This window comes from Anolis carolinensis, chromosome X (assembly GCF_035594765.1).
Source record: "Anolis carolinensis isolate JA03-04 chromosome X, rAnoCar3.1.pri, whole genome shotgun sequence".
Taxonomy (NCBI): Eukaryota; Metazoa; Chordata; class Lepidosauria; order Squamata; family Dactyloidae; genus Anolis; species Anolis carolinensis.
This window is the reverse complement of record NC_085847.1, coordinates 9,138,162-9,199,109: the sequence shown is the minus strand read 5'-3', so window position 1 is coordinate 9,199,109 and position 60,948 is coordinate 9,138,162. Positions and strand designations below refer to the sequence as shown.

Genomic DNA, 60,948 nt, shown 5'->3' with positions numbered 1-60,948 from the left:
GGGTCTGCGAGCCAACCTTCAGGTCAGCAGTGCAGCCGACTCACTGCGCCACCGCGACTCTAAGAATCCGGCAGACCAAAGGGAAGGGGTATTGGACTGACAACACTTCAGGACTCCAGACGAAACTTCTTGTTCAAACTCGAGAAAGAATGCGAAGAGGGCGTGGCCTGGCTTCCTGTCGGGAGGGAGCCAATGGCGAGTGGCGGGGCGCGGAGGGGACCCTCGTGGCTCCTCCCCTTCGGCTCTGGGTCGCTCTCTGTCTCTCTCTCTCTCTCCAGGCCTGGCTCGCCTCGCGGGGCTGGATGTGACGCGGCCATCTTGGCGGCGGGCGCTGGGCTGGCTCGCTGGCCAGCCTGAGCCAGGCTCGCGGAGGGAAGCCGGAGGGCGGGCCAGGCGTCTCGCCCCCGCCGCCGCCCCCGCCGCCCATGTCGCTGCTGCTCCTCGGCATGTCTTACAAGCCCAACTTGAACGCGCACCTGGGCCCTGGCGCTCCCCTCAGCCAAGGTAAGGCGCGCCCGTCCTGCCAGGCCCACCGCCTCGCGCTCTCTGAGGCGAACCTTCCCCTCCGCCATTAGGCGCTCCTTCCTTCCTTCCTTCCTTTCTCTCGATGGGCAGGGCGCGAAGGAGGGCTCGAGCAGGCCCCGGCCCCCTCCCCACTGCCTCGCCGGCTGCGTCTCCCCCCCTTTCTTTCCCAAGGCAGGACTTGGGAGCCCAACTTGGGAAAGTTCTCTCAGTCAGTCCCGCCGCCCCGAAGGCCCTAAAGGCGCCTAGTGCACTGCCCGAGCTCGCAAGCAAGGCATCCCCCATCTGGGTTGGCCTGCCGCCCCCCAGAAGCCTTCCCTGGGCTGCTTTTGCCTCACCGGGAAGACCCTCGCTTAGTCCAGGCATGGGCAAACTTGGGCCCTCCAGCTGTTTTGGACTTCAACTCCTACCGGCTGTTAGGAATTGTGGGAGTTGAAGTTTGCCAATGCCTGGCTTAGTCAGTTCCCAAACTTGGTTCCCCTCCTGCTTTGGACTTCAGTGCCCAGAAGCCCTAGTCAGCAGCTCTGACAGGAATTCCAAAGCCTCACATGTTTATGGTCTGCCAGGGGTTTGGGGGCTCTAAAACAGGCATGGGCCAACTTCAGTCCTCCAGGTGTTTTGGACTCCAACTCCCACAATTCCTAACAGCCGGTAGGCTGTTAGGAATTGTGGGAGTTGGAGTCCAAAACACCTGGAGGACTGAAGTTGGCCCATGCCTGCTCTAAATGCTGGTGAAGTTTTTGAACTCTCCGAATCCCTCAACCAGCCTGGTTCTGGGCACCCCAAAGAGACCTTTCCCGCCTTCTGCGTACCATCTCACAGAAACATGCCATAGGGGTCTTCTATGGGCTGGTTCTCATTCCTAGAAAAGAAAGGAGGAAACTGCTCTGGTCAATGTGAGAAAAAATATTTGACAGTTCCTGACACATTGTGCCGAGGGGGTTGCTGGTCCTGCCCATCCAAAAACCAAAGAGACATGGTTGTGTCTGATACAGCAGGGTGAGCTCTTGTCTGTCAGCTCTAACTTCCCATACGGGGACAGGATGGTAAAACGTCAAACATTCAGGCATCCTCTGGGCAACGTCCTTGCAGACGGCCAATTCTCTCACTCCAGAAGCGACTTGCAGTTTCTTAAGTTGCTCCTGACACGGAAAAAAAAAATCTGATACTGGACAATGGATCCACTTGGTCAAGGCTATCCCGTGGCATGCATCTAGACTCCGTGGCATTGGTGAGTGTTGTATCCTCTTGCCTGGTGTTGCGTCCTCTTGTCTGACAGCAGCAACTCTCAGGCAGAACGGGATTTCTCACTAGCTCCAGCTCTCCCAAATAAACAGCGGTTGACTTGCCATCTGTCAGGGCCGTTTAGGGAGGTCCTTCCAACTCTGATTCTCTGGGCCCAAGAACCCTTTACCCGGATGGGATAGGGGTTGAACCAGGGTGATTTCCCTAGGCACGCCCCCCACCCCGAGCGTGGCAGTTGCAGAGGAATTGGGCCCTGTGGGTGTGACACAGTCTCCTCCCTTGTCCTTTGCACAATGATCTGCAGAAACACAATGACTTTTCAGTGGCAGCCATTCACATAGTCAGCAGCATTGAGCCAAACTCTCATTGACATAAACTTAACATAAACTTAATGATCCTAATATAATGAAAGTGTATACTCAAAGCTTTCTGACTAGGGCTTGGAAGATTTAGCTTTTGGGACTACCATTTCTAGAATCCTCTAGCCAACATTAAGGTTGAAGATTCTGGGGGTCGTAGTCCAAAAGGTCACATTCTCAAACTGTTCTTTGTTATTTGGGAAGTTCGGGGCAGAGTGTTTTAAATGGTGTTCTCCTTACAAATTAAATTATAGGTGCAAAAGAAGTTCTTTCTGTCTTTCAAATATATCTTTCACTTCTGCATTTCCCCCCATTGCTTTACATTCTGGTGTGATGTTGCTTTTATATTCTAGATTCCTTGCGCCTCCTCTTTCTGTGTCCTTTGCTTTCATTTTATTATTACTTGCTCTTCTACAGCCTCAATCCAAGTTTCTTTCAACTTAGTAAAGTGTGGTAATAACTGAGAATCTGAGTGTGTGGAGGGAGGGATTCCTGTGGGTAAAGTCAGAGAGTCAGTTTCAAAATGAATGTTATGTTTAAAGAAAGCATGAAAGATTTCCTTAGTGTTGCCATAAGTTGTATTTTTCAAGTTCCAGATTAACTCCCATCACCTCAGCCTCACCACCTGCAGCCCTGGGTCCTTTGCATATGACCAGCTCAGGCCGCTGTCCCTTCCCTACAACCCTGTTGTGTGGGAGGGTGAGAAAGAGTTAGCAGACACAGAAAAATGTGAGGAAGTCACCTATTGTTGGCCCCGATCCTATCTCTGGCTGGCTTCAGCGCCTCCCATTGCTGGCACCCCCAACCCCAAGGATATAGCTTTGGCAGGCCAAGGCTTGCCCACGTCTGACCTAGAGTCTGACTTACAGATCACTGGTTAAATTGGTAGCTAGGATTAAACAGAGGATTTTGTGACCTGTGGTCTTCCAGTTGTTGCTGAATGGCTATGCCTGCCTCCTGTGGCCATTGGATAGGCTGGTTGAGGCTGATGGGAGTTTGAATCCAGTTACATCTGGAAGACCATAGTTATCCTGACTCGTGACTATGGCTGTGACGCCTTAATATCACTTACAGAACCCCGTTTCTTACTCCAGGGCCCAATCCACCACCAGCTCTTTTTCCTGCACAAACCCCATTGATTATGAACTGAGGTGGCTCAAGGACCCATTGCTCTGTAAATCACGAATGGGAGAGATGCAACCCCTCTTGGACCTCACACAGTGTAGAGAAGCTACACTTTTGGATGATAACCCTTAGACTCCCAAAGCCCTTACAACCCTTCTCTGTGCCAGGTTCCTGGGGTTTGTAATCCAAAAAAGCAACTTTTCCAAAGTCTGCAGGGTCCAAGTATGGGGCTTGTGGAGGAGACCTTCCTCAACAGATCATGCCCCAATGTTCCAATTCTTCCACTGGATTGCCTTGCAAATAAAGTTACTTTTGCACTTTTTCTTGTTTGGCTTTGCCTCAGATTAACAAAGGTTTCTATTGAGATATCTAGCATTTATCTTGACTTTAGAATATTCCAAATATCTCAAGATGAGAAAATCATTGTTCCTTTTTGTTGCAAATGAAAAACTGAGACAGAGGAAGTGAGTGAGAGAGAGATCTTCTGGCTGGGGAGAATAAGGGACAGAAGCAACAGGATTTGGGCTTAAATTGAAATCTTTCTCTTCCGCAGCCATAGTTGCAGACCTTGTGTTGGAATGCTGATCCCCCTCCCTCTTGGTGCTTCTTTTTGTGCTGTGTTTTGGATGTAAGAATAATTGCGACATTTTGGACGCACTTGGAGCGAGAGAGCCATCTGCCACCCTGGAGAGATGACTGAAGCAATTGGATCAGTCACGCTCCAAATCTGTTATGCAGTTCAACAATACCTGAGAATATTTCTTTGTATATCTATACATATATGCTTGCTTCAAGAAGATCCTTTCACAGCATTTCTTAGGGATGCTCAGTTTATCCCAGTTGGAAATGTGCTGCTTCTTGTTCACCATCTTTTTTTGTACAGGAACTCTTTAGGTTCAATGGAGGAAGGAGGGCAGTTGGGAGTGAGTGCTCATCAGTTTCCAAAATGGTTTCTCTGTCTGCTTTGTGCACCAGTCCTTCTTCTTGCTAGCACTAAATGCCAGTACCCTGGCTCAAGGCCAAGAGAGTCAGACAAAGGAGCCCTGGCAATTGAATATATCGGATTCACAGTGATAGAACTGCAAATGCTCCCTCCCTCCCCACCTCCCTTTTTCAGAAGCTTGGTTCGGTCAGCCAGGGTTGGAGGCTGCTTTCTCTCATGCAGTCAAATTAAATGCTCTTTACACTCACTCTCTTTCACTCACACACATCAAATTCAAAGTGGTCACTCTGGCTTTGAAGTCAGATTTCCCACCCTTTCATTTTTTTTTTTTTACTTTGAAAGAAAGATTCACTAGTAGGAAAGAAAGAAAGAAATTCTCTGCCTGTCTTCTTCAGCCGATAAAACCTGCAGAACTGTTGCCTGAATGCTGTTCTTGCTGAATTTCTGCCTGTTTTGTAAATATTAAAGTTGAAGGAGCTCTGCTAAGGAAAGGAAGGAAAACAAAGCAGAGACGGCAACCCCATTTCCCAACCTAGTGTCTCCCAGGTTTGTTGGCCTACAACTCAGCCATCATTCCTTACTGACCATGCTTAGCTTGTGGATGATGGGAATTGTGCTCCAGTACATCTGGAACTGCCTTATGCATTCTACTGAGCTACAGATGACAACAATAACAACAACAAAGGGTTTTTAAAGGGTTTATTGTCTTGTTGCAGTTAATTGCCCACTTAACTTTTATTGTCCACAGCAATTGGGGAGGAAAGTGAGAAAGCTTTGCATGACAAGAAATCACAATCATTACAATACTGATGTGCATGACCTCTCAGAAGAACGCCCCTGATTTGGTTTAAATACATGTTCTGTTTTCACTACCTTATCCAATTGTCTACCCTCACTCTTGTAAAATTCCTCATTTATAACCAGGGTTAGGGTTGCCCAACGCATAAAAATCAAGCAAAGATTTTCTATGTTAGGGAAATTAAACAGTGGAGAAATGGGAATTATTCTGCATTGGACTGGTGTTCAAGACACAGGAGTATGACTAATTAAAAATCTTGGTAACTCCATTGCTATTTTATTTCTATTTGTTTGGCTTATTCTGCCCTTTGCAGGATGAGACAAAGTCATATTGGGGGAGATGGCATATAGCATGGTCATCTATAGAAAAATTTGGTTTTTTGTGGCTAGGATTAGTGGAGGGAGTCTTAAACCTTGTTTTAAGGGAGGGTGGCACCCAGTGTTGGCTTCTGGAGGCACAATTCCCAGGTTCTTTTGCAATCAGTCAGTCAATCTGTCTTTTCAAATGGGCTGAGTTTGGAGTTTTCAGAGGACCTGGGACTGCCCATGAGGGTGTTGAGTCGCATACCTGGTTCACTGGAATGGCGTGCGCTTTTCAGAGGATCTCAGGGAGACATCTCCCCTTTCATTGGTTTCTTGATTCTTTCTCCTGAGGATGATGGGGATCTTCTGCATGCATAAGCACGTGTCCTAATCCTGAGCCAGGTCTCATCTACTGAAGAAAACAACACCATTGATGGAATGGTTTGGCTGCCTTCCACAAAACACCTTCGGCCCCTCTATTTCCTTTTTGACTCCCTAGCTTGCTCCACAGTTTGGAGCAGGAGAGGTGCCTGGGTGGCTCAGACTTCCTTCTAGCAGCAGGGCTGGACTAGATGGCCTCTGGGTGAAGGAACTCTTCTTTCACCGTTTGTGCCATTTTGAAGGGAGATTGGATACGTTTTTAATTTCTTTCCACCCACCCTCACTCTCCAGCTGGGCTTAGCTGGCACAGTTGCGAACGTGGCCATCTGCATTGTGCGACGGGGGGTGGGTGAGGGGTAGGCTGGCTGGCTCCGTAGCCAAGTCCAAACCCTTTCTTTTGTTCTCGGGCCCTACTGCAGTGGTGCTGATAAGGCACTCGGGTGGTTGCGGCAATGTCTTACTACCTTTTTGAGGCGGACAGCAAAGGAACAGGTAAATGCATGCCAGGTTCTCTCTTGGCTGGGGGAGGGGGCAGTGTTGGGTTGGGGCGGGCTGAGAGAAACTGCCTTTAACCTCAGTAGTGGCCCCTAGTGAAAGCTTGGATGTGTAGTGAGGGACATCTCCCTGGGAGAAGGTAGAGGGGGGTGGCATCTTGACTTGGAGACCATGCACATGGTTCCCACTATGGCTTTTGATTTGCTGGTCCTGCTCTGTGGTTCCTTGCTGCCTAGTCCCCACATAAGCCTACTGCTTGTGCTTTTTGTGGAACACCACGTTTCAAAGGGGAAGGCCTGCACTCAGTGCTAGAGCACAGGCTTTGCTAGCCAGAGGTCCCAGGTTCCATCCCTGACAGCATTTCCTTGAAGGAATTAGTGCTTGAAACCCCAAGGAGCGATAGTTAATCGAGTGTTGACAATAGTGAGCCAAAGGGTCTGATTTGGTATAAAGCTGTCGCCTTCCTTCCTAAGAATTACCCTGTGTGTACGTAGCCCTGCATAACAATCGAGGTGAACTCTCTCCTGCTCACCAGATGGGCAATATGGCCAGCAAGGGATGTTCATTTTCTATCAGGAAAACACTTGTCCTGGTAGGGGAGGAATCCCACAATGCTAAATCAGGTGATAGGCCAAAAATACCTACTCAGGAACATTTAAAAACTACACAGAATCCTACCCTGACAATTCCGCTGCACTGGAAAAATGCAATGAGCATTTTGGACAAATGTCCTCTCCCATGTTCTTAAGCATAATCATTTTTCCAGCATATCCTCCAGCTTTTTGTTGGCATTTCCCTTACAGATTTTGGGTGAGCTGTTCTCTTTTAGCTTCAATCTGCAATATGTGAACAACAGTATCTGTTGACTTTCTGGGATCTATCAGAATATCCAAGCTAAATCTAAGCCCAGCTGGAGGGTGAAGTGGGTGGAAGGAAATTAAAATGTGCCAAGCTTTGAGCACTTAGGAAAAACTTTGCATATATACCTAATGTAACATCATTTTTCTGGAATCAGCTTAATAAATGCAAAGTCATTATAAGATGGCTTTCTCCTTCATTTGTGTTCATGTTTCTACCCATGTAATTTTAACCTCTGCATTATTATCATTGCTTCTAATGGTTGTTAATGGAATGAGGAAGAGAAATGTTGATTTTGCTCCAAAATGTATATTAAGAAGTATTGATGTAGCTGTCTCGGGGGAATTAATCACCCTTGTTCTTCTACTTCATTTCTCTAAAGCTGGGAGTGTTCACTCTCCTTCCACAAGCATGGCAGGTTCTGGGCAATACAGGCAGCTTATAAACGACTACGGACCCCCGTCTCTAGGCTACACACAAGGAGTGCAGGTAAGACCTCTAGTGTCATTTTAATGTTCCTTTTGGGGCTGCTGTGTGGGTTTGATGTCAGCAGATGAGCTTGCTATCATCCAGTTCATGCCACACTTACCCCTGCCAGGAGGAAGCAAAGAATCCAGAATGGATCATCATGTTCTTTAGGAGGTGAAGTTAACAAGTTTGCCATGTATTCAACACCCATTCACTGATTAAATTTCGTAGAGTCGTTTTTAAAAAGCTGGAAGTCACTTAATGGTCAGTTAAAGTGCACACTTCAGGCTGATCTAGAGCTTTGAAACATTACTTTTGGGATTATCACAGTATGGGATTTGTAGGCCAAAAAGTATTTTTTCAAGTTCTAGGAAATTCTCTACAGACGTAATGGTGGATATCTCTCAATGAACACAGTGGGATTTAACTTCTTAATAAACATGAATAGGATTGCACTGTGATAATTTGGGGTTGCAATTTCTGCATTCTTGTGCATTATTTTGGTCTAATTCAAATCTCTTTCTTTCTTTCTTTCTTTCTTTCTTTCTTTCTTTCTTTCTTTCTTTCTTTCTTTCTTTCTTTTGGGAAGCAGGGCACTGGTAGCAGTCAAGTACCACAGAGCAAGTATGCAGAACTTTTGGCTATCATAGAAGAATTAGGAAAAGAAATTAGGCCTACTTATGCTGGGAGTAAAAGTGCCATGGAAAGATTAAAACGAGGTAAATGTACTAATGTTTTAAGTGGGATCCAAATCATTTGGGCTTATTATTATTTTTAATTGGTACAGTTGTTCTAAAAGACTATTCGAGTAGGTGATGTATTTATTTGTTTATTTTTCAGGCATTATTCATGCAAGAGGACTAGTCAGAGAGTGTTTGGCAGAAACTGAGCGGAATGCAAGATCCTAGCCCTTTCCCAGCTGCAGGATTTTCCATCTCTTTTCTCCAAAAAGAGAGAGACACCCATTCCTTTGGAAATTAGAGAAACTGTCAAACAAACCCCTTAACTGGATTGTTCTACTCCACTTACCCAATTTTCAAAAATGTGGCCAGGAATTGCAATCGTTACATGGGATGCATCCAATAGCTTTGGGTACCCACTAGAGAATTGGGGTTCCCCCCTCTCTCTTTGAACAAATATACCCCCATGTCCTGGTAGCTTGTTTCAAAAGCTGTTAACCACCATAGTGGGCTTCCATTTGAGACAGTCAAAAAGAGCGAATGAAAATCCTCTGACGCCCACTTTTTATTTTTAGGAGGGTGTGCAACATTGACGTCCAGACACTCCCTGCGTTCAGTTTGAAGACTGAAAAAGAAAAGCCCCTGCATGTTGTATCCACCCTGAATCCTCCATTCTTTCTCTTAGACCCTGAGATTATTACTTTTTGGAACACAACTCCCAGAATCCTTGTCAGTGGTCATGCTTGCTGTGGAATTCTGGCAGATGTAGTCCAGAAAAAAAAACATTTCCAAGCTCTGCTTTCTCATGTTCTCTTTCTTCAGCTGTTTCCATAATCCAGTGTTATTTCAGGTTGCATTCCTGGGGATTGGAGGCCTCAGCAGCTTTCCAGAGCTTCCTTCCTCCCAAGACCAGTGACTCTCTCCTTTGGTCCTACAGGTATTTTGGACTTCAATTCTCTGTGCTCAAAGAGCTCAAAATCTTTGGAAGGCCAAAGGTTTGAACCATTCTTCAAAGGCACATTGTCCATTCACATGGGACAGTGGTCAGGGCAGTCAATAGCCCACAGGATTGGCACATGTGCCCCCAAAATATATCCCAGAATCTTCCAAAATACAAGTTTTCCATGACAAACACGGGCTTCCCACGACAGGCAACGCATAAAGGTTTTTTCAAATTACAAATATTTGAAAATGACTACTTGAATTTCTGTACCCATTTTGTTTTCGGCTTTGCCTCACAGCTAAACGATTCTTAGGAGTTAAACCTGGAATATGGTGTACAGGGCATACATTCCATTCAAAAACAATTCCTCCTCCCAATTTCCTTTTGCATGACTATTATGTGTTTCAGAGTCCATGGATACAGGACAAAATTCTACAAAAGCAGCCGATTCAAAACTGGCACAGGGCCCCAAAGAACTGTGTGCCTGATTCCCAGATTTCAACAGTAACTTTGCAACTTTGTATGTATTTATTACTTGATGTAATAAAGCTTATTTTCAGTAACAATTTGTATTGCCAGTCAACTGAAAGCACAGAAGTTGAAATCTCACAAGATCTCAAAAGCAGCCCAGAATTTGTCTTCTAGAACTTTTTTTTTGGAGGGGCTCATGGAAAACCAGAAAACAACCATTTCATTTGGGGGGGGGGGGGGGCTTCTGGGAACCCTCAGTAGAGTGGGTTTGGCTCTAGGGTCTGAGCTTTTTTTCTGCTCCTGTAGAAGTAGTTTTGGTTACTTCACCTTTCCTGCTTTTGAACCTCCACCAAATTTATTGAATAGACAATCAAAATATCATTGTGGGTTGGTGAAGCATTTTGCAGCTCGAAGATTACTACTCTTCACAGGAGAAAGAGTTACAACAGCTCAGTGTTACCATTAGTTTTTTTATTTTTGTCTATAAAATCTTGTGATTCCAAACAAGTGTTTTCAACATCACAAGAAATAAAGGGCCAGAAAGAAAATCCCAGAGATCCCCTTCAGCAAACAAATCATTTTTTATCCAACTCTTGCATTTCTTTCAACTGCCTTTTCCTTTCAAGGTTTTCTTTCGCTCGTTTCTTCTTCTCTTGCTTCCTCTTCTCCAATTCCTTCTTCTCCGTAAGGACATCACTGCTTTCACCTTTGTAGAAAACATCAACTTTCTCCTGGAGGATCGTTCTGGCTTTCTTGCGGTTCTGCTCTACTGATCTAGTCTGATGGCACTAGAAAAAAAATTAAATTAATTTACTCAGAAAACTAGTCTGCTGTTTGATGGTGGTCAGAAAGTTAGGATGGTACCAATATAACCAGTGCATACAAGAAATTGGGGTACAAGCAGGCCAAGAGTACTTATCTGGAATGCCATTGAGATATAGCATAGATTCCCCAGGGCAGCTATGAAAGAATCCTGTCAAAACAAGCATCACTAGACTGGAGAGTCGTGCCACTGCCAGTCAGAGTTGACAATGCTGGGCAAGAGAGCTCTGGTCTGGTTCATTATAAGGGGGCGTCTTATGTTCCTAAGACTGCTGAGCTTTGCACAAAAGCACATGTCAAATCAACATCATGAATCACCTTGACTACAATCCCTGAGGGAAGATGCTTCAGGACCACACAATTGCTGGTTTTATTGGTTGCCTGGCCTCCGGGTCCAGAACCGCGGACAAACTGCTCTTCCAAATCGGCTTCATTTAGAGGAAGGAGGTTGTTGGAGTTCTTCTTGCTCACAGCGAGGACCAAAGATCCGGGCCACTGAGGCAATAAAAAAGGCTTTCCACTCCAGAGTCTTTGTCCTTGAGGGAAACCACCCAGTCTGGTCAGCGTGTTTTTCAAGAGCAAGAAGCCCAAAGGAGGCATAAAAGAAAAACCTCCAGAGCAGCAGACTACTGCAGAAGAGAAAGGAGAGAGGACAGAAAGGCCTAGATTAGTAGCATTCAGGAATCTTGATAAAACACAACAGTCCATACAAATAAAGTTTCAGGAGTTATTTTTCATAGAACCAAAGGTGTTTTCTGTGATTCCATGCACTTTAGAGTACTATATGGCCCTGTGGTATGGCTACAGAGGTGGATGGGACTCTTTTTTTTCCCCCTTCTCCAATAATTCCAATGTGATGTGGAATGTCAGCCACCCCTTTTCATTCTCTGCTGACTTAGCATTTGAGAGTTAAGTCCCAGGGTAGACTCAGTGTCAAAAGAAATGATATCATGTCTAGTGACCTGACCTCTCCTATTGTCAAAACCCACCCGTGTCACCAAAGAATAACATCACGTCATGTAACATGAGCTGAACTGCTAGATAGTTACTTGGCTACTATTTCCTTAGAGACTTTCCCAACCCTGGAACCATAGCTGGAAAGTTACTTTTTAGAAGAAAATAATATCCTGAAGCTGTAGATATCTGAAGGATGGGTAAGATAACGCTCTTGCCATCGTACCAGCATAAAATCGCAAACCATGGTGTAGTATTGATATGGAATGTTATTCCAGGAACACAACAATGCAAATTAGCTGATACATACCTAAATTACACGTAATAATGGTTTGTGTCTCAGGTGGATCCTGAACTCTGCTTACACAAACCTTCCGAAAAGTGGAAAGCATGGATTTGTGGAGACACTGAAGCATTATGTTAATTGAATGAAACAATCACTTGGTGGCAGTAGTGAGTTGGGTATTTGTTAACATGATTCCAAATATATATCTTTGGGACTCATACATCAAATGACCATATGACAAAATTACAAATGAATTGGACAAACAAAACTTTTCCCAGACTGCCAGGTTACCGCTTGGAGCTCTGCATTATGCCTTTATGTTTTCAGACAATGCTACGGAGTGCAGAATCAGCAGCCTTCTCATCCAAGCTTTGTTTTGTCCCATTCCTCCAATAGTAGTTTTTAACAAATACAATTCCAGGGGTTTTGCTCTACACAGCAAAAAATGAAGAGGGAAGAATGAAAACCCCATTGCTGTTTTATGTCCCAGTGCATTTGGAATGTTTAATACTCAGCACAAACCTCTTCTTCCCATTATGATCCAAACCATTAAACAAAATAGGTCAGTCATTCCAAATACTTTTAAACGGAACTTAATTTTGCCAAGAGCACAAAAAGTAGTTGGATGAAAATCTGGAAAGTGACCTAAGTTTTTTTTTTTAAGGCCACAACAAGCCATCATTAAGAAGTACTAGAATAATGAGATCTGAGAAACAAATCTGAGCTTTAAAAAAAATTAAATCTTTCTGTTTTGGGGCCTCGGAGCTACAATGGCAGTATAACTACGAGGGTAAAAGCTTGGAGATTGTTTTTAAAAACAAATTGAAGTCCATTTTCATAGAATCCTTGGATTGGAAGAGACTGTACGATCTATCCAGAACAACCTCATTCTGCAAGGCAGGAAGACACAAGCAAAGCACTCTTGACAGATGGCCACCCAAATGCCCGTTTTGCATTCATTTTTCATCAAACTCAGGGTGTTCTGCTCACTTCTACCCCCGAGGTGCTGACTTCAAACCACTTTCAGTTTGTGGTCAAGAGCAACACCATTTCATTTCCACTGCACCGTGAAAGGTTAACCTACCTATTTGATCAAGTATGGTATGGTGAGCGAAAACAAGTTTCCTTGTTTCACCAACTGTCAAAAAGTACTATGCAGATGATAAACAAGGGACAACATTTGGCCTGTCAACCTAGAAAGAGAATTTGGGGCAAGCTTGTTCTCCACTCTTTGTCGCTCAATCCTCCCTGCCTTCCTCTGCAGTGAAGTCACAATCCAATGCTTGCCACCCCAGTTGCCAGGGAACTAACAGAGGCAGGGGGAAAAAAGAAAGTGGCTGCAGCACGACTGCCACTGCAGGGCCGGCTAGGAAGACTGCGCTGCAGCACTGCCACTGGAGGCCCACTTCAGCAGAATTGGGCAGTGGCTGGCTCATCATGGGAAGAACAGTGGAGATTGCACTCCTATCTCCACAGAGTTGACTCAAAGAGAGGATGCCACCAGCAAGCGTAAGGAGGTTATCAGGGAGAGAAAGTCTTTCATGGCATGACTCTGTCGTCTCAGATTGGCCTTTAGTAAGGAACTGAAAATGTAGCTATGGAGGCAGGCCTTTGAAAGTGGCTAATTGCAATCTAATTATGGAAGTACAATCGGGACCTTTTGAATTGGTTTTGTGGCTCACACCAACAAGAGCAAATGTTATAATGTGCCCTGGTGGCACAGTATGTTAAAGCGCTGAGCTGCTGAATTTGCAGACCAAAAGGTCCCAGGTTCAAATTCCGGGAGCGGAATGATCGCCCGCTGTTAGCCCCAGTTCCTGCCAACCTAGCAGTTCGAAAACATGCAAATGTGAGTAGATCAATAGGTACCGCTCTGGCGGGAAGGTAACGGCGCTCCATGCAGTCATGCCAGCCACATGACCTTGGAGGTGTCTATGGACAACGCCGGCTCTTTGGCTTAGAAATGGAAATGAGCACCAACCCACAGTCGGTCACGACTGGACTTAACATCAGGGGAAAGCTTTATCTTTACCTATATGTATATGTGCATATATATATATATATATATATATGTACACACATATACACATATAATTTACAATAATATAATAATATATTGTAAATGCATATATTAATAATATAATACTAATACAATAAAATATTAATTATATATTATGTTACATGTAATATTACAATATATTTATATAGTACAATATAGTAATTTATTGCCAGTATTGTGCTATGCTAATCATATAATATTGTATGTAAATTTTATTTGTATGCTGCTCTGAGTCCCCTTTGGGGTGAGAAGGGCGGGATATAAATGTATTAAATAAATAAATAATGTGTTGTATATCTACACTATTAGTTTGTTACATTTATGAGTAATATTGTGAGTTTAGACTCAACTTGTCTGCATTTTTTTTGTAATTGATGTGCTTTTACTATTGTCGATCCAACTTTTCCAGATTGTTATGTGCTTTAGATGGGTTCTTGTTGTAAGCTGCTCCGAGTCCCTTTGGGGAGATGGGGTGGCATATAAATAAAGAGTATTATTACTATTACAGTAGAGTCTCACTTATCCAACATAAACGGGCCGGCAGAATGTTGGATAAGCGAATATGTTGAATGATAAGGAGGGATTAAGGAACAGCCTATTACACATCAAATTAGGTTATGATTTTACAAATTAAGCACGAAAACATCATGTTATACAACAAATTTGACAGAAAAAGTAGTTCAATTCACAGTAATGCTATGTAGTAATTACTGTATTTATGAATTTAGCACCTAAATATCACGACGTATTGAAAACATTGACTACAAAAATGCGTTGGATAATCTAGAACGTTGGATAAGCAAGTGTTGGATAAGTGAGACTCTACTGCAACACAATATAATATTTATATATTATATATTACATGTAATATTACTAATAATATTGCAATATATTGATATAGTACAATATAGTAATTTACTGCCAGTATTGTGCTATGCTAATAATATAATATTGTATGTAAATTTAATTTATAAGCCGCTCTGAATCCCCTCAAAACACAAAAACGTTTGAAGAGCAGTGATCAATTGAGTGACGTCTCTGCCTGATTTCCTCCAATGCCCCGCCTCTTTCACCTTCACAACAACCCTGCGAGGGAGACCAGTCGGAGAGGCAACGCTTGGCCCAAGGTCACCCATGGAGTCCAATCCCAAGAGGCTCCAATGCCTCTCCTGACAAAGAGAAAGGGCGGCCACGAAGTCTCTCTCTTACCTCCTGACTCTACGGGACGCACCGGGTCTCTCAGAGCAGAACAGGCCTCGGAAGCAAGCCTTCGACGCATGCGCCCTTGTAGGAAAACAAGCGGAAAAGCGCCCTGAAGGAAAATAAACTTAATCCCCACCCACGCCCGCCAAGAACCAATCGCAGAGCAGAAGAGCCACGCCACGACGTCATTTTCCTTTTGACATCGCTTCGGCAAGTCGAACGGCGCGAGCGCGTCGCAGCCAATAGCAGAGGCGCTCCTCCTTTTCCCTCGTCCCGGCAGCCAATCGCGGCGCCGAGTGCGGCCCCAAGGCAGCCAATCCCCACTCGAGCGCCGAGGCTCGGCGAGCCTTTCGCGACTGCCTCGAAGCGCTTCGAATCTCAACCGCCAATCCTGAGGCGAGAGCGGAGCTTGTTGACAGTCTGCGGCTGGCCCCGAAGGCGGCTCCCTCCGCCGCAAGGCCCCAGGCCCGCCATGCAGGTAAGGCGGAGGACGGACCGGGAAAACAACGCGGGTTGGCGCTGCGTCGGCGAGGAGAAGGGCCCTCTGCGCCCTCAGCTCCACTCGGGGGCACGCCCCCAAATAGCGGAGTGGCAGCCCTTGGAGCCAATCGGGGCTCGATTTGGCGGCCGACGTCTTGAAAGGGGCCAATCAGGGTGAAGCGTGCGGAAAGGGGCAATGAGGAAAACCCTGAGAGGAAGATAGGGTTGTTATTGCTGCGTTTGGGGCTTCAGCCTTGGGCCAGTTTTTTTTTTCCCTGAGGGGAATGTGGACCAGACCCCACAACCTCCTCCTGGTGGACCTGATGGAGGGCAATGGCAAGAGTCAAAGGGACCATTTGTGGCGTTTGATCCATTTCAAATAGGGTTTGACATTCTTAAACCGTGCTTGGTTTTATTCTATTGGAATGTTCATCGTTTTTGGGTTTTATATTGTCCTGTGCTTAGCCGCTTTGAGTCACCCTTAAAAGAAAAAAGGGGCATATAATTATTAACAACAACAATAGTGAGATGGTACATTTGTGGTGTTTTATGTATTTTACATGGGTTTTAGGGGATTTAATTTATGTTTAAATAAGACTAGGTTTAATTCTGTTTTAGTGTTAATAGCCTTTAGGTTTTGTATTGTTTTTAGCACTGTTTGCAGCTTTAAGAGAGAAAAAGGGACGTAATAATAATACAGTAAAGGTAAAGGTTTCCCCTGACGTTAAGTCCAGTCATGTCTGACTCTGGGGGTTGGTGCTCATCTCCATTTCTAAGCCAAAGAGCCGGCGTTGTCCGTAGACACCTCCAAGGTCATGTGACCACTGGCATGACTCCATGGAGCGCTGTTACCTTCCTGCCAGAGCTGTACCTATTGATCTACTCACATTGGCATGTTTTCGAACTGCTAGGTTGGCAGGAGCTGGAGCTAACAGCGGGCGCTCACTCTGCTCCCGGGATTTGAACCTGGCACCTTTCGGTTCGCAAGTTCAGCAGCTCAGTTCTTGTGCTTCACTGAGGGAATCAATGTTCTGGGAATTGCTACTATTGTAAGCGAAGGTTTTCTAGCCAGCATCACTGCAGTGTTTCTCTTCATACCAGACATAAGGAACTGTGGGCCTTTTGGTGTTTTTGAATTGCATCACCCATCATCCCACTCCGTGGCTTTTTTGTCAGCTTTGGACGATGGAAATTGTCAGTCCAAAACACCTGGAAGTCCATTGCTTCAGGGTTGGATTCTATCTACATGCTTTGGCTTCTCGCGGTGTTGTGGACCTCTGCTCCCAGAAGCCTCTCGTGCCCTAAGCAACCATAAGGGCTTCTGGGAATTTTCAAAATTCAGTTCCAGGAGGGAATTTCCCTTCCTGGGGATAGAATTCCTCTCACTTTCTATTCTCTCACCCCCGTTCTTAACTATAAGTCATATGTAAGTTGGATGCCTGCAAGTCCGGGACTACCTGTCATATCTTTCTTGCGTGGTAATGCTTTCTCTCCCTACCTCCCTAAAATATTATTTTATGCATCTGAGTTTTCTTGCAAATGATCCTAAATCCCTTCCAGCTCCTTTCTTTCTCTCTGTTGCATCTTATAATAGCTAAAGTTTAATAATCTCTCCTCTCTCCAATAATTCCCATTATTCTAGACTATCCAATAAATTAGTTGACAATTTGTTATCCCTTGCATGAAACTGGACCATTTTGTCATTACTGATATTTTGTTTGCCACTGTGTTATTTTATGAAAGTAGAAAAGCAAGGGTGATTTTCCTTAATATGTGTAATAAATCAGTCTTCAGATGTCTTGCTGTTGATAACGTGTTGTTACTGAGTATATACAGCGTTACTATTTGATAGGTATTTTGATTTTTTAAGCTTGCTTTATGTTCTGTGGTATTGCATTTATCTAGCCAGATTTTTGAGGAGAGACTGAGTATTTTTGAAAGGAAGTGTTATGTTAAGGGTGTTAGGAGAGCAAGATTGCCATACAAATAATTCATGCACAAGAAATTGTGGAAAGGAAGAAGTAGGTCAGGCATAATATAGTGAAAGACTGCTACATCCTGACTTTTCAATATGGATTCTTAACAGCTGAGAATTCCTCTTTGACCCCATCTACATTAACCATTTAATGCAGTTCAAAGCTGAATTTAAACAGTGGCAGCCAGGCAACAAACCCCCACAAAAGCATGCAAAAGAAGTTCTCTGTGGTTTGTATAATCACTCGCTGGGCCTCAAACTGGTTCCGGGAATTTTTATGTAATAATCTGTACAGTGAAACCACTTTCTTCAATACCAACTTGAAACTGTACTAGGCAAATTCCATGTCTTTAACAATGACATGCCTGCTTGTATTATTATTATTTGTTTAAAAGGATAACCACAGCATTTTCAAGAATGAGATATGGAAAACATCAGCTTGGTAAAAATCGAGCAAGAGGCCTCTTCTGTGGACACCAATACCAGAAATGCACACCAGTGTGTTGGTTATCACTTAGTCAATACCAGGTAAATGTGATGGTTTCTACAGAGTATTTATTTAAAGCATTTCTTAGCTGCCATTCAGGGCTTCATCAGATCTGACTTTTCAAATAAAAGAAAGTTTATTACAATTGGTGTTAGTTTAATGATGTCTATGAAGCAGAGAGTGATTGTTTATTTTATGTTTCTTAGTCTTAGTTTGGGATTAATTTAAGCTAATCCTATCAAGAAGAAATCAGTACTGATACACAATGCCATAAGCTCATTCATGTTGATAAGGCATTTCCACTAGATTTAACAACATTTTTAAAGAACTGGAAATCCTTCAGCTGCGTTGACAAGTATTTTTTCCTGTGGTTTGTTCCATCTTGTCTTCTCTACAAAGTGGGTTTTGTACTGCATTACAAAGACTGTTTTGTTCTATCTTTGTCATAGAATTCAATATTTGAGCAAGAATTCATGTACTTTTCTTCCCTAGAAGCAGTCCATTGTCCAACGCAAATGCTGCCGCCGGCCTTTCAGGGAAAACAGGCCCTTCTGTAATACCTTCTGAGGCTGGTCTGTTGACTTCCTTTATGCAAGACACTCAAAACTGTGGAGACTTGGAAATACTGAAGAACTGTGAAGTATGTAACAGTCTGATGTAAAAACTGTTTTATCAATAATGGCAAAAGCTGACATAATCTGATAAAACCAGTCTGTTCTCAAAATGTATATAGTAGTTGACACTCGTGCTGTGATGTTAGGTGTAGGACAAATGCGATTTGCCAAGGACGTGATCTGTAGTGCCGTACTGGTGCTACATCACAGTGCCTCTGCAGACTGCCTCACCAGCCCATCATACCAGGCTTCTGGGTTATGCAATGTTTGACTGTATGTATGTATATATATATGTGTAGCCAAGAAGACCATGATCATTTTAGAGTAGTAGACATGGAGTAGACCAGGCAAAGGCAATCTCTGGCCCCCCAGTTGTTTTGGACTTCAACTACCAGAAATCCCAGCTATCTTACTGGCTGTTAGGAATTGTGGGAGATGAAGTCCAAAACACTTGGAGGGCCAAAGTTTGCCCATGCCTGGAGTAAACTGCATATCTCTCTTACACATTAGCATGTAGTAAGCTAATGATGTTGGAAAATCCCTGTTCACCTTAAGGCTGACTGTGGCTCCATTATACACTTAATATGTTGAGTAAATAAAGGAGTTGGATTTGGCTTCTTTTTAACTTATGGGTGTTGAAGTATTTTTTTCATGAAGACGTAAGTGTCCAAATATTGCAGTAAGTTTTAAAAATTTAAAAAATGTTTTGTATAGAGGCATTTTTTGTCTCAAAGGACAGTTTTATCAAGATGTGGCTTGAGATTCTCATTGTATGACTTAAGCTGTTCCCTCTGAAGTGATAAAACTAATAAAACTGACAAGGGAATGTTATTTTGTCTCTCCAAATATCTTTGTCTTTAATAGACCAGGTGGTTACGATTGTTCAGACTGGTGGAGAAGCAATGCCAAGAACAGATGCTTGCCCAGCAAAAAGTGTTCCATCATCAAATCCATGTAGGTACTTTAGTTTAATGACCACAATAAAATAAAGCAGTGGTGGTTGAATGTGTGAGATGGGTATCTCTAGGAAGGCATGGGCTGCTGCTAGGGGTGGGAATGCTCCTTCCAGGACATCTTATAAATCACCAGTTCATTTGTTGAAAATAGCTCTGTGTATCAAAGCTTGTATATCACATAGTCTTAAAATTAGACAACTAAATAATTGCAGTGCAATAATAATTGTTGTTGTTGTGATTCTACTTTGTAAGAACATGAGTGAGTCAGGATGGTTGGGTGGCAGTCTAGATTTTTAGAAAGCATGTCGATTTCCTAGATTTCCAGAATATGTTTGTACCTGTTGTGAACCAGTGTTCTAGCCCTCTCTTGCTTTTGATGTTCTTCCCCAAGTTAAGAAAACAAGGAGAATTGTATTAGGTGCTTTATGGTTATCTTGTGCTTAATTGTACATGGGGCATTCGCTGGCTGATGTATGTGCTGGGAAACTCCCATGACCATTGGAGATCACCACTCAAACTATTTTGACTTGGTGTTTGACATATGAGTCCTGGCTATTGTGTGAGTGTGTGTTCCTTTTCTGTGTACGTGCTATAGGAGAGATGCACAATTGTGTTCATTCTAAGCTGTAACAATACCTTTCATCCCCAGAATGCTTAATAGCTGCACCAGTCAGTCACTTTATTTGTACCCCCTTTTCTCCAAGACTGAGACTCAAGGCAATTATTTACAAAATCATAATAAAATTGCACATAGCTACAAATATGCAAACATTAAGTTGAAAATATTAAACTGTCTATAAAATGAATGAGTTCAGCTGAAACTACTTATAGAGGACCTGTCCCCCAAATTAGTAGTACATTTGGTGAGAGAGCCTCAGCACTCTCTGTAGTTGGGTTGGACTATATGGAATTTATATAGTTCAGAATTGTGCAGTTGCTACTGTAGTCATGGCTGAAAAACTATTTTGGTTTGTCAATGTGAGGCTTACATCAGAAAGAAGACATTTTCAATTCATACATGTAGGCCGCAAACATCTTTGCTGTCTAGATTACCAGATACTTAAGATTTTTCCAGTTTTGATTGAGACAAGTGAACACTGTTATTTGACGTTGATAGGTTGGTATCCTGTTCAATCTCTATGACACTTTAAGCCAGACTTGTAGTTTTGGGGGTTCACAGTTATGATCCTTAATGTCCAAAGATGTCAGCAGAATCCTGCCTCTTAAGCTAGGCAATGTCACAGCTAAGGGAATTCTAGGATACTGCAGATCAGGACACTGGGAAATGTCAACTGCTCCATTCTCTTGATTGTGGAATACATGGAGGTATGCAGCTGTAGCAGGATCCCTAGGGGTCTCTCCAGCTCTTTGTCTAAATGCACCCCATGACAGAGAATGCCACAGTCATTTCCCTGTGCCCAGAAATTTGGACACTTGTAAACCTTTCAGACGGGCCACTGCTTGCCTTAAGAAGTAGGTTTTTCTGGGGAGCACTGGCAGAAACAGCTGTCATGACGAAGCTGTGTCATTGTAGCTACATCTGTTAATGCAGGATCTCAGCCTTAGTTGCCTTTTCTTAGAAATTCTAATTTTCCTCCATGAATATTTTATTGTGAAATCAAAGTATAAGTCTCATTCTACATGTGAAAATGGATTGATACATTTGAAATGTGTATATTTGGTACATTTTAATATTTACAACCTTTTGGTTACTGTTTCTCACTTCCCTTTCCTGATGGCCCTCTCCATTAATAGTAAGCAACAGTTCCTGAAACTGAAACAAATAACAGAGGTATTGTTCTTTTTTGTTCTTTCCCTTTCCTGTTTCCTCCTTTCTTTATGTTTCTCACCTTTTGTCAGTCATGCTCTTCTTTCTTTATGTGTAAACATTGATGATCACTATGGTGTTGCTGTGGAGGGATCTGATTGTCACTCAGCGATGCTTGCCATGGTTGTTTGTTTTCAGAACTAATTATATGTGTAGTTTGAAATTTGGCAATTGCTTTACAAATCTACTGAAATTCATGTGCATCATCCTGAAAAGTGCTATTCATGATCAGTAGTTCTTAGGACCAGAGGGTGCTTCTATATTTTCAACTTTTGCAAAATTGAAATATTTGTATAATTTGTGGTAATATACTGCTAACAAAGTAATCACAATTTCTTCCATATATTGATCAGGCTGAAAAATGAATGTTTTTCATTTATGCTTCACTGATTCCTATAAATCTGGGTAGTTGACTTTTTAAAAACTATAGTTCTTAGTCAAGAAAATTTAGACTATAATACTTCATATTTAAGTAGATTGTGTGGGTACCAAAATTACTTTGCGTGGTTCTTAAACATAGACAGTTATGCTTTTGCCAAAGCCTTCTGTTTTCCAAGTTTCAAAAAACTCCTTATGCCACAACCTGCATCCTTATTGGTAAATAAGCTCAGTTGAACTTCGTAGGGCTTAATTTCAAGTTAGCATGCTTAGAATCACATTATATAACTATCAAGTGATCATTGGTTATGTCTGTTTAGGATCTAGTCAGAGGCGTGTGGTATTTTTTCATAGGTTCAAACAAAGTTTATTTTCTTGCAGTTGCAAGCCTCAACTCCAGAGGGAAAAGGTTAAATTATAGGATAGAAGTCTAAAATCTAGATATTTGCGAGTTCAGTATATTTGAAGCAAGTGGCCAGAGTACACTGGGAATGGCTAGTGGTTTTATATCCTTCCAGGTTTTTCCCACCAATTTTCTTGAAATGTCAAAATGCCATATTGAAAAAGTTGGACATAATGCCTTTAACAATATTCCTAAGTGTTATATCAAATCAACTTTGGAAGTACGTAATAATTCCTTCTGAACATGGGAGCTTTCCAGACTATGATCCTCAGGTTCCTTTGTTTCACTTACGTATGTCTGGGATGGTGGTAGGTTTTCACTTTTTTTGTATCTACAAGACTGCATTAGACTCCTAATATAGTCTTAACCAAGCAACACTGAATGTGCGCATGCATGTGTCTGAATAGTGAAAGTGGAACAGCTCTTTGGATTTTCATTTGTGTCTCATAACACATTTCCGCATGTTATGTCTGTACGTTGAAGGATTGTATGGGAGCTACAGTGAAAATAACCAAAGTTGACACAAGATCTGAGATTTCCTTTTTTAAAAAATATGCTTTATGCTTTTCTTTGCAGCGCATACAGAATGAAATCAAACACTTGGTGAAATTGCAAAGCCAGAATGTGTGTTCATGCACCAATCAAAACACTCCGGTCAAACTTAGGAACAGTTTCTCCTCATTAGAAAGTCAGATGGGGTTGCAGTCCAAAACATTTGAAGAAAATGAGCTCCTTGCCAGCCAGCTCAAATCTAGCAGCTCTGAGAGTCAGCCAGAAGCTTCGGCCGTACATCAGGAGTGCCTTGCAAATAGTGTCTCCACGAGCAGCGGGTATGGCACCTGTTCTGCTGCAGAACTGAGCCCTAACAAATACAAAGACGTTCAGATGGGCATGGAAAATACAGAGGAGATTACCAAAGGACAAGGCGGCGCATCAGCAGCACGGGAAGATTTAGTTACAACCACTATTCCTAATAGAGAGAGCACACAAACAACTATAGAGCACTGTCCATCAGTAAAGAATGATGATACAGGTTTTCCTGCTGAATTTGTGTCTAATATTAATGAAGGTCAGTGTGGAAAAACAAACGGGTAAGTGGCAGACCTTGGGTCATTAGACTTATCTTTAGAATTAGTAAGTGTTGAATATGTCCAGTTCTCGGCACTTGTATGCTGTTACTAACATGCTGTCTTACTCGTAAAGATAGCTGAGATTCTTATATGCATCTGTCATTTGACATGCATTGGATTATCTTAGATTTTAACCTGAAATGCTGTTACCCATGCAAGGTGATGTTGACAAATTGAAACACCTTGCCTGTTTCCTTTAAAATCCTCAAGCTTGTGTCTTATTAGACCGGCAGAAACATTGGTAACTTCTGTGCTCTCTGGTGTGGTAGACTGGCAGGGATTTCCTCCAGTGGGCTAACACCCTGTTTCATTTTAAAAGAACATACATGGGAAATATGTTTCAGCCTCCAGGAAGCATGGTACCTGCATGGGCTTACCCAGGAGGGTTGAGTTTATAGTCCTGTGAAGTCGTAATACGTTTTACGTAGGCATTTTTTGTTGCCCATTCTCAGCTTGTCGTTTTGCTAGATTTTCAGTATCTCTGCTACGACTAGTGCTCTACTGTTGTGACATCTGAGAATGTATCCTCTCTCACATAACTCTGAGAGGTATTGCTTCAAGACTAACACAAACTGATATAAGTTTGATGAAGTATTTTTAGTCTTTATCTGGAAGTCTGGAGGTAGTTGCTCCATAGCGATCTGTCTGTGGCTCCTCTGGAGATTTGAATTCCACTCACTTTGCTTTCTTTTGATTATCATAGTATATCAACATATTGCAAATTCTTTTTCCAACTTCATTGAATGTGCTTGTGTTCTGGAGAAGACTGTTAAGCGAGGAACTCAAGTCCAGTCCCCACCAACCCCATATATAATTTGGGGATGAGAAAACAAGTCTTAATATTTTGGAAACAAAGTGTTTTCCCCTTAAACCTCTCCTGCAAGTTTCAACGTGGAAAGTACATTTGACATCCAAATTTCCTCTCTTGGCCCTTAACAATGCACACAGTCAAAGAAAGTTCAATCTGGAATCTATGAGATTATAACAAGAAGCAGATCTGTAAATATGACTTCAATACTGTAAATACATTGGTTTTTCTTTCTTTGTTTTCTTTTCCCATCCTGCAGTAAACCGTTAACATCATGGGCTCAAAAAATGAAACAAAATCAGCTAAAAAGGACAAATATGGAAGAAGATGATGTGCATTCTGTGCAAGGAAAAGAACAAATGCAGACAAAAACGCTTGAAAATGTAAATTCCATTCCTCAGATATTCCTTTCGCAAATAAAGTTCTGTATTCTACTTCATCAGACTACTTAATTTGTGCAACAGTTGCATGTCTATTTACTGAGCAGTGCAACCTATTGAACTCAGTGGTAATTAGATATGATTAAAGATTGTGTTATTGCTGGATCTTGATAACTTTGCGTTACCAACCATAACTAGTGACATTTTTCAACATTGCTATTTTGCATGCTATAAAACTGACGATTATTTTCATGTATTCATTGGTCTACAAATCTTTGGTTCCCCCCTCCTGTGGCATTATAGAATAATCATCTTGCTGCTGTTCCACCGTCTTATACTTTTTACCTCAGTCAACCAGATGGAAGCCAAAATTCGTTAGTGTCTGATACTTCAGGTATAGTCAACTGTTAATATTTTACTTTCTTTGTTATTTCTGTTGATATTACCACATTGCAGTCTTATGTAAAAGTTCAGCATGATTATTGTTGTGCACTATTTTGTTTTTACACGACACATTATATTGCATGGTTTTAAGCATTAGGAGGCACAATCCAGAAAAAAAACAAATATACGTGCAGTGAAAATTAAACTGTGAAAGGCATAAAGGATGAATACACTTTCACTGTATTACTGTACCTCTTTGCAGTGGGAATACAAGAAGCAGAGATTTTGATGAAGATCATGTTAAAATATTGCTAAGCACAAATATTCTAAATTACTTTCTGGAGGCTAGTTTCCACAGAGTTCTCTGTGATGTCAAATAGCTTTTTTTCAAACCTTGTTACTACAGAAGCTCGGAAGCGTAACATTTCAGACAAGAGTTTTTCATAAGATTGAGTGTGCATGCATAATGGGGAAAACGCGTTGAGCTTCATAGCACTTTTCAAATACAGAAATTAAGTTTGAAACATTTTATTCTTTAGGATTTACTTACTGGAAACTAGATGAGAAGGAGATGTACCACAGTTTGCCTGAAAACTTCAGGAACGAATTTTGTATGTTGCCAACACAGGTGTCCTCTGAGCAGGTATCTTTTCTCTCCGTTTGCATTGATAGATTGATAGATGCTCAAAATTATTCTATCACTCTTGACAATTGGGTTCAACTGATAAGCTTTGAATTGCATCTCCCAAAGCGGACAAGAGCACAAGGCATGGAGGCTACTACCTTGAAGCCCTAAAGCACGGTATTCTCGTGCTAGTGCTCCCTTTGACGCTAGCGCTTCCTCTTGCACTAGCTCTTAACTAAAAATGCTGCTCTTATGTCAAAGCAAAACCCTAGCCAAGCCATGGCTCTTAACCCAAACCATTCTTAAGTCGGGATGCTTGTAATTCGAGGTCCCACTGTAGGTGTTTTTGCTTGTAACAACAGTAATCATAATTGCTTTTATTTAGTCTTCTGCTGATGAAATGAAGCCATCATCCTTAAAGGATATTTATCATAAGAAACAAATTGAAAGCAGACAGCTTGTAGACTGGAACTTCTCCCCACTGCAATCAACTCATCCCCCTGAGGTAATGGTTGATATGTTTCTTTTTAAACCTCATATGTATTATGTTGGAATCCTTCAGTGTTTCCTCATATTAGAGGCTGGTCTTCATGCCCCAGGCTCCAAAACACAGCGAGGTCCTCTTATGACACAATCCCAAGGAGTGTGTCTATCTGAGGAGCAGAATACATTGTCACTGTGCCTGAGCCTGAGCCCCCTCTCTCCTGTTCTTTGATAAAATCAGGAGCGTAAGATAATGTTTTTTATATATCTCAACAATCTGTTAGCATGACTATCAGACATGACTTATTTGACAAAAAACTAGTTCCTCTTTCCAGTGGAAATTCACTGATCTAAGTTATGACTAGAGGTCTGTGTGAGGCCTCCTGATCTCAAGTGGTACCAAGCCCAAGCTTTATCTCAAAGCTTTCTCTGTTTCCAAGAAACCTCCCCATAGCTCGGGCTAACTCCTCAAGCCCACCAAAATCCATGAAATGTAAAGCCCATCTGCTCCTTGGGATGACTCTGGTTAGAGCCCTAAAATGACTTAGTCTGCTGTAATTTCCCCATTGGTTTTTGAGGAACCGTGGGGGTAGAGAAAGCCACCATCCTTTTCTGCGCAGTGGACCAATCGAGCTTCGGAAGGAGGCTTGATAATCCACCCATGCCACCATGATATTGGAGTAGTTTGGAATTCCGGATAAGGGATGTTCAACCTATATTACTTAACACTATATGGTTTCCATGTTGTCTGTCTTTCTGTTTGCTGTATTACAGATCCTGACCCTTGACCCCACACTGCATATGAAACCAGGCCAGCAGAACCCAGAACTTCCTTTGCACAGCGGCTATGGGGTGGCAGAAAGACTCCCTTTATCGCCAGACTCCATGGCAGACCCTGCATTTTTCATGTCTTCAGACACTGATTCCTTTTCTCACATGAGCACAGTAACGTCACCTCAGTCTCTCGAGTCTCCAAAATGCACTTCCAGTACAGGCGCTTTGGACCTTGAGGCCTGGAATCGGTGCACTTTCCAGAACGAAATCAGCAAGGCAGGAGTAAACGTGGAGGATGAAGACAACTTGACTTTAACGCCGTCTTCAGCTGCACAGTCCCAAATTCCGTCTGACAGCAGTTTGCCAGAATTTAGTGTCTCTCTAACATGTGCGGAAGATCCTGTGATGCTCTCTAGGTGAGTAAGAATGTGGCCATTAATTCCATTTTAAACTTTAAAACAGCAAAAACTGAACAATTGTTTCAGTTGCATTTTGTCATTATTATTATTATTATTATATTTATTTATACCCCGCTTTATCTCTCCAAAGGGGACTCAAAGCAGTAGATGATTCACTGAATCCTGTGCCAGTGGTACTAATTCAGAAAGTTACTTTATCACACACACGAGCTTGGATGAGATTTTAACTTCTTTGTTTTGAGTAGTTCAATACATCTTCTCCCATGATGCATCAAATGGCATTTTCGACCTTCCTCTGTTTCAATAAATCTTAATGGTGTTTTGCATGTGCCAGAATTGTCATTTTCTGCTTTGAAACTATTTCTGTCTAGTAAGATGATATAACATTATGCATTTCTTTTCATGTTAAAAAAATAGGATTAGACAGAATTTGAGGGAAAAACATGCCCGACATATTGCTGATCTACGAGCGTATTATGATGCGGAAATTCAAAGCTTAAAGCAGCAGCTGGAAATAAGCCATAAACCACCTTCTGAAGACTTGAAGAAAATCAATCAAAATCTTGCTGACAGGTAATAGCTGAGTTGGTGGAAATATGCATGTTTTCACTTTTGAATACGTATAGCACATACTGATGAACATAGAGCATTGCTGTGTAAATTTTGAGATGTCAGTTAATAAGAGAGGAAGAACCACACTTGCAGTGTCTGGGTTCAAATAGGCTTCCAATGCAGTTTCGGCCATTATATGATAGTTCTATTTTTCCAATTTAAGGCTTTTAAAAATGTCATCTTTTAAAATGTAGATGCGACCAGCTAGCGGCAGCACTGAATGAGTCTAACAATCACATGCAAGCCCTGGAAAGTAAAAATAGTACCCTGGAAATGGAAGTGGTAAGTGTATGTTCTGCTGATTTTTGCAATGTCGGCCTCCCTTAAATTATACACCTTCTATGACTCTGGCCCTGTTGATATTTCAGGCAGATTGGAGGGAACGCTTCTGTGCTGTCAGCAATACAGCGAAGGCCTTGCAAGAACGTGTTGAAGAAATGCGAACGAGCAGCAAAGAGAAAGATAACACCATCAGCCGTCTCAAGAGGAGACTTAAGGATCTTGAAGAAGCCTTTGAAAAGGCCTACAAGCTGTCCGATAATAAAGACGCCAGGTTAAAAGAAGAGAACAAAATGTTTCAAAACGTAAGTAGGAAAATGTAGAGTCATGTTATTTTGGGGCTAAATGGGATGACAGACCTTTTGAATAAATTCAGTTACATGCACAGTTTGTGAGGTTTAATCCTGCAGAGCATGCTGTTTGAGGTAATTTGTGACTGAGGTGAGTTTTTCGTTGGGAGGGATCTCTACAAATCGTATTTTGTAATGGGAACCCTTTCCCAACGTTGAGAGTGGTGCTACTCCATTGTGGAATACCTGTGTACTGGTATTACAGCTCTCTCTGCTAAAACAGAAGCATCTTTGTAATATATCTCTCTTGCTGTCTTGCTCTCTTTGTGACAGCCATTGGACTTCAAAAGATATATTATTCTTTTCTGTTTAGCTCCAGATGGTTTTGTGCTGGTTTTCATCACCTGGGAAAACAGATCTTCATCTCTGCCTACTCAATTTCTTTTTGTTTTTGTCTCCAACAGCTCAATGGATGTGCTACTCAGCAATACTCTGTGTTCATAGTTTTTCTAAACTAATCCTAGATTTCTCTCTGGTTATTTTTTAAAAAAAATCAGCTAGGGATAGCTAACATTCATAATAGAAAAACGTAGTTTGTAAGGTTTAGTTGTTTCGCTGCCTGTCCTTGCAATTGTTGAAATTTGAAACATTGTAAAATTTTATCAGATATTTAAAATGTCCTGCTACAAAAAGATAATGTTGCTCCCTATTTGAGTGCTTCATCGTAGCAAGGCAGAGCTTGTATGCATATGCTGCTGCACCCAAATAGTGCCAGATTCTCTGCAAATATGGATTGCTTTTAAGTCTGAGTGTGGCTGGTTAGTTGTGTTCTTGGTGAATTATGCTGTAGCGCAGAGTGGATCATAAGGCCTCCAAGCCTCTTTGACAGCACCGAAACCCCAAGTGCTAAATAATATTAAGACTTGGCCCCAAATGTTTATTTGTTTATTTATTTGTGTAAATATTTATATCTTGTTCTCTACTGTGGGATCTCAGGGGACTATATATATATGACACTATATATATATCTATCTTTTGACTCCAGATAAAAACAATACATAAGATAAACTGTTAGATTAAACTTTAGATAATTTGTTGATTACTTTGTGATATTTGTGTATAAAGAATTAATGGTAGTATGATTTTTTGTAGCTTTTAGGAGAATATGACTCCCTTGGGAAAGAACACGAAAGAGTAAAGGTGAGAATAAACTTTGTGTCTACTGAAATGATCTCAAGTGGAATTTTTAGGCAGTGATTCTGTATGGTCTATACCCTGATCTTTCTCTGGAGGAAGCTAAAGTAAACTTAAATTGATTCCCAGATGAATGCAACGTATATGTACAACTTCTTCAAGATTAGCAGTGATACCAATTTGGCTTTAACTTCCATTGTATGTAAGAGTAATAGGTACTTCTTTCTTTCCTCTAGGATACTTTAAATATCACAGAAAACAAATTGCTGGATGCAAACACTCAGATGTCTGATCTGAAAAGGTAAATGTACCATTCTCTGGGAGTTCCTCAAAAGGATCAGTGGATGAGATTTTTACTCCAGTCCTTTGTTTTTAAATGATCTTGTAAAATGTCATCCTTGCCTCCTGCTTTAGAACAGTCTCAAAACTTGAAGCCCAAGTAAAGCAGTTGGAGCATGAAAACGTGCTTAAGTTCCGCCACCTTGCAGACAGCCACTTCAGAACATCTTATACAAAGTAAGTGAATCATAAATATCACTTTATGAGGAAGTGAGCGATTTATGTTTCCTGACGCTATAATGATTGTAAGAAGGATGGAATAGTATATACTAGTTGTGTGGTTTGATGAAGAATAATCTCTGTAATGCAGACAAGCCGTTTGTCTTGGTATTTTAGAGATAAACACATTTCCAGATATGGCAAGGTTTTTATTTTAGTTATTGTAATTAACAGCTTTGGTAATGTAGGGTGAGACCTCTTTACAGTGCTATTTGTTCTCAGTGTAAAATCCTGCCTACCTGCTTGGCATGTGAAGCCACCCAAGGATAAACTGTCCACGTTCGTTAGAATGCTATTAAACTTCCCATAGAATTGAAACCATAGAAAATATTAGCTTTTTTAGTAGAAGCAGCTGAAATTGTGACATCTCAAAATTTCTGGAATCAAAAGTAGCATAGCAGTAGTAGGGGAGGAGTTTTTTAAGTTGGCATCTCTACAGATATTTACAAAATATTTGTATTTACAAAATTTCCTAAAGAGAGCTGTTTTTGAGCAATGTATTTTTATATATCTTACTAACTTTGGCTACTAGAATATTGTTTTCCCTGTTCCTGTCCCAAGAACAAAAGTCTGATTTGTTTGTGAATCCCTCACACTTTCTTTTCTACCAGCAAATTGACAGGCTCTGATGTGAGCAGAAGGAAATGGTTGATACCAGGATCAGAGTATTCCATCTTCACAGGGCAGCCCTTAGAAGATCAAGACAATCGGCTTGAAGAAACAGGCACAAATTGCCGGTAAGGTGATGAGCCTTGCAGTTCAACAAGATCTTGGACAGCCACATTTCCCAGGGCTGAAATCTCTGGCTGCGCAGAGTGTGATGCAGGCACTGATGCTGGTTCACTTTCTTAAATCCTCCTGAATCAGTAGGGATTTTGGACACTTTTGTCCAGGGCTCACCAGCAGTCTCTGCTTAGATTCCTATTCAGAATAAGAGAGCTGAGAAAATTCTTACAGATCTGACTCTCTATGTGCTCTTGCTCTGTGCTGGAATCCTACACCTATCCTCTGGTTGCTGTCAGCTCCTGACAGGTGGGAGAGCCTCACCTAAATGTAAGGCTGTATTGACGACAAACAGGACCTTCTACTTGGAAGCCGTATGATGCTGAGTGGCTTTGTTTGTTTGGGCATTTCTAGTAGACTCGGGTTTCTTCACTGATTTCCATATTGCATGCTTTGGAGTTTCTACTGCACTTGAAACCCATGATAAGTGCATTTGGCAGCAATATCATCCAGACTAGCTCCAGATAAGGGTTCATTAGTTGAGCACTTTTGGAAAGGATTGTGATACTTATACCCCCCCCCCCTTTTGTCACTAAGGTTTACTCTCTGTGATACTCTCTGTTGATGAAAGCTTCTTTCAACCTATTGGCGACAGTTGATCTTCATTTGATGTCTTTGAAGACCGTTTTCTTAGTCCCAATTAAATCTGTTAGATGAGCAGGTGAGCTCACAGCTCTTCGAGTCAGGTAATGCTTTACTCAGATAGTTCAGAGTAGTGTCTAGTTTTCATATGCAACCCGACTTTGCTTTACTAGCCTTTCTGCAGGATCCTTCAACTCCGTTGGAAAACACACTGCTTTTGTTTGATGTTTGGTAAACACTGGCCTTTTATGTTTCTCATCAGACTCAATAGCTCTTCATAGCTCATCCTTGTCTTGAGAAAGGATGCCCTATCTCTTTACGGAAGCTCTTGAAACGGGTGGAAATTGCCATTTTCAAGACTCATTCCACTTGAGCAGTAGCGGCTTCTGCTGCTTTCATCTACCCGAACGGCTTTCATCTACCATTGACCTTAATTTCCCATTCCAGACTGGATATGAGAGAGCAAGGGCTGATGTGCCTTTGAGTCATGCTGTCCTTTCATCACTCCCAGCTTGATGTGGACCACTCCTCTTTGTTGAGTTTGCTAGCCAGTCAGCACTTTGTGTGATTCACAAAGATCACGGAAAACAGATTGCTGACCACAAACAGTGATTTTTCAAGTGGCCGTCTGTAAATTAATGCAACCTTCCCTCCAACTCTCTTTTCCATGTCTCTTTACTGTGTGATGGACTGAGTACCGATAGTTGGCTGAGGCACACGTAGCCATCTTTGTTGATGGCTGCCAAAAATGCCTCAGCTGCAGAATGTTCTTCAGGTGCAAACCCGTTCATGTGACCAGTTGAAAAACTCAAATAACAAGCAACCCCTTCTTCAGAGCAGATTTGCACCTAGTAGAATTAAAGAGCAGGGTGTTTCTGCAAACCTAGCCCAGTGTTTTGTTTTTAGAACAAGAACTGAGTTGATAGTCCATCCTTCCAAATTAGTGGTTTATCTTACACAGAAGGGGCATATTTTTGTTGCTGCTGTTTTTAGACAATTAGGAAGCAAATCCTTGCCACTTTAATGCAAATAATCCACAGATTTGAGCCACAGGGAGAGGCGGGTATCATCATCATCATCATCCACTATTATACCTCAGTCTACTTCCCTCTTGTAGAGATTGAAAGCTTTGTGTTGTCGAAGGCTTTCATGGCCAGGATCACAGGGTTGTATGTTTTCCATGCTGTATGGCCATGTTCCAGAAGTATTCTCTCCTGACATTTCGCCCACATCTATGGCAGGCATCCTCAGAGGTGGTGAGGTTACCTCACACCTCTGAGGATGTCTGCCATAGATGTGGGTGAAAAGTCAGGAGAGAATACTTCTGGAACATGGCCATACAGCATGGAAAACATACAACAACCCATTGAAAGCTTTGTTGTCCCAGTCCACAACTGATGGGCCTTATATTGGAGAAAAGTTAGAAAACGACCCTGCTGGAATTCTTGTGGGATTCTTGCAGTCTTGTGGGAAGTTGCCTACATGTTTTTGTCCTTGGTGTGTATAATAGTTTAATTTATCTTCATTTCTGTCAAAAACAATGGGACTTACATTCAGCCAGTTGAATGTGGATCTGAACCCAGTAATGTACAACGGTGCTTTGGATTCCTTTCCATCTTGAGTGCCTCTCTTGTCACTATTTCCTCAGTCTGATTATAACGGGTACTGAATCTGCGTGATCCTGTTGTGTGTTTCCAGGCATCACTCGCCTCCGGAGAAGGACTCATCTTCAGATCCTTCACTCATCAATGAAATGGCAAAGAAAGAAGCCAGAGTCCCAGAAACGCCCATCATAAAAGCATTTAAGGAACTTGAAGAAAGGAAAGCATTGAAAAACTGGGGCACTCAGACAGGGAAGGAGGAGGAAGAGGAGGAGGCTGCTCCTACAAGTAAGACCCTTCGGCTTGCCTTCGTTTCATGAGTCATCCCGTTGGGTTTCACAGATATTTCTCCTACATCTGAATTAAAATGGGCTCATCTTTAGATGAAAGAACCATGTGAGAATCAGCCCTATGCTATGCAAACTAGACATTCAGCTATTGGCAAATCTTATTTTTCCAGAGTGTGGAAGAACTGCTGTACTACTTTTAAGTGGTTCGTTGCTTTACAGTAAAGTTTATGAAGTGCTGTGTTATGCTTTAAAACCAAAGTTTAAAACAATATTTGTTGCATCTTACTTCATTTCACTTTTCTCCCCCACTGATCCAACACTAATTCTGGTGCATTCTCCATAAAATAAAATTGTATCCCTTTCCTGATTTCAGTTTTATGTATCTTGGCTATTTTCCTGTGTTTTTAAAAAGTTTCTTCAAGTTTGCTACTTGAGATACCTGTTTTTTTGCAAGGAACTCCCACAAATAAATCTTCTCATTTTGTTGTGCTGTTGTTGTTTATTTCAGAACCAACCCCTCGGCGTCCAACTGTTGGCTTTGACGAAGTAGCTCTTAATGCAAGCCAGTCTCCAGAGAAAGGCAGAGACCAGCTCAGAAGCAAGAGATACAGCTCGCCAAGTGGCCAGAGGTCCTCTTCTCTGCCACCTTCAAACAGGAAATCAAATACTCCGAGTAAGAATGGCCAGGTTTATAAGTTTAGGAGTATGTGTGAGCTGTTGATAACAATTTTTTAAAATTATAATCTTGCATAGCTTTTGTGTTTATGGTGCTCGTCCCATTGTAGACGAAATCTTTTTCTGCTATGCTTATCTTTTTAAAAAAAGGTTTTGTTGTTATCTTTTGTGGGCTGATGATTGAACTATCTTCAACTTTTACAACAGACAAAGTAAAACAGAGAAATTGAGAAAGTGGGAAGCTTACCCATTCAACCAGTGGTCAACCCAACCCAAAGAGTTGCCTCACCAAGCTACAACTCTTATGATTCCATAGCATTGATTCAGGGCAGTTAAAGTGGTGTCAAATTGTGCTAATTCCACAGTGTAGATGCAGCCCTTGTGTCTGAAGTTATCGTCTCCCTAACTTGCCAAAATCAGCAAAATAGTGTATATACCCAGAGCCAGATTTGATTCAGTTGCTAATCCTTACTGTATGCCTCCAATAAAATCCCATCCTTGTGAAGGACTTCTTGAGTGTTGCACTAAAAAAGGTTCTGGTGCTTGCACTGAGACCAAAGTCCTGATAAGCGCTTTCTCTTGGCAGCAAGGAGAGAAATAATGCTGACGCCGATTGCAGTGACCTACAGCCCCAAACGCTCTCCGAAAGAGAACTTGTCTCCAGGGTTTAGCCACTTGCTCAGCAAAAATGAGAACATGATGACGAGGTAAGAGTGTTTTGGTGGCTCACTTGAGAGCAGGGGCGAAGGTGGAAGGTGAAGTTGGTGTGGTAAACTCAATATGGCAGAGATAGCAATGTCAGACTACATTGGTGCTCCAGGGAATCACAAGATCCGCAGAATGCTGCTTGTTTTTGCATCTGCACAATGAACAAGTTGCCACATTGGCTGCATGGAGCATGATAATGGATCATGAAGTAACAAGCCATGTGGAGATGCCTTGCTCTGCTGTAGGAAAGTCCAATGTATCTTTTGTTTCTTCTCAGTGCAGTTTGTCCATCTGCCCCACCGGATGATGATAATGATAATAATCAACATAAATAATAATTTGTTACCCACTTCTCCGCATGGGGCAGGGCGTAACACAGTTAAAATACATTGCCATAAAAACACTCAATAAAATGCATATATCAAAACACATTTCTGATGGAGATACTAGGAAGAGGGGTTGGTTTGTACAGGAGACCTTCGGTGAATAAGTAACACTAGAAAAGTGAAATCATATATTTTCTGCAGATATGGGAGCTGTGCTATCATTCCTTGTATGGCATTACTTTCCCCCCCTTTCCAGTCCCACACCTAGAACTTCCATATAGTATTTCATCATCTCAGCTGTTTTCCATATAAATCCCACCAAATAATATTTGGTTTATCTGGCATATAGAGTCAGATTTTCAAGAAAAACTTGTCTTTTGTCAAGTTCAGCTTGGGTGGTTGCTGTTTTTAAACGGACAGGATATGGGCTTCTCTTTAGACACTTCCTGAAGAGTAAACCTCACTAGTGTTCAGTGAAGAAGGAAGAATTGTGTTCTGTGTTTCTTCCCCCTCAAACACCAGGTTTGATGTTTTGCTTGACGATTTGGAAATGCCCACGCCTGCCTCACAGTACAACAACCCACGGAAACGGCTGCAGTTTCGCTCACTAGGAGATCCGGAAGGTAAATGCTTGCTGCGGGTATGGCTTGGTTTGTTTTTGTCCCATGCAAGTCATTTGGGTCAGTTTACAAGGACAGGATGCAGGTGTGCCACCATTCCCGCCTGGCCCTGCTTCCCTCAACGTTTGCCATTTCACTCTCGTATTTGAACTCTTTGCTGCTGCAACCAGCAGAGGGGGCACATTTACTGATTTGCTTGTAATGAATTGCAATTAACAACATGAAAGGACTTTTGTAAATTAGTTACTCTTTATTCAGGAAGCATCCATGAAAAAGGGGGAAATCCCTCTGACCCAACTCCAAGAGAAAGGCCCAGTTTAGCAGCAAGCCTACCCTTCTGGATAGCTACCAACTCCATTGGATAGTGTCTGCATTTATTCTTAGGGATCCATGTTTATTTGTTTGGTTTTTGCCACGTTTTTCTCCCCTATGAGATGCAAAGTGGCTTGTAGTATATGTTAGAACAGTTAAACCTCATTATGAATATGCAGATACTCCAAAATCTGAAATCCAAGACATTTATAATCCAAGGCACTTATCCTGGTTAATGATATTACTTAGGGTCTTTCCCATCCCAAATCAACCTCCAATGAATTTGTAGCACTTTATCTGTTATCTTGAGTTTACAACTTATAACAAAGTGCACTTTAACTAGTCTATTACTCAAATATGCTGTTTTTAATTCTGTGTTTATTAAGTGTGTTTTCATTTTCATAGGTTAATGTTTAAATTTTTATAATTTGGTGTATGTTTTTGTTTACTGATATACTGTTTATTGTCACTGTTTTAATCTAATATTATCTGTGAGCCGCCCCGAGTCCTCTTCAGGGGAGATGGAGGCGGGGAATAAATAAACTACTACTACTACTACTACTACTTCTTCTTCTTCTTCTTCTTCTTCTTATTATTATTATTATTATTATTATAGTCCCAAGTATTTCAGAATTTTTGATAAAGGATAATCAATTTGTAGTTCTTGTTTTATATATGTGTGTGTATGTATGTATACGCGTGTGTATCATTGTTCTATAGAGAGCTTGTTATGAGATTTCTCCTTTTTATTTAGGAGGGACAGAATTGCAGTCCACCAGCCCAGGCAAAGGCAGCCATGTGAATCCTTCCTCTTGTACAGACCCGTTGCATACAGGAGCAAGGAAAGGGCGGAAGCCCCTTGTTTGGGAAGAAGATCACTCTGCACATGCCAGTGAGCCATGCCTGTCCTTAGCAGCACCAGCACCTTATGAGGCAGATTTCAAATATGTGTCGAGGATCAAGACTTTGACTGAGACAGAGCGACTCTTCGATGAACTCACGCAGGAAAAGCAACAGGTAGAGACTGACAATTTTGTCTCTTTTCATATGTTGTTACAATTTGGTACCTGGGGAAAACACATGCCCTGTTTGGAAGGTACTATACTCATATTTGCTGGGGGGGGGGGGTTATAAAAATGCTATCTTTTGGGCATAGTTCAAAATTACAGAAATTAAAAACGATGTTGTCCATGGCATGTGTGCTAGCCCTAGGGAAGATGATGATGGTAAATAATAATTTATTTATTATCTGTCTCTCCTTATGGCTTGATGCGGGGCACAACATAGTTAAAACACATTCCATAAAAGCACATATTAAAACATACACATCTTAAAATACATGACACAAAATTTAAAACATCATAAATGTCGAATGCGCTTTTAAAATTCCTCGTCAAAACTGACTGGGACAGCCTGCCGAAAAGACAGATCTTCAGTTGTGTTTTAAATTCCGACATGCCATTTACTAGCATGCAATACTTGGACATGTGTGGGTTATACCATATTTGAAGTACATCCATACTAAAGTTCAGATCATTTGCTTCAAGCCCGTAATAAAGTGATTATGCCTTTTGGTAGTTTGGATACTGGAACGGTGGGTCAAGCCAGGCTTTTGGCATGATGCTGCTAAACAGAAGCACTTCTTTGAAGATGGAGGGACAGACTGCAACACACTGCAGATCCCATCTATTGCACCTTCTTCAAAACAAGAAATCATCTCCAAGTGTCCATGGTGCCACTGCCTTAAGATCTGTTGAACAGGAGCATGGTCCCTTGCTTTCTTTCAGAGAGTCTCTCTCTTAGTGCTTTTATTTTTGTCCTAGATCGAGGCCCAGTTGAGTCGAATACCATGTGCTGGAGGGAGAATGACTCTGCAGGCAAGACTTAATCAGGTTTAAACTCTATGTTTTTGATGCATCTGGGAGGGGTGTGTGCATGTCTTGGCTTATTGGCCTTACCACCGAACCTTAATAATAGTAGAACAAACTGCATGTCTCATCTTAAGCCTAGCTTAGATATACATGCTCCTTATTTGGCAGTTTAGAAGCCGACCTGCACGTGTGAGTGAGCCACTAGAGCTAAAACACGTTTATATAATAGAACATGTAGTGCTACTCAAGTCATACTTTACTCTCAACTGAGTTAGGGGTGCACATGTCCACAGTTCTTTGTCTTTCTGTAAGCATCTGAGAAATAAAATAGAGAAATGTAAAGGTCGGAGGGATTCTCCCATTCCAATATGCAACAATAGTTATACTTTGATTCCCATTAGAAAACTGCCATTGCTTGTGAAACGTAGAGACTTGGTATGGACCTTCCATTTCAGAGGGGTTGTGGTTGTCTTTTCTCGGTCTTGACTATGTCTCCTCCTTTGGGTTTTGATTCTTTCATCAGGAGGCCTTGGAAGACCGCTTGGAAAGAATCAATCGAGAATTGGGCTCCATCCGTATGATTCTGAAGAAATTCCACGTTTTACGTACCTCTGCAAATATCTGAGATGTCTATATTTCAATTTAGATAGCCTTTGGTTTGCACTAAAGAAGTCTAATAATTATGCACTCTGGAAATGCAAATGGTTTTGTATTTTTGTAAGCCCTCCCCTCCCTCCGCAGCCAATTTTGGAATCATGTCGTCCTTTACACACAATATTTTGTACTGAGCCACATATATTTTAAAAAACTATTTTTCTTACACCCGAAGGAATCAATCTGTCAATTCTGTATTTTACTACTTTTGAAGAAGTGTTAATAGTTGTTTTTTAAACTGTGAACATGAATTCTTTCTAAGAATAGAAGAAACCAAGAGGCAGCTTGTTTTCAAAAGATGATCATGTTGAAATTGGTTTTGTGATGCACTACTCACTATTTTTATAGCATTAGTGACCTGTCTGGTACACCGAAGTTTAGTCCATACGAAACACAACCCACAGCTTCTTCTTGCGAAAGGAGCCCCAAAAAATCCATACACCGCTTGTAGTTTAGAGATTGCATCTTGCGTCATAAAACGTTTGGTTTTCAATAAATGCACAAAGAGCAGGCTGGGAAAGGTCTGTTCAAAATGTTTGTGTAAAGGCATACCAAGGAGTTGGAGAGAGAACACTGTTTCTCTTTCTTTTTTTAAAAGTGTTTTTATTTGGCATGTTTGTTGTAGAAATGTTAATTAAAACTTAATTGTCTACAATGGAATAGTATTGGTCATTTTTAAATTCATTGGGAACATTGCGTTCAATTTCAGCCGCTATGAGTCTCTTCTTTTCAGAGAGAAAAAGTCTATTATTATTATTATTATTATTATTATTATTATTATTATTATTATTATTTTATTATTTCTGGCTCTTTTATGTGGTCCCAAATCACAAAGTCTTTGACGTGTATTTGTACTCAGCACTTTTTAGTTTTCTGACAAATTCACCAAATATGAGAAAACATCTATCATAGAAACATGAAAAAAAAAGTTTATTAAACTGCAAAAACTTTGTTTTTGCGGGACATCCTAAAGCACATTTTGCTATAGTTTTTCAATGAATATCTCATTGAGTCTCAACCAATTCAACATAGTTTGTAGCAGCCATAAAAACAAAGTTTCTGGAGTAGAACAACTACTTTCAAAGTAAATACCACACAGTTAAACACAAATAACACTTTCAAACCAGGAACAGAATTTTCTTTTTCAAATTTTGTTACGTAATGTTATGTTTTGATCTGCTTTACTGTGATTTTGAACCGTTTTAATTTTGTTGTTTGTAATAGAACTTTTTAATGTTTTTTCAAAATGTTTATATCAAATAGGTTTGAGCTATACTATGCTTGATTTGTTGAAATCCACCTGGATCCCATACCTGAAGAAAGTTGGTATAAGAGAGATGTCCTTCATTAGCAAGACTTAGGTTTCCTACCATTGCTATTAGCCTCTCACTGATCAGAAAGTAAGAATGCAGCAGGGAGGTAATATGTTTCTCAAACCTGGTTAAAGAAGGAAACATTGCTAGGGATAGTAAGCACAAGTCATGCTCCAGTAACTATGTTCATATTTTGGACATACGAGATTGTGCAGCGGAGAGATAAGGTGCAAGGATGGGCTTGCTCCTATCCCCAGAAGACTCTCTGTTTTCATCCATTAAAATACATACATTCTTTGTAAAGTGGAATTTGTTTATTTCTCTCTGGAGAATTCACACAAACCAGCCTCTACGGTTTTAATTTGTTTTAGAAAATTAACATTTCCCTCCTTTTCAGCACCACTGCTAATCCGTTATATTTTATTCATAGCTCTTGATACGATTCCCGAAATGTTTGTGGCAGCATCCTTTTCTCTCTCTGAAAATTGACTGTGGAGAAAGCATTTGTATGAGGCTCAGTCCTTTCTGGCTGGGCGACACTCAGTGCTACGTCCCCCCAAAAATAGGCTTCCCAAATTTTGGGGCTGATTCTTCCCACAAAGTATTTGGGAAAGAATGGAAACCATGTCTGGCCAACTTTGAGGTAAATGGCTGTCTCCCAGTTGCTTAGCAATACTTTGTGTCACGTTGTTTCCCCTTTTTCAGCTTCTTGGAGCCTTCGTTTCACTAAAGGCTTTTCCCCAATGTTGTTGGGGGCTGCAAAGTCTTGGATTTCTTGGCACCATGGAAAAAAGGAACGGAGGTGAATGCTCCGCCCTATAGCATATACGTGTATTTACTCGAGTCTAATGTGGCATTGAATCTAATGCACACTTCCATTTTCAAAACCATCATGTCATGAGGAAAGGAGGGTAACTACTATTATTACTACTATATTATTATTATTATTATTATTATTATTATTATTATTATTATTATTATTAATAATAATAATAATAATAATACCATTGATTCACTGGAACTCTCTGCTCTGTTCTCTTTCCCTCTGTGACCGTCTGCTTCTTTTCTTTGGATGGATATTTATAAATGCTCAATTGCACATGTTGAGTTACAGTAATGTTAGAAATGAGGGGGCAGAAGGAAATGGTTATGGGGGAGCAGAATTCTAATTGGAGTGCACTGTTCTAATTTCTTTCACACACACACATCCCTGCACATTAAAACTACTGGAACAGTCCAGAATGGCTGTTCCTGTGTAGATTGAGGGAAGGGGAAGGAGAAGCTGGTCTTGGTTCTTTGTCTTGGAAATGATCAAGTACCCGGCACACATTGTACAGTTGACCAACAACCCATGCGATGCTCCTGTGTGAAGTCCAATTTGTTTGCTGTCTTCATCTCTAGCTGACTCATCATATAATGGATTGTCCTGCCCCAGTCTCAATTATATGGCTTTCAAAGCCTCTCTCCAAGGAGCTGCTCTCTGGATTGGATTGCATTTGTTTCAGAGCCAAGTGCCATCTCTTTGTTTTTTCTTAAAGCCTCGTTCTTCTCAGTTCTGCAGCCGAGCCATTCTTCCTTGGACAATTTATGTGCTTGCCGATTTCCAATTCCAGCTCTGCTATTGTTTCTCCCTTGCCCTTCATTTCTGCCCTAAACTTATCTACGGGGAATGTGTTTTATTGTGGTCATTCAGATCTGCTAGTTGGGAGAAATGCTATAGCCTGACTTGTATCAATACTAGTAGCACATGTCATGGAAAAATCATTACTAGATTCCCTGGCAGGCCTGTTCTTTGGCTCCAAAGCCCGTGCTGCATTTCCCATGAATGAGATTGGAACCATTTCTGTGGTTATCATGGGTCTTGGTTTACAGAAAAGAGTCTTCTATATCAAAGTCACCAATTCCAAGACTAGGCTAAATATGAGACACCATAAGGGTCGGGATGAAAAATGAATGTTTATCCTATTCAGTCTGCATCTTCTCGACTATTGTTAGACAGGCTCATCTGGGCTCTTTGCCTCTTCATCTCATTTTGTATAAATTATTTTTTATCATCTCCTTTACAAGTTTTAGTTTGTTGACTCGATTTCCTCCTTTCTGCCTCTTCCAATGTCTTTATGGTTCCAATGGGGAAAGTTCAGGCAAGGCTGCCAAGTCTTAAAACTGGGAGTATTTATAACTCTGCCAAGCTCAACTGCCATTCTCTGCAATGGTGTCTTTTTGCCTGCGAATGCCAGCAAAGCTTAGTTTCGATCAACTTTTGATAAACTGGTAAAGGTTGACTGTAAGCAAGAAGCCTTTCTTGCTGACAGAAATCAAGACCAAAATCTTTGCCCTCTAGCACCTTCCACTGTGGAAACTTAAAAGTAATAACTATTTGATGCCCCAATTTACAACCTTACGGTCTTCCGCCCTAGCTTCAAAGAAATGGGATTTCCCTTTGAAGCACCCAGATGTGAGATGCTGACGCACCCTTTGGCAAAGTCTATCCATCCTCTTGCTTTGAGTATCAGATCGTCTTTCACGATCGGCGCTAAAGTCGCTCGGCGCTCCGGAGGAAGCACAGTCTCCGTGATCCGGGTCGTGATAAATGGGCTCTTGACTCTTCGGGGGGGGGGGGGGGTGTCTTGTCACATTGTACATTGTACTATTGCATTTGTCATGGATACAGCTCTTGAATCGCTCACTGTCAGGTTATGGCTTATTGTTGCAGCAAAAGCAAATAGCAGTGAGAGCAAACAGGACAATGCAGCTGAAATGCTAGAACGCTGGCATGCATCCGATTATCCAAAGGATCATTTGTCAATGGTTGTTCAAGGCTTCAAGACACTGAACATACTCAAAGGCATCTTTTCAATTACTATTAATCATGTATTTAGAATAGTAAAATACCGTATATACTCGAGTATAAGCCGACCCGTATATATAAGCTGAGGCACCTAATTTTACCGCAAAAAAACTGGGAAAACATTTTATTTATTTATTTATTACATCACTTCTGCCCCGCCCTTCTCACCCATCAGGGGACTCAGGGCGGCTTACAATATAAACATATATACAATAGAGTCTCACTTATCCAAGCTAAATGGGCCGGCAGAAGCTTGGATAAGCGAATATCTTGGATAATAAGGAGAGATTAAGGAAAAGCCTATTAAACATCAAATTAGATTATGATTTTACAAATTACGCACCAAAACATCATGTTTTACAACAAATTTGACAGAAAAAGCAGTTCAATACGCAGTAATGTTATGTTGTAATGACTGTATTTACGAATTTAGCACCAAAATATCACGATATATTGAAAACATTGAGTACAAAAATGGCTTGGATAATCCAGAAACTTGGATAAGCGAGGCTTCGATTAGTGAGACTCTACTGTATATATAAAATCTATCGAGATTAAAAATTACAATAAAATTAAGAATATACATTAAAAATATACATAATTATACATTTAAATATACATTTAAGGCGCTTTTCATGTCCAGGTGGGGTCTGTCAGTAGGTCATATATTCATATCTTATATCTCACACTGACTCCATTATTCGCCGAGAGACCAATAAAATTACATTAATTGAAGCACCAGTAGTTTAAATGTTTTTGAATCTTTACATCAAACTGTAATTTACCCTGTTTCTCCGAAAATAAGACATCCCCTGAAAGTAAGACCTAGTAGAGGTTTTGCTAAATTGCTAAATATAAGGCCTCCCCTGAAAGTAAGACCTAGGAAAGCTTTTGTTGGGAAGTATGCCTTCTGAACATAACACCAGAGCATTCAAGATTGGTAAATGTACGTACCCTAGATACATGGAAATAATAGTAGTAACAAGAAATTCTTGATAGGATTCAGTTTGTCTGGTTATGCTGGTTTGTGATGACAACTACTGTACAGTATATAATGTTCGTTTTTTTGTTCAACAATAAATGTGAATTCTTCATGGAAAAATAAGGCATCCCCTGAAATAAGACTTAGTGCATCTTTGGGAACAAAAATTAATATAAGACACTGTCTTTTTTCCGGGGAAACAGGGTAAGATATGACTGTTCAACTCTGATTAAATCATTATTTTCATCTTCTTCAATGTAAATGTGCTTATAAAGGTTGCTCTTAGTTCGGCTCTCAGTAAAATAATAAATGTATTAATGATAATAAAATAGAATAAAATAAATGTAAAAATAACAACAATAATAGAGTAAAAAATAAATGTAATAATAATAATAATAATAATAGAGTAAAATAATAAATATACCATATAGACTTGAGTATAAGCCGACCTGAATATAAGCCCACCAGGACCCTCACCCGAGTATAAGCCGAGGAGGTTTTTTTTTTTTTTCAGTCCTAAAAAAGGGCTGAAAAACTAGCTTATATTCGAGTATATACAGTACTTTCTACAGCAGGGATAGGCAACCTCTGTCCTTCCAGAGCTGCTAAACTACTGCTTTTCCTGTCTGCTGTAATGGTTGAAATTGGTGGGAAACACAATCCAACAATATCTAGAAGGTTCCAAGTTACTCAACTCTGTTCTAGAGCCAAATCCTGGTATTGTGTGTCCCATCTCAAAATCACATCAAGGTCAGTTTGCTTCTCGATTGATCCGTGGAATAATAATTAAAAAAACACACACACACACACATTGTGCACCCAAAAGCCTCTGCAACTATACAGCAATCTCGCAAGAGTTTTGCAAACTCAATAAAGCAAAATAAATGGATTTGCTGGGAGGGAGCTCAAAGCAAAGCCTCCCTTCTCAGTCTTAAACAAAAAAAAAAGAGTGGGAGAGGACAGGAAAGAAAAGGAAGCGTTAATCCCCTTCTCGCCAACAAAGGATTTGATGTCACCTTCCGACTGCCCGCTTGCCGTTTTTCTCTCTAATTTGCTACATTATCCCTCAATATAAGCCAGTTTGATGTGTTAATTAATTGGACCCAGCTTCTGGAAGCCTTTTGTGTGGCTCCTTGTATTCAATTTGCGCTCACCAATGTGTTTCCAGGCTCTTCGGATGCTTGGATGATGGCACTTATTATATTGCTGACCCCCGTGCTTTCCTCTTCTTTTGTGCGGGAGCGGAAGTGTCTGAATTAACTCGGCAAAGTAATTACAAGGCCTTGATAAACCTTTCCACGTGACTCCTAAAGTCCCCTGGATGGCGTTTAAATGTGAGATTTGCCTTATGTGACCAGCATAAAGGCAAATCGCGCATTGTGAGTAATGTGGCTTCCCCAGATAAACAGAGCTCTCAGCGTCTCTGGGACAAATCAAAACTTTGGGATGTAGCTCCAGGATAAAAACCCAGTGGTGAAATAATACACTTCTAATCATGACAAGGAATATATTTTAAACATTGGTTGAAATTGTGCTCTTGGTGAGGAACTGCGGGTTCGGGGTCTGGCATGCCAAACATCCAGAAGGCCAGATGAAATCCAGATGGGTTGAAGGCAAAATCGCAGGCTCGATTCTCAACGCAGAACATCAAATTAGGTTATGATTTTACAAATTAAGCACCAAAACATTATGTTATACAACAAATTTGACAGAAAAAGTAGTTCAATACACAGTAATGCTATGTAGTAATTACTGTATTTACGAATTTAGCACCAAAATATTGCATTGACTACAAAAATGTGTTGGATAATCCAGAACATTGGATAAGCAAGTGTTGGATAAGTGCTACTGTATAAGCATTAAATTACTATATTGTACTATATAATTTTGTGGTAATATTATTAGTAATATTACATTTAATATATAATATACTAGCTGTGCCCGGCCATGCGTTGCTGTGGCAAAGTGGTGGTGGTATTGGTTAAAAATTGTTGTGTAATTTTTATTTGACGTTACTTGCAATTTTTTATTAATTTTATTGTAAGTTATATTTTTATTTATTATATTTTATTATTTTCTTGTATTATTTTTAGTTATTTTCTGTTATTATAGTATTTTATTGTATTAATTTTTTTTAGTGTTTTTTATTATTTTTTTGGGGTTGCTAGGAGACCAAGTTGGAGGAGTTTAGCATTCTAACTGGCAGCAATTGGATAAAAGCAATTATTCCTCTCTCTCTAATTAGGACTTTATTTTTCTTTTCTTTTTGTTGTATCAACCTAGAGGCGTGGATGATGGGTTGTGTTGTCAAATTTCGAGGTTGGGGGGCCTGTAGTTTTGTTGTTTTGTGGGTTGCCATGATGCCATCACTCTTTTATATATATAGATAATTAATATTATATTGTATTATTAATTAGTATAATATTGTATTACATTATAATATTATCAATATTATAAGTACATACAATATATTGTATATTTATACATTATTGTATATTATATATATGTACAGTAGAGTCTAACTTATCCAACATAAACGGACTGGCAGAAGCTTGGATAAGCGAATATGTTGGATAATAAGGAGGGATTAAGGAAAAGCCTATTAAATATCAAATTAGGTTATGATCTTACAAATTAAGCACCAAAACATCATGTTATACAACAAATTTGACAGAAAAAGTAGTTCAATAAACAGTAATGTTTATTCGACAACACAGTAATGTTATGTTGTAATTACTGTATTGACGAATTTAGCACCAAAATATCACGATGTATTGAAAACATTGACTACAAAAATGGCTTGGATAACCCAGAACCTTGGATAAGTGAGACTCTACCATATTTAAAACAGGTATTTGAGAAAATGGATAAGTTTGCACAAGGAGAAGTGTACTGTGTAGGAGATTGTAACCTGGAATTGGTAACAACAAGACAAAATCATAATAGAAAGTGAAATATAAGGGAAGATAACATGAATAATTTCTTGGAAGGGGAATCAGAGAATAATAGGTTGAACCTTGGATAAGCGAATATGTTGGATAATAAGGAGGGATTAAGGAAAAGCCTATTCAATATCAAATTAGGTTATGATTTTACAAATTAAGCACCAAAACATCATGTTAGACAACAAATTTGACAGAAAAAGCAGTTCAATACACAGTAATGTTATGTTGTAATTACTGTAATTTACAAATTTAGCACCAAAATATCACGATGTATTGAAAACATTGACTACAAAAATGGCTTGGATAACCCAGAAACTTGGATAAGCGAGGCTTGGATAAGTGAGACGCTACTGTATTTGTTTATTTATTTACATCACTTCTATCCCGCCTTTGGGACTCAAGGCGGCTTACAAATCTGGCAAAATTCAATGCCAAGAAACAACAGTACAGTATGATAAAACATAAAACAATTAAAAACAATAACAATAAATATAGAACACATAAAGTGCTGAAAACTATTCGTTCAGCAAAACAGATTATATTCTGAAGGAAAATACAAACCAGTCGTTGATTCTAGAGGCAAAAAGGCTTCCAAATCCATTTGTGTGGTAACGAATGAATACAAAGGAGAGGAGGAGGAAACTTGCTTGCCTCGGGTGCTTTTCGGCGTCCGGCCTGGAGGGGGCGCGCGGGGCTCGCTCCCTGGCGGTGCGGGAATGCGCGCCAAGGAGCCGCCGAAGCAAGCGCGCGGAGGAGGAGGAGGAGGAAGAGGAGGAAGGCGCGGAGGAACCCGGCGAGGCTTCCCTTGGGCGGAGGGCCCTCCTGGCCTTGGCTGCGCCTCCATGGCGGGCAGGGGAGCCCCGCCGGGAGTGGGCCGCCCTCGGAGGCTCCAGGCTCGCGCGGAGAGGAGCCAGGCGGGCTAGAAGGCGGAGGTGAGTGCCTGGTCCCCCTCCCTCCTTCCCTGCCTCCCTCCTTGGTTCCTTCCCACGTCCGGACCAAGGCGGGCGCCCTCTCCCGACCTCTGCAGAACTTCTTCTTCGCCCTCATCCTCTGAGGTGGCCGGGAGGACAAACCTGCAGGGTCCCCTCGCCCTCAGGGGCACCCAGTCCAGCCTCCCCTTCCTCACAGGCAGGGAAAGCACCCTCCAAGCTCCCCTAAACTGGGCGTCGGAAGAGCCCCCTCAGGGCCGTCCATTTCCCTCAGGCAGGGAAAGCGCACGCTGAGGGAAGCGGGGACTTGAGGGGCTCAAACCACCCCCCAAATTACCTCACAACCTACCTCAGCCTAGTCCTTGCCACGCAGGGAAATACAATCCAAGCACTCCTGGCAGATAGCCATCCAGTCTCTGTTTAAAATCCTCCAGTCAAGGAGTCGCCACCAGACTCTAAGGCAAAGAGTTCCACTGTTGAACAAGCTCTTCATGAAACAACTCTGGATATTGTGTTGTCCAAGGTTTTCATGGCCAGGATCACAGGGTTGTTGTATGTTTTCCGGGCTCTGTAGCCATGTTCTAGTTCCCATTTTTGTTAGTACCCTAACAAAGAATGCCCCCAGGCAGAAAGTAGCTAGTAGATGTAGCCATTCCATGCAAATTAGGGTGATTATCTGCAACATTCACACTGGCCTCCAACTGACAAGAGTTCTTCCCTCACCCTGGACTTTCCACAGATACAGTAGAGTCTCACTTATCCAACATAAACGGGCCGGCAGAATGTTGGATAAGCGAATATGTTGGATAATAAGGAGGCATTAAGGAAAAGCCTATTAAACACCAAATTAGGTTATGATTTTACAAATGAAGCACCAAAACATCATGTTAGACAACAAATTTGGCAGAAAAAGTAGTTCAATACGCAGTAATGTTATGTTGTAATTACTGTATTTATGAATTTAGCACCAAAATATCATGATATATTGAAAACATTGACTACAAAAATGGCTTGGATTATCCAGAGGCTTGGATAAGCGAGGCTTTGATAAGTGAGACTCTGCTGTATATGAAAGAACAATACAATATTTAAAAATAAGAATAATTTTAACCAACATAAACCTACCAGGATTTCAATGGGAAGTGTGGGCCTGCTTCTTGCTGATGATTTCAATGGGAAGTGTGGGCCTGCTTCTTGCACAATTGAAGCAACCCCGACAGATAGTCATCCAGGTTTAAAAAACCTCCAGAGAGGGAGGCTTTGTACCATGACAATCCTCTTTGTACCAGGGTTGATGTTCTGCCTGATAGCCAGTCTCCAGCAGAGCTTCTGCTGGAGTGGCACTTCTTGGGTCCTGTGTGCTCCAAGGGTGCGCCTACACTGTGAAATGGATGCTGTTTGACTCCACGTGAGCTGCTGAGGCTTGAGGCACCAGCATTCCCACACTACAGCTCCTAGGATTCCAGAGCATTGAGCCATGGCAGAGAGAGTGGTCTCAAAATGCATTCATGCTCCAGTGTAGACTCTCCCCTAGTGGCCATAAGGCTGCCTTACTGCCTTGAGTGGCTACTGGGCTCTGTTGGCTGTGCTTCCTGGCCATAGGTGAGCCTTTGTACTAAAGCGTGTACTCAAAGGCCCCATAGTCCTGAAGTGGACTGGTTTCATTTTTCCAGTTTGGAAAAGTGGACGTCAGGTGTGAATGCTTGACAGACAAGGCAAGTTAAAAACAGTTGGTTAGAAAGTCTTGTGTAGGTTCATGATCTCTGTTGGGACTCATAGGCTCCTACTACACTGCCATATAATTTAGAGAATCAAAGCAGAGATTCCCCATTATGTGCTTTGAATTGGATTATATGAGTCTACACCGCCATATGATCCAGTTCAAGACAGATACTGGTAATCTGGATTTTATGTGGCAGTGTAAATGGGGCCACAGTCTCCCCAGTCTGGCACGCTGCTGGGGAGGTTGTGAGTGGTATTTTGTATTTAAAAATGCATTTATTATATTTTAACCTAACCCTAACACACACAGTACTATTGAATTGTTTTGTTTTGTTTTTTAATGTTTGTATTCGCTTTGTTTAAAAGTGATTTAAAGTGTGTGGTTGTTACCCGCCTTGAGTTCCCTCAGGGAGAAATGTGGGCTATAAATAATACTAATACTGATTCAAAGGATGCTAGGTTTTGGGGGAATGCTTCATACTAGGTCAAACCACCAAGCCACCTCTCTATGAATACCAAGGTTGGCACTCTGCCTGGCAGCCAGCCTCCATCAGAGGTCTTTCCATCCCTTCCACCTTGATCCCTTTTTTAAGAACAATTCCAGCAGGAGTTTAGAACTTGGGACCTTCTCTTTGCAAAGCCACTGAGTTTGGCGTCCCTTTCCCTCGGACTGGGAGGCGTGGAAAAGTTTCTCCAGTAGTCGTGCTTGGCTGGGAGGGGGAAAATTAAAATTCAAAGTGTCCAAGGTCAGGAGGAAAGTGATGCTTGTCCAATCGTATTAACCAGATGGATTTGCTTCTGGTGTTTGGCTGATCTGTGGTCAGGTGATGCCTGTCAGAGGGTGGGCTCCAGGTTCGACAGGCTATTTTACGCCCCTTGCATGTGCATTCCCTGCCTTTCTGCACAGTGACTGGCAGTGGGCTGCGTGATTGAAGGTGAAGAGAGGGGAAAGAGTCGAGGGACAGGACGGAGGGCTCTCCGTCAGGGCTGGCTCTCCACTTGGGCCAGGTGAAGTAGCAGCAGAGGTATCATGAAAGGTAAGCACTTTTGCTGGTCATTTATTCTTGTCACATAGGCGGAGACTCCCAACTAACTATTCAGTGATGGATACAGGCTTGTGTCAAGCAGCAGCGTTGAGCAGCAGGGATCTATCGTTCCCATATCCATAATGTAAACCACGTCTCTGTTCACTAGAGAGTGGGATGGGCGAGCCGAGATGCCATGAGTGCATATGTTGCAAAATGGGCCTCTCCGACTTTCATCACAGGACGATCGCCTGGACAAAGGAGTCCCAGGACCGCGTGTTCGGAGGCACTCTTGACGCCCCGTTTGTTTCTCTTGTTGCTCCGGGTCAGCCCTCCTGGCATGCCTTACTAATGTTTTCAGTCTGACTCAGAAGTGGCTGTGGAATCCACATGCAAGTCTCAAATTGGAGTAAAGAGGCATGCCAGCGGTGTGCGGGAAATCCAGGATTGCCTTGGCTGCATGAATCAAGATGAGCTGCAGCCCTGGTATTAGTTTGGTAAACTGTGCACCCATGCTTCCCTGGGAGGTGCTTTGATTCATCCTTGGACTTAATACAACATATATAATGTAGGCACAGATGTGAATGCCTTGTCAAATTGTCCATTTGTACTGTGTTTCTTTGTATTTCAAGCACTGCCTTATCATTATTGTATTTGCACATGTCTCTCTGCATTATCTCTGCTTTCCATAGTCCAGTCCTATGTGTGTCTGCTTGGGAGTAAGACGCAATTACCTGGAAGTCAGTCAGTGGGACTTACTTCCAGGTAAAGGTGCTCATTCAGGTCTCTTTTCCCTGGCAAGAAAGGGGAGGGAGCCTGGCTGTGGCTGGATCTACACTGTCATATAATCCAGATTTTGAGATCTGATAATCCTTTTATTATTATTTATTTATTTATTTATTTTATTTATTTTTAGCCCGCTTTTCTCCCACAATTGGGACTATTATCTGCTTTGAACTGGAATATATGAGTCTACACTGCCATATAATCCAGTTCAAAGCAGATAATCTGGATTCTATGTGACAGTGTAGATGGGGCTTCAGTAAGAGAGCATACTGAGATTTCTCAGATACTGGGGGTGTGGTCATGGGGAAGACCTCACAAATTGTTGCAAAGGAAAGCTTGGGGTTTGACTTGTTGGAAGCCACAGTAATAGCAAAGCATCTCCTCCTAGCCAGACAACCCTCAATTCCCCATAGATTGGATCCCTCCAAAGCAGCAACACCTTAGTACCCTGTTCCCTATATATTTTTCTCCTGGGGAACATGCAAACACCTTGCCCTATTTGAGGCAAGTGCTTTGTGTCCCAATCCTGGAAAGAAGTGGAGTATCAATAATAATAATAATAATAATAATAATAATAATAATAATAATAATAAATCTTAGACACTTGGGAAGTGTCTGATGTGTGATCCAATACAAAAGCCAACATAGTGATCTTGTCTGCTGTGTACTAATCTTGTGTATCAAATAATAATAATAATAATAATAATAATAATAATAATAATAATAATTATTATTATTAATGGTGTGCACATGGAGAAAACAGGCAATTCCCACCTTTATGTATCTTCTAGTGCAGGCATGGGCAAACTTCGGCCCTCCAGGCGTTTTGGACTTCAACTCCCACAATTCCTAACAGTCTGCCAGCTGTTAAGAATGGTGGGAGTTGAAGTTCAAAACACCTGGAGGGCTGAAATTTGCCCATACCTGCCCTAGTGAGACTCTAAGCTGAGAATAAGATGGGCACAGGCTACACAGAAAAATCACTCCTGAACCCTTAGGTTTCCACGGGGGAAATCAAAACAAAAGTTGTACTCTGTGAAAGCAAGAAATGAGCTTTTCATAGTCAGTGGACAATGTGTTTCAACACGGAGCTAGAAACAGGTCTGAAATGCATTCTCAGCCCAAGTTGATGTGTTAAACTGTCAGTCTCCTTAACTTTCCAGCTTGTTCAGATTGAACACAGCTCAGATTAGAATGGGGAATTATTAGTTTTCAGAAGTTGCTGCTAAAGATCCCTTTCATTGTTGCAGGAACCATACCATGGGATGTTAATTGCATTTGTAATCCCCCAAAAGAACATTTTCAGGCTTTGATGCAACCCCAATACCCCCTTTTAATACTATTTGCCTCTTTCCCGAAGACAAGGGAAGACTCCTGAGCAGCTCGGAGTTGCACGTGGAACTTGGAAGAGTTGAAAGCATTCCACATCATCCTTACAGCAGCCTTCTGAGATGGGTCAGTTTTACTTCAGGCTGCAATTTAGTCCACGAAAAGGCAACGTCAATCTATGAAAATGTTAGCCAGGTGCTTTTGGTTCCTCAGGCAACCTAGATGTCTGTAATTGTGTTATTATTTGTAATACAAGTATTCTTGAAGCCTGCAGATAAGCTCAATCTTCCTGAAAGGAGCCATGCTCTCCTGGTGTGTCAAAGAAGGTAGAATGGTTTTTCTAAGAGGGTTTCCGTCAACACTGAAGAGCAACAGAGAAAGTAGTTCCTCTCTAGAGCTGTTCTATCTCTGTCTGCCAAGTTAGTGGATTATGAGATTGACCAGCTCAGACTCATATAGCTATTTTATTCATGTACTAGCTTGGGTACTCAGCATTGTCCAGGTTCTTTGAAAAAGTCAATTTTTAATTGTACAAAATGCATAAGATTGTGGGTGAACTACAACTCACATCATGCCAGGAGAACCCCAAGAAACTCCATCAAAATTTAAAGTTTGTGATGTTGGGCAAGTTTGCTCTGGATGCATCGTGGGTGGAGTACAGTGTGCTCTCTGGCTGTAGGATAAACTACAACTCCCACCATGGTGAGCCAGTCCCCTCAAACCCCTCCAGTAGGTTGAGTTAGTCATGGGGGTTCTGTGTGCCAAGTTTGGTTCAAATCCATCATCGGTGGAGGTCACAGTTTCTCTGGTTGTGGGTGAACTACAACTCCCAGAAAGGAAGGTAAGTTCCCCCAAACCCCTCCAGTAATCAAATTCAGGAATATCAAGCAGGGACCCAACTCAGGAATTCAGTGGTGGTGGTGGAGGACAGAGCAGCAAAATTGAGTCAGTATATCCCCCCACCAAATTCACCCATTCCTTCTTTCCCTTCTTGCTGCAAGCTAATGAGTGAAAATGCCCTTTCTTCATCTGTATTCCCCCCCTTTCTGCTAAGCTCCCCATTCTTAACATTCTGCTTAGGGGACCGTGGGGGGAAAATGATGTGTCCGACCAATTTTTCCTTTTTTCCCCAAACTTGCGTTCCTTTTTGTTGGCCTCCTTTCTTATTAACAACGAAGGAAGGAGGTGGTTGCAGAGGGGAGCAGACCCTTATGTTGCTAAGAGACAGACTCTCCGGGTTTTAGTCTCCTTGTTTCTTGTATTCATGGAAGTTTCTGGGCCCACTTCAGGGCCTCCTTCAAGGACAATGGGAAAGCTTTCAGAACCTCTTTGAAACCGCCTTGGTGCACAGATTTGTCTGGCATTGAGAAAAGCAAAGCACTGCCTTTATTCTCCGTGCCGACAATTGGTCAGGCATGGAAACACTTCTGGGACTGTTTTCTCTTTCAAAGAGTGTCCTGGACTGAATGAACACTGGTCTGAACCCCAAATTCAGTTACATATCCGTTAGACGCCTTGAATTCAGCCCCTCCCTTTTCTCATCCCAATCTGTTCTGAGGCTAAACAATCAGATACACCACACTGAGTGCTTTAGAAGAAAAGGGAGCAATACCAATGTGGGATTTTTTTAAAAAATTGTTCACTAATTTCCCTTGTGTGTCCGCCAACTTTGCCGGTGATTTTTCTTACTCATCTTTTTGGCTTTGTGTTCTGTATGCCTTTTCCCGAGAAAGCATTTGTTAGTTTTAAAAGTTTTAAAAAATCATCCTAACATGATTCCCCCAGGCAGGAAGCAGCCAGGCTTTGAAGCTGCAAGACCATTCAGTGTGTTATAAAAATATTTATTGACAATTCTGAGCTGCCATTTTAACGTTGTATTGCATCAAATGTTGATTGTAACTCTGTACGTAGTTTGTACAGTCGAGTGCTATTGATGTTCTTGAACAGATATTTCCATCATCTGTCTTTCTTGGCAATGCTGGCAAGGGTTGATGGGATTTGTAGTACATGGATATCTGGAGAGCCTTGTGTTGCCTGAGTGCCTGGCTCTGTTTCAGTTCTCGCTCCCTGAAGCTGAGGCTTTGAATGCTAGCGCCTGGCTTTGATTTGCACAACATGAGAATGGAGTGTGTCTCTGGCATGCGCAGCGTGCATTTCCTTAACCCGTCAGCCGCCACAGTTTGCGAGTGCACACTCCAACCCAAACAGGTACGGGCTGTGTGTCGACTTCTGCAACGGAAAGATTCGGCAAAGCGCCAGGTGTGAGATCCAAAGGGGTGGGGTTCAGATCAACCCTCTAAGCCTCTGGGGCTCACATTTGCTTGTTATCGTTCCTTGCTTTTGACAAAGACCAAATTGGGAGTTCTGTATTCTTGTTTAGCTTTCGCTAATTATATTCAAGATTTCATAACTAACTTTTTAATTAAATGCCCAGCTGATGCTACCTTTAATGAGAGCCTGTTTGCAAAGCTATCTAATTCGCGAATAGAAATGTTTTTGTAATTTTCACGTTGTTCCCTTAATGGTCTCCAGTTGCCTCTACAGCCTCTTTGAATGACATCTTGGGACAGCTGTTCATTCTCTTTCATCATCTTTTTTTATGGGATTTGTTTTTCTTCCTCTACCTGAGTTTGAGAATTAAGAACTGTGTTGTAAACACAATGCTAAGTTAGGAACACGTATTTACAGGAAACACTATGCCTTTATTACCCAAAAGAGAGACGTCTTGTGGGAGGTAATGTAAAGATTCAGAGTGTGTGGAAATGTGTCTCTATAGAAGATAATAATCATTATGGCACGATTCTTAATATTGGCTTAGAAGTTAATTTATTTCAGCTTTGAGCTATTTATAAAGAATTTATAAGTTATATTGAGTTTATTTTATTTCATGTTTTTCCTTGATTGTTGCTCTCTGGATGTAGGTAAACTATAATTCCCAGAAATCAAGGTGATTTTCCCCAAAGACCAACATAATTCTTTGCTGGTCATGGGGGCAATGTGTGCCAAGTTTGGTCCAGTTCCATCTTTGGTGGAGTTCAGAGTGCTCATTGATTTCAGGTGAACTATACATCCGAGAACCTACAACTCCAAAATGCCCAGGCCAATTCCCCTCAAAACCCACCAGTATCCAAATGTGGGCATATGGGGTATGCATGCCAAGTTTGGTCCAGATTCATCATTGTTTGGGTCCATAGTGCGCTCTGGGTGTACTACAACTCCTATAAATCCCTCCAAAGACCTTCAGTAATTTTTCTTGGTCACGGGGGTTGTGTGTGCCAAGTTAGTTCCAGGTCCATCATTGGTGGAGTTCAGAGCGCTCTTAGATTGCAGGTGTACTATACATCCCAGTACCTACAACTCCTATAAATCATGGTGAATTCTCCCCACACCTCTCTAGTATGTTCAGTTGCTGATCAATCTCTCTGTTTGCTGTGTGGCATAGAAAAGAATAGGAAAGGGTTAATGAAGAGGCAGTGGGCGGATCATGCAAATTCCACACCAATTTAGAGAGTAAGAAACACTGGGATGTCTGTGGTGGAGGAAAAACAGAAAATCTAGGATGAAATTGTCTCCAAATGACACCCTTCACTTGGGTGGTGGGCAGTATGGTGTTTATGGAGGACATTGGGCAGGGCTCTTGGACATGTTTATGGCGCTCACTATAACCTATAATGTCACTGGAGGGAGGGCCATTAGTGTCTCCTGAATAGTGGGAACTATAACTGTGGAAGTGGGAGCTTGCCTGTATAAGCGGGCACCTCGGACACACGCACACACATATACATATTTTCCCTTTAATTGTGTGTATAGATATAGACATTTGGCTGGAGTCACACTTAAAAATGCACCTGTTCCAACTTACTCACAAATCTAACTTAAGAACAAACCTACAGATAAAATGATGATGATGATGATGATGAGTAGCAGTAGTAGTAGGATCCTGTGTTTTCTGTCCTGAAAACATGTGGCCAATCCAGGTAGTATTCGGCAGCCCCACACAACAGCTTTTAGCCTATTAGATACTTTTGGGAAGAAATATATATGAGGGAGTAAAAAAACCCCGGTCACAACATTTCCAATTTTATTTTGGGTTCTGTTTCTCACGGCGTATTTCTGTGTGTTCACCAAGGCTGTGCATCTAACAGCCCCAACGTTTGCTGTGATTTGGGGGGCCATCTGGCATGTGGGAGTTCTCAGTGGTTTCCTAATTTTAGGCCAGTGGCAAACTGCCTGTGGAGAGTGGAGTGGCAGAGATGGGGGGGGGGGGGGGGGCAACTTTAGTATTCCTCTACCAAGGGGGAAACTGAGAGTGGTTTTATTCTCTGCCATCCTTCCCATTCCTTCTGCAATGCCACTTTTTGTTAGCATGGCTTCTTGACTTAGTCTCATTACCAGTTTCACTAAGCTTTAATAATTAATAGCAGTTCCAGGACTCAGGAAGCAGGTAAGGAACTATTAACTCTTAACATTGTATTTTCTAATGATGCTGAAAACAGAAGCGAAGTACAGTAGAGTCTCACTTATCCAACATAAACGGGCCGGCAGAATGTTGGATAAGCGAATATGTTGGATAATAAGGAGAGATTAAGAAAAAGCCTATTAAACATCAAAATAGGTTATGATTTTACAAATTAAGCACCAAAACATCATGTTAGACAACAAATTTGGCAGAAAAAGTAGTTCAATATGCAGTAATGCTACGTAGTAATTATTGTATTTATGAATTTAGCACCAAAATATCACAATGCATTGAAAACATTGACTACACAAATGTGTTGGATAATCCAGAATGTTGGATAAGTGAGACTCTACTGTACTTGTATTTACTCAAGTCTAATGTGCCACTGAATCTAATGCATGCCTCCATTTTCAAAACTTTGAAACCAAAATAAGGATTTTCTGGCTAAGGTAATGCACAGCGGGAAAAAATGCACTTTTTGCAATTTGGTCAAAACAGGTGTGCATTACAGTGTCTGCCTGCTTAGAACTCCTAGTTTCAGAACAAAAGTGTTAGAACATCAAAGCTTCGAGCAATGCAAAGGAAAACCTTGGGGTGTATCTATGATGTAGAATGAATGCACTTTCATTGACTTCATTAACTCATGAAGGTAATCAGCTATGGGGGACAAACCTGTCATTATATGGGGCAAAACCTTTGTGGCAGTTTCCTTTCATGGTTCTTGGGGGCTGCGGGGAGGAAGGTAATACAGCCCCCAACACTGGCTATGTGTGTGAGAATGCATGTTCAACTGATTGTATTGTCAACTTGGTTATCATAACCTGCACAGAGCTATACTGCTAAACTATATTTTTCTTGCCTTGTTAGACTATAAATTGACTCGGTAACTGCTCCATCTAGACTTTTATATTCAGTGACACCTGGTACATTTTTGTTATTACCTCTAAGTGATACATCCCCTCTTTTGGTCACAACATCCCTGCTGATTCTGGTGTCATCTTGACATCTTGTCATCTTGACTGCAAACTCAGTGGGTGGCCATAACCGGCCCTTTTCTCTTCTTGTTCGTAATGTGCCGATAATACATCTCTGACTTACCTTCAATACTTGGTGTGGGCTTTACTAAATGGCCTGTACAAGGTGCATTGAATGTACTGATAAGAAGAAATAACAGCACAGTAGAGTAACATAGGCCATTTGCATATAAAATAAAGTACCATATAAAATGCAGCAATATATATAATATATGTAAAATGGCACATAGATCTTGCACATTAACAGAATTCAATACACTTAAAACCATTAAATATAAATAACAGAACCATAATTGGATTAGAAGATTAGATTAGATTAGATAAGAGCCTCCCCAGAGCAATCAACTGCAATATCAGCAATATATCTCACCCAACTTTTAATTGCTGCCAGGGCAAAAAGAGAGACCTTATGAGTTGCCATAGAGTCAGTATTAGAGCAGAGATAGAAAATGATTTCTGAAACGTTATTGGAATGTAGATGAGACAGAGTAGCTTCCAAGGGTTTGGTTCTTGGTTTGGAATATAATGAGCAAGAAAGCAAATAATGGGGCAAAGGAACCCTTCAAATACTCAAATGGAGGGCCGAAGGGATGAGAATATCTGTTATTGGTCATAGCTGTCGGCATGGTTTGAAGGCAAAGGGTTGTAAAGGTTTGCCTTAGTTTGGGGAATGTGAGCTTTTCCTAGTAAACAGACCTTTGATGGTCAAATTGATAGTCTCTACCATTTTGAAAGGTTAGAGTTGTTAATAGCCTGTCTGTCCGGTTGTGCACCAAGGTTGAAAATGTATTACTGAAGCTTCTTTTTTAGATTGAAGTTAGAAAAATCATTAAGAAGCATAAGATAGAATTGAAGCAACTTTTGATAGAAACTTGAGGGTCACCCCAGCCCCAGACACAGCATCGTGCAGAATCTAGGCAATGGCTTTGCGCTGGAATATTTTCAGGTGACCTCCTGCAGCGCTGTAAAACCTAAGGATTGTTCAGATAGCTCTCAAAACCACTGCCTTAGTAGCTTCTATATGAGGCTTCCAGGAGAGGTTTTCTGTAAAATGAATGCCCAGGTCCTTAAATTCTCGGTATTGTTCAGTTTCATCACTGTCGAAAGACTATTGAAAACGAGCATGTCTTTTTCCAAACACCATCGCTTTTGTTTTAGTATAGTTAATGTTCAGCCTGTTAGCATTTTCTGTTAGGGAAAACTACCAAAAATACAGCAGAGCATCAAAAAATATGCAAACAGGATACTTATAGTTGAGCATTCAGCTCACAGCAAGCAGAGCATGAAGTGCCATGTGGCTGTAAAGAATTTAGAGCTTAGGAGGCAAAGATCCAGAGTTCAGTCTTAAAGATTCCAAAAGGTTTATTTACATAAATAATAACTACATTCCTCAATAGTAAAGAACTGGGTCCCAGCTACTCTATAACTCCATCTGATCTCCATGGACTTGTTTGTGAAGTTGGCAGTTTAATTCACTGGACTTCCCAATGATATGCTTAAAATGTATATCAAGTTCAGAGCCCTTTGGTTATTCCACACTATACAGGATACAGTCTTGCAATGAAACTGAACTGAACTGATCTTCCTTTTGTAGTTGAGTTTCATGTTATGTTTGGACAGCTGTGCTGAAAAATGATGGTGACGTTACTGGAAAAATGTACATCAATAGAAAGAGAACAGATCTCCAGAGTTTGGTTCTGTCACTAGCAAGTGACGTGACCCAGGACAAAGGCAGGTTATCTTTTCTCCAGGCTATTGCTATACACATGCTGCCATACATGCTTATGAGGACTGAAACATGTCTCTTCCAAAACAGTGTTCTGGTTTTTTTCTTTGGGCTTTGAGTGCAAGGAGCACTCCACATTGGCATGGCCGATTATTTGATGATATGGATCAGAGTTGTGGTCTGTTAATCTTACCTTGGTGCTGATTGATCATTTATGCTTTTGTCCAGTAAGGTATTGACCCAAGTCTCATGCACCATCAAATCTAATGCATACCTCAATTTTCAAAAACTTGAAACCAAAAAAAAAAGGATTTGCTGCCGAATGTGAGGCACAGTGGGAAAAGGTGTACTCTTTGTAATTTGGCTAAAAAAAAGTGTGCATTAAAAAACACGTGAACATAAAAAATGTACATAGATAAAAACACATATAAAAAGAAACTTGCACCAAACACAGATACAGAAGGAATTAAGAGGGAACTGGGGATTCAGTAGGCAGCACTCCATCCACTTAAGCAAAAGGACTGTCTGCAGATGTTCACCATAGGCAGGTTAGTGCTCTAGTTTGGATCTTTGAAGTTCAGGATAGTTGCTGATGTATTGCTAGGACAACCTTTCCCAACCTCATGCCCTTTGAATGTGTCACACTGCAGCTCCCACTACCGCCAACCAGTGTGAGCAATGGCTGGAAATGATGAGAGATCAATAGATTTGGGGTAAGTAGATTTTTCTATTTGAAAGTGAGGATTCCACATGGTATTCAAAGGTGCAGTGGGTCATCTTACATAAGATATAATTTGTACAGTGTATCTCCCCCTCGCTCAACCTCGCTTTGCTGTAAGCCGTGTTGCGGTACTAGGTGTTCTTTTGGTCCCCTGACCTTTTTTGTTTGGCTCTCCTTGGCCTTTCACACACCCACACACTCCATTTGGGAAACATCGGAGGAGAGGGTTATTAGAGTAATTAAGAGCCCTTTAAACCTGATGATGTGTCACAAGGTCCTTTAATTCTATTATGGGTCTTAACAAAAGGGCAACAGGAGGACACTGCTTTGTATTTTCTATGAAGGCTGCACCAAGTCCGCAGGTCAGCTTTCAGCTGTGTGCTTTTTAAAATAGGTTAGTCATCGTTGGAAAATCTGGTTTCCGGCTTTGGGCCTGCTGTTGGTGAGTCACACGCTTGTCTGATGATTTACGCGGATGCTGATGAACGCTGACTTCTTTTTAGGCTTGGCCGGCAGGGTTGCCATTGCATCGGCCTAATCGCCAGGCCATGGGAGGTGAGACTGAGATACCAAAACTCACCTGCCACCCCATTCCAAGAACTTCACATGGAGGCTTTGCAGCAGTACTTCCTATTCTGTTGCACACAATAGTCTATACTCGAAGCAATATGCTGCCAGACCAAGGTATTGGTGATCAGATGAGTCTGTCCATGATGGTTCTGTATGACTGACTTG

General features: G+C 41.4%; 4 protein-coding genes across 18 annotated transcripts in view; 3 read left to right on the top strand and 1 right to left on the bottom strand.

Annotated features, from left to right (window-relative positions):
* Window positions 1-244: 244 nt before the first annotated feature.
* cdk2ap1 (cyclin dependent kinase 2 associated protein 1) lies at window positions 245-9,686 on the top strand. Of its 4 annotated transcripts, none has more exons than XM_008113691.3 (4): window positions 245-504; window positions 7,412-7,518; window positions 8,087-8,216; window positions 8,338-9,686. In XM_008113691.3, exons 1-4 carry the CDS (start codon window positions 426-428, stop codon window positions 8,403-8,405), a joined length of 384 nt encoding a protein of 127 aa, XP_008111898.1. In that variant the 5' UTR covers window positions 245-425; the 3' UTR covers window positions 8,406-9,686. The 4 variants fall into 4 exon arrangements, with proteins under 4 accessions (XP_008111898.1, XP_003222788.2, XP_062814741.1 ...); XM_003222740.4 differs by having other exon boundaries at window positions 248-504; window positions 8,090-8,216; XM_062958671.1 differs by lacking the exon at window positions 245-504 and adding an exon at window positions 1,327-6,168.
* A 355-nt stretch (window positions 9,687-10,041) lies between these two features.
* Window positions 10,042-16,616, bottom strand: mtrfr (mitochondrial translation release factor in rescue). Its single transcript, XM_003222741.3, has 4 exons — window positions 16,494-16,616; window positions 14,922-15,549; window positions 10,732-11,042; window positions 10,042-10,379 (listed from the first exon to the last, which is right to left on the bottom strand). Exons 1-4 carry the CDS (start codon window positions 16,614-16,616, stop codon window positions 10,167-10,169), a joined length of 1,275 nt encoding a protein of 424 aa, XP_003222789.3. The 3' UTR covers window positions 10,042-10,166.
* mphosph9 (M-phase phosphoprotein 9) lies at window positions 12,961-39,049 on the top strand. Of its 6 annotated transcripts, none has more exons than XM_062958662.1 (24): window positions 12,961-13,162; window positions 17,766-17,898; window positions 18,350-18,497; window positions 19,336-19,425; window positions 22,613-23,127; window positions 24,234-24,357; window positions 24,658-24,748; window positions 25,278-25,381; window positions 25,749-25,868; window positions 26,621-27,036; window positions 27,457-27,612; window positions 27,846-27,933; window positions 28,020-28,235; window positions 29,373-29,420; window positions 29,651-29,715; window positions 29,829-29,930; window positions 30,584-30,709; window positions 33,036-33,226; window positions 33,737-33,901; window positions 34,490-34,610; window positions 35,460-35,560; window positions 36,624-36,886; window positions 37,693-37,761; window positions 38,264-39,049. In XM_062958662.1, exons 2-24 carry the CDS (start codon window positions 17,795-17,797, stop codon window positions 38,363-38,365), a joined length of 3,525 nt encoding a protein of 1,174 aa, XP_062814732.1. In that variant the 5' UTR covers window positions 12,961-13,162; window positions 17,766-17,794; the 3' UTR covers window positions 38,366-39,049. The 6 variants fall into 6 exon arrangements, with proteins under 6 accessions (XP_062814732.1, XP_008111902.1, XP_008111903.1 ...); XM_008113695.3 differs by lacking the exon at window positions 12,961-13,162 and adding an exon at window positions 15,255-15,393 and having other exon boundaries at window positions 18,353-18,497; XM_008113696.3 differs by lacking the exon at window positions 12,961-13,162 and adding an exon at window positions 15,255-15,393 and having other exon boundaries at window positions 37,693-37,746.
* An 8,156-nt stretch (window positions 39,050-47,205) lies between these two features.
* Window positions 47,206-60,948, top strand: part of pitpnm2 (phosphatidylinositol transfer protein membrane associated 2) — a 104,623-nt gene continuing 90,880 nt past the window's right edge. For 3 of the 7 annotated variants that reach the window (XM_008113701.3, XM_008113698.3, XM_062958619.1), the window contains exon 1: window positions 47,206-47,414. The gene's annotated coding sequence lies outside the window, so the exon portion shown is untranslated. Of the gene's footprint in view, window positions 47,415-49,948; window positions 50,171-60,948 lie in introns of those variants that run through there. The other 4 variants (XM_062958621.1, XM_003222773.4, XM_062958622.1 and 1 more) reach the window with 3 other exon arrangements.

What these genes read in the sequence shown, in the direction of transcription:
- mphosph9 (XM_062958662.1), top strand. Translation starts at nt 17,795, where the DNA reads ATGGAAAACATCAGCTTGGTAAAAATCGAGCAAGAGGCCTCTTCTGTG. An exon ending in AATCAAAATCTTGCTGACAG is followed by an intron (nt 27,613 to 27,845) that starts GTAATAGCTGAG and finishes TTTAAAATGTAG; the next exon opens with ATGCGACCAGCTAGCGGCAG. An exon ending in GGAGGAGGCTGCTCCTACAA is followed by an intron (nt 33,227 to 33,736) that starts GTAAGACCCTTC and finishes TGTTTATTTCAG; the next exon opens with AACCAACCCCTCGGCGTCCA.
- mtrfr (XM_003222741.3), bottom strand. Translation starts at nt 16,616, where the DNA reads ATGGACTTCCAGGTGTTTTGGACTGACAATTTCCATCGTCCAAAGCTG. An exon ending in CCCACAGTTCCTTATGTCTG is followed by an intron (nt 15,550 to 16,493) that starts GTATGAAGAGAA and finishes GCCCCTTTCAAG; the next exon opens with ACGTCGGCCGCCAAATCGAG. An exon ending in CCTCAGGGATTGTAGTCAAG is followed by an intron (nt 10,380 to 10,731) that starts GTGATTCATGAT and finishes TTTTTTTTCTAG; the next exon opens with TGCCATCAGACTAGATCAGT.
- cdk2ap1 (XM_008113691.3), top strand. Translation starts at nt 426, where the DNA reads ATGTCGCTGCTGCTCCTCGGCATGTCTTACAAGCCCAACTTGAACGCG. An exon ending in GCTACACACAAGGAGTGCAG is followed by an intron (nt 7,519 to 8,086) that starts GTAAGACCTCTA and finishes TCTTTTGGGAAG; the next exon opens with CAGGGCACTGGTAGCAGTCA. An exon ending in CATGGAAAGATTAAAACGAG is followed by an intron (nt 8,217 to 8,337) that starts GTAAATGTACTA and finishes TTTATTTTTCAG; the next exon opens with GCATTATTCATGCAAGAGGA.